We start from the raw sequence: 60,948 nt of genomic DNA, 5'->3' as shown, positions 1-60,948 counted from the left end.
AATCACTTAACAATAGTAGAGATTTCCTAACTCAATTATCTTGGCAACAGATAGATAAAATAGAAAAATAGAAATATTTATATATGAAATATATATATATAACTTTAATGTTTACATCATATATTTCATATGTATGCATTTCATAGATACATTTTTTTACATGCATTTATGTTATTCTACTCACATTGTACAATTGTTAAACAACCTACAAAAAGTACAAAAGCCTCGTCCATTTTCCAATACCAGGTGAGAGCTAAGTTGCAAAAAAGGAACAGCACCATAAGTTACAAGGAAAGTTTGGGTGTCCTGTACAAGTTATACTGTTCCTATCTATGCAGGCTCCTTAGATCAATGTGTCTTTTCTTTTGAGGACAGGAACGAGACTTTGAGCAGGTCTGACATTGGAATGCTTCTACTTGATAAGCCTTAAAACTCTTTTGGCATTTGCAACACAGTTGTTTGAAATTAACCTTATTAGTTCCAGAAACGCACCACACATAAGCACTCTCCCACCTGGTCTTACAATCTTTGCAGTGAAAATAGCCATATTTTGGTTCCAAAAACTGGAAGTTGGGTTTTCTGAGCAAATCTGTTCCGCTGACTTCCCGTCTGCTTGCTCTTGCGTTCCTGAGGGCTTGAGGCATCTTCCTCCCCCCAGCTCATACTGGCAAAGCTACTCCCTTTTGCACTCTTCAGAACTTGGAGTTGGTGGTTTCTGGTGCTGCTGGCTGTCCTCTGCAGGACCCCAAAGTGCCTTCCTCTCCTGGTCTTCCCCCTCCTTCTGCAGCTGGATAAAGCTCCTATAACCTATCCCTGGTGAATAGACTCCCCAGACCAGCAGGGGTACCTTGTGGCTTGTGCTGCCCCAGAGGGAGAACAGTGTGAGAACCCAGCGATACAGACTTGACCATCCGCAGGCTCACCTGCATGCCCACCTCCCTGGTGTTAGCCTTACAAAGCCTCAGGCTCAGGCTGGCATTCATCTGGGTGAGAATGGAATTAAGCTCCGATTTCTTTGAAGGTTCCATAAATAGTCAGAGGCATTTGCAGGCACAAGGAAACAAGGCCTGGCCAGGAAAGTGGGGGGACCAGTGTCTTGCCTCCAGTCAGGCTGAAATATATATATATATATACGTATATATATGTATGTACGTATATATATACATACATACGTATATACATATATACATATATATATACATATATGTATATATATATGGAATATATATAGGCAATAAATATATATAAATGTATATATATGTATTTATATATACATGTATAAATATTCATAAATATATATACATATATATGCAATGTATATATGAAATATATGTAAGTTATATATATTGTATATATATTGCATATATACATTGCATATATATATTTCATGTATACATTTCATATATATATTTCTTATATATGTATTATATATATAGTATATATATAAGTAATGTATATGCATCTGTATGGTTTATTTATACATATATTTCATATATAATGTGTGTATACTTTGTAATATATACATTGCATATATATTGCTTATTTTTATATATTTCATATATATTTTGTATATATGTATTATATATATTTCATATATATTATATATCATAATATATATTATATATATATCATAATATGTTACAATGATATAACATATATATCATTGTATGTTTCATATACATATTTTTGTATATATATTGTATATATATACGCAATATATATATGTTGCTTATTTATAAATATATATTGCATATGTATATTTCATATAAATAGCATATATATCCAATATATATACACAACATATATATAGCATATATATTGCTTATTTATATACATATTTCATATAGATATTTTTCATATGACATATTTTTCATATATATATGAATTTCATATACATATGAAATATGTATATAAATAATATATATTGCATATATATATTTCTTATTTATCTATATTTCATATAGATATAATATGCCATATATAAGCAATATATATGCATATCTATATACATTACTTATTTATATATGAAATACACATATATTTCATATATATTGCATATGTATATATTGCATATATATGCGATATATATATGGCATATATGTATTGCTTATTTATATATATGGCATATATGTATTGCATATATATGTATTTCATGTATATATAGTTTATATATATAGTTCATATGTATATCTTTTGTATACACTATATACACACATATATATGAAATATATAATGAACTATATATATTAACTATATATGAAATACATATATGAAATATGTATGAAATATATGTATGAAAAATATATGTATTACATATATGTATATGAAGTAATATAATTGAAATATATGTATATGAAATATATGTATTTGTAATATATATATGAAATTTATATGAAATATATATGAAATATGTAATGTAAACATTAAATATATTTAGCAAATATGAAGAATCATTTTAAAATATAGACTGACATTGAATATTACCTAATATTTTTATATAAAGTCTATTTTTTCTGATACAAACATGATTCTAGTTTTCATTAATTAAAATATTTTTTCTTTATTTTCCAGCTTTCAGTATATATGTGTTTGAGGTGTATTTCATAAATATATATGGCTGAGTTAATTTTTAAAACCCAAGTTGAGAATTTCTAGAATGACATCAGCATATGGCTGATTCATCACTCATATCCCACACTCAACTATAACAATTTGTCATCCATCCATCTAGTGGAGAAACTCTTGCACATTGTTGGAAGAAAAAAATGTGAGTTTGGATGCATTAGAGAGGGTAAGAGGAACATTTGACTTTACTTGCATCACCTCTTCCACCATGTGGCACAGCCTAGTGCAAAGAGTTCTTGGCTCCTGATTTCTCCTATGGGGGAAAGTAAGAGCATATGAATGGGTGCCTGTTTCCTTATCTGTGCATTGTGCTGCCAAAGAGCCCATTTGTTTCTTGCTTCATTCAGAATACTGCATCATGAGTTGCATGACTTGGGGGGGTGGGTGGAAAGAGGCAGCAGAACAGCCAATGAGACTCTCAGAGGGCTTTAAAGGGATGCAGATTCTACTAGTAACACAACAGACTCCATCAAGAATCCTACCCATGAGCTTTCAGGGACACAGTTGATAATTGTATTAGATGTTAATGGACTAATCATGCTAATTTAGTTCAGAAATTGTTAGAATGGATAAAAATTGAAACAAAATCCAACTATTTGCTATCTAAAAGAAATGTTCTTTAAATATAATGATAGGTTGAAAGTAAATAGACAAAAATATATACAATGCAAAGTAAAAATATGAAGGTTTGCTCTCAGATAATATCAGGTGAAATAGATTTCAAAACTGCATGCATTATCAGAAATAACAAGGGACACTTCATAAATGATATAGAAGTTAATTCAATAGGAAAACACTGTAACCAGAAAGATTTGTGCCCAATGACAAAGCTTCAGGATTTATTTACGTCTTCCTTTATTTCTGTATTATTCAATATGAGTTTTTATTTAAAAAAAAAACAGCTAACTACAATGTCTAGATTCTGCAAAACCCTTCCTAGAACTCTCCCAACTTCTCTTGGTTAGGAGGTGGCAACACACTCCTCTGTCTGTGCCTTGATTGATGGCTTGCCAGAGTTGCCATCTTCCCTTTACAAAATTGATATTTGTGCCTCAGCTGGGTGTTTTCACCTTCCTCACATCTTCCATTGCTGTAGTTCTTGTCACTATGCTCTGGCTGTCTTTTGGGACTAGCCATATGTTAGATTATGTTTCCTGGTTCCCAAACTAGCCCATATCCTTATCCTTTTACATTGTCTTATGCTTAGAAAATCATAATTCTCATGCTTTTTCAGTCATTTTATCTACACTCAATGTATATTCGTAGCCCATACCAGTTCCTTTTATTATGTGCCATGAAGGTAATCCCTTCTATTGACTGAAATATAAAATAACTGCATCCAGTAATAAAATATACATGTGTCACATACTGTATGACTAATCTGCAAATAATATAAATATGTAGCACTCATTGCCCTGAATAAGTTAATCAATAAATCAACAATATTTATTTTACTGCTATTATGTATGTATAATCATGGTATGAACTATCATGTATTCAATACAGTACTGCCAGTATTGGACATTAGGCTCATAAGATTTACAATCCACTGGGAGAGAGAAAATGATTAATCATGGTAAAATTAGATAGCAATGAAGTAGATCACTACTGTCCAAAACTACACTAAGTCCTCAAAAAAAAATTAATGTGAATGGAGTTGTTAAATTATTTCATAGAAATATTATAAATGAAATGTGGGAGTGAGGATCCTTACATGTATGTATACCTGGAGTATAACACCTATAACTTGGCTATGTTAGCTATAGAATGCTTTTTGTTTAGGAAAGTACTTCCTTTAGCCAAATTGCTCTTTGACTGCTTTTTTTCGTCAGCCAGGAGAAGCTGGAAGAGTTATCAGATTGCCTTATTATAAAGGCAGGTGTGTTATGTTTGGGAAAACAATGAAATCAGGAGAGTTGAATTTATAGCTTTTGTTCTTTCACTTTATACTTGCATAGCCTGGACATTTCTGAGACTTAGCTTCCTTATCTTTTAAGGACACAATAATACGTTCTTTCTAAGCCATAAAGCACTTTTAAAGTATGAGCTGTGATCTTCATTAGCTATCTGACTCAAATATTTTCAATTACATGTAAAGCTAAAAATTGTGTACTGTGTTTCTAGGTCCTAAATTCTACAATAATCTTGAGATGTGAAGCCAAATATTAAATGAAGGAAAACATAATGAATTTTTAACTTAGTGTTATTTCAAACCAATATAGAGTTTTCTCATTTCTTTTTGTGTTTAAAAACACATCTCTTTAAGAGAATATTCAAAAGTATAGTATAAAGAATGCTGAGTAAATTTATTTTGAACGATAATGAATGACATCTCAAGCTAATTGTGGTGTTTGGAATAATAAAATTATTGCAGATTTTATATAGAACAAAATCAATACAAGAAATAATGACATTTTCCTAATATGCAGCTATGTTGGATTGATAAAATTAATACAATTAATTCATAATTATATTTGTGTTCTCCAGCATGTAAATAATACTAAATTGATGTTTCATAAAACTAGCCATTAAAGAACTTACAAGTTGATTTTCACATAAAAATTACCAGATTGATGAGGGCAAGATGGAAAAACTAATGGCAAAAAGTGACATAAAACATGACTATTATTTTACAGTTAAACAATGTTATGCCATGAAATGGAAAAGGCCATTACCAGCTGGTTGTTAATACCCTAAGAATGCTTTTGTGCAATAATTAAAATGCAAAAGCTAGTCATTCCCATTTTATTGGGTAGGGGAAGCCATAATGTAGATTTTTATAGGAACATTCAGAGTTACTGCTGTTATCCATAACTCTTCTGTCTTTTAAAAATGTAGCCAACAAATGTACATTGTTTTCAGTTGTGCTGATTTATGACATAATCACAGCAATTATAGCAGGGCAAGTCCTATTTGAGAAGTCAGTCAAGCCCTTTTAGCCTGATGCTGTTGAATTACAGCTTTCAAATGTACCCTTGAGTCTTTAAAGTGTCTCTCATCAAACCTTGAATGAAACCAATTTTATAAACAGCAGAAATTAGGGGTGCTACTACATTTTAAGCTGTCACTTTAGAAGTTTGTGCATCAATTCCAACACATCTATCATTGTTCAAGATTATTTTGTGACTTTAAGAATTATTGCAATGGACTATTTTACATATTCTCAAGGGCAGAAAATCTATTCTATGTGGAGGATCATAATATCTAAAAATAGATGTAATTGTTTTGGAGGCAAGACAGAAGAATGAATATATGGATATATATGTATATGTTTCTATATATTTGTCTATATATCCCTCTATCATTTATCTATTATCCATCTATCTATCTATCTATCTATCTATCATCTATCTGTCTATCTATCTATCTATCTATCTATCATCTATCTATTTATCTATCACCTATCTATCCTATCTGGGTAATAGTGAAAAAATCCCAACTTTTAAAATAAAATAACTAATATTCTCAGTGGCACATGATCTACTTTTGTGGCAAAATTATTTCCAGAAAAAGTATTTGTGAGGCATTTTTTAAAGAATTATTACTGAAATAGTTCCCAAAGAAGATACTTTCCTGAAATACGAAGCATAATTTGATATGTAATTTATGGCAGGCTTATGATTAAAAGATCTGTCTCACTCTTTTGTAATTGCATTTTAACTAAAAAGAGCTTTAGTTGATTGTAAAAATGATTTGCTTTTTGTATATTTTTAACCTTTCATTTTGAGATAATTTCGGACATACACAAAGAGAGAACTGAAAGAGAACTGAAAAGTTGCAGAAATAGAACTGAAAATTCTTACACAAAAAGTAATAGTTTCTTTAACTCAAGTACAAGGATCAAAATAAAAATTAACACTGATGCGATACTATTAACTAATCTATAGACCCTGTTTAATTGCCAGTTGTCCAAATTGTCCAATCCAGGATCCCATATTGCATTTAGTTATCATGTCAGTCTTTTTTTTGTGTTTCATGATCCTACGTTTGAGGAGACATGGCCAATTGTTTTGTAGAATGTCTCCCAATTTGGATTTGTCTGATGTTTCTTGATGATTAAATTCAGATTATGCATTCTTTGTAAGAGTGCCAGAAAAGTAATACCATGTCTTTCTCAGTATATCATAGTAGGAGGCACGTAATGTTTATAGATGTTATTAAGGGTCATGCTAGACAACCTGGTTCAGGTGGTACCTAAAAAGTTTCTCCATTGTAATGCTCTTTGTAATGTAATTTTCTCTCTTTGTAAATAATAATTATCTTGTGGGAAGATACTGTTAATTATGCTAATATCCTGTTTCTTATTAAGCTTTTGCCTACTAATTTTAGCATTCATGGATGAATCTTGCTGTGGCAATTTTTACTGTGATGCTGCCAAATAGTGACTTTTATTTCCATCATCCCTTCTACATTTATTAATTGGAATTTTACTAGAAGGAAGAACAGCCCATTTTCCCCTTTATTTCTTCAATGGTATATTTATATTGGCATTGACTCCTGGATATTTTATTCTATGATTCATAGTTCATTATTAGTATTTATTTTTGCTCAAATTATCCCGGATTTGGTCATGGGAATCCCTTCAAATTTATTCCTTTCTATATCTCCAATAATTTGTTTTAAGCATTCGCATACTTTCAGACAATATGAAGTATTCCATTCTAATCTAGTACTTTTCCTGAAATCAGCCATTTTCTCAGAGTCCTTTCATTTTTATTGAAGAATGGTGTTCAGAAAACAAAATATGGGCACTAGTTATGCTCATTGCTACTGTAGTGTTACTGTTCTAGGTCTTCTTAGTGGGTACACATGGACATCTATACCAATATCTATATTGATTTCTATGTATTTTTCTATGTGTTTGTTAAGAATTGTTAGTACATACTGATTCATCTGGTTAAGTCCAACACCCAAGGGTTCATTCTAGCCTTCCTCAATTCATATTTATAATTCCTTTCTCCTACAATAAGAAAACTGCATCTCATTATTCACATTCATTTGAAGGTGAATAATCCTAATTTCATAATGACAAAAATCCCAATTTTATAATTACTAATTATACTCTTGTGAGTATAGAGTAGAATATTTGTATGTAGTTCATTTTGTCTTAGCCCGTTAGCTTACAGTCAAATAATGCAAATAATGTTTTACTGAGTTAACAGATTGGTTCTTTTCTTCCCCACACAGTTTTGTGTGGTTTTGCTAGGCATTTGTAATACAGTAAGTTTGCTTTATTACTGCTTGTACCTCATTTTGTGCTTTCCCACATTCTGGATAATTTTAATTATTTACAAAATGTGTGTATATCATGCATATATCAAACTTTACTGTGGTACTAAAAGTCAGAATTATACCCAGAGGCAACCTCAGAGCCATTCTTTCTACCCCATTTTAATTGCACTGATTTTTCTACCATATTACCACCTATATTCTGTAAGTTAGCTAATTATATTAATTTCTGACTTTATGCCTTTTATCTGTTTTCTTATCTTTTTTCCTTCTACAATCTTCTTTCTACTTGTCTATTTCTTTCTGGAGTCTCCAGGGCTATCAGTTTGCCTATTTCAGCTGGATACCAGCTGGAGCAATCAATCCACAGTCAAAAATAAAGGTTTAAGTTAACATTGCCCCAAGGATGACATCATTTTTAGCAAAAATGAAGAAATTTGCATTTATATGACAACATCATGAGAATAACCTGTTAAAATACGAAAGCATATTATCTACAGCAGGACAAAGAATGAGCAGAAACAAATGATGAAAATTAAGACATATTGTGTGTTCACAGAGACTGCACTATGGTATTTAGCCTCTCTGCCCTTTTTCTAACTCTCTCTTTTTTAGAACTTTCACCACTGCTTGAAATTGTCAACTAAACATTAATTTAGATCTGAAATCTTGAAAGACTTTTAAAACAAAATATTTCAAAGATACGATTAAAATTGCTTGTTATTAATTTTTCATAATTTAATTTTTAATAGACTATTTTTAGGGCAGTTTTGGATTTGCAACAAAATTGAGACGCAGGCACAGAGATTTCCCATATATATCCACTGCCCTATGCATGCATCATCTCCCTTATTATCAAAATCACTCATCAAAATGGTGGTTATTTGTTTCTTTCTTTAAAAATTTTTTTTTAACATTTATTTATTTTTGAGACAGAGAGAGACAGAGCATGAACGGGGGAGGGTCACAGAGAGAGGGAGACACAGGATCTGAACCAGGCTCCAGGCTCTGAGCTGTCAGCACAGAGCCCGACGCGGGGCTCGAACCCACGGACCGTGAGATCATGACCTGAGCCGAAGTCGGATGCTTAACCGACCGAGCCACCCAGGCGCCCCTGTTTCTTTCTTTAAACTAAAGATGAACATATTGAAACATAATTGCCCAAAGCCCACAGGTTTACCTTAGGGTTCATTCTTGGTGTTGTACATTCGCTGCCTTTGGACAACAGTATAATGATTTATACCCATCATTATAATACTATACAGAGTATTTTCACTGCCTTAACAATCCTCTGTGCCCTGCCTATTTATCCCTGCCCCCCCTTCCTACCACACCCCTGGAAATCACTGATCTTTTTTACTGTTTTCAGTTTTTCTCTTTCAAGAATTTTATATAATTGGGACCATACAAGATGTAGTCTTTTCAGATTGACTTCTTTCACCTAGTAATATGCAGTTAAGTTTCGTCCATGTCTTTTCAGGGCTTGATAGCTCATTTCTTAGCACTGAATAATATTCCATTATCTGGATACACCATAGTTTATCTATTTGCCTACTTATAAGGACATCTTTTTTTTCTCCAAGTTTTGGCAATTACAAATAAAGCTGCTGTATATAACCATGTATGGGTTTTTGTGTAGATGCATTTTCAAATGTTTTAAGTAAATAACAACAAACACAATTGAAGGATAATATGATAAGATTATGTTTAGTTTTGTAAGAAACTGCCAAACCGTCTTCCAAAGTGTCTGCAACATTTTGCATTCCCACTAGCAAAGAATGACAGTTCCTTTTCCTCCACATCCTCACCTGCATTTGGTGTTGCCAGTGTTCTGGATTTTGGCTATTCTAATAGGTGTGTAGTGGTATTTTATTATTGTTTTAATTTGACTTTCATTGATGATATATGATGTTGTGTATCTTTTTAAATGCTTTTTTTCCATCTGTATATCTTCTTGGGTGATATGTCTGTTAAGATCTTTGGCCCATTTTGTAATTGGGTTGCATGTTTTCTTATTGTTGAGTTTGAGAGTTCTTTGTATATTTTGGATGACAAGACTTTATAAGGTGTGTCTTTTGGAACATTTTCTCCTACTCTATGGCTTGTCTTCTAGTTCTCCTGGTATTGTCTTTCACAGAGAAGTTTTTATTTTTAATAAAGTCTAGCTTATCAGTTATTTCTTTCGTGGATCATATTTTTAGGTGTTTTACTTAAAAACTCCAAGGTCATCTAGGTTTTCTCGTATGCTATCTGCTAGGGTTTTTATAGTTTTGCATTTTAACTTTAGCTCTCCAGTCCATTTTGAGTTTCTTTATATGAAGAGTATAAGGTCTGTGCCTAGATTCATTTTTTTGCATGTGGATGTCCAGTTGTTCCAGTATCATTTTTTGAAAAGATGATCTTTGCTGTAGTGTATTGTCTTTGCTCCTTTATCAAGATCAGTTGGTTATATTTATGGTGGTCTATTTCTGGGCTTTATATTCTTTACCATTGATCTATTTGTCTATTCTTTCACTAATACCACATTCTCTTGATTACTGTAGCTTTATATTAAATCGGGAATACAGGTAGTGGCAGTCCTCTGTCCTTCTCCTTTAATATTGCATTGGCCATCTGAGTCTTTTGTTTATCCAGTATAATCTTTATTTATTTATTTTTAAATTAATGTTTATTTATTTTTGAGACAGAGAGAGACAGAGCATGAACAGGGGAGGGGCAGAGAGAGAGGGAGACACAGAATCTGAAACAGGCTCCAGGCTCTGAGCAGTCAGCACAGAGCCCGACGCGGGGCTCGAACTCACCGACCGTGAGATCATGACCTGAGCCGAAGTCGGATGCTTAACCGACCGAACCACCCAGGCGCCCCTCCAGTATAATCTTTAAAGTCAGTTTGTCTATATCCATCAGCTAATTGCTGGGACCTGGGATTTCACAGAATTTATAGATCAAGTTAGGAAAAACTGACATCTTGACAATATTGAGTCTTCCTTATCCATGCATGTAGAATATTTCTCCATTTATTTATTTAAAAAAATTTTTTTAATGTTTATTTTTGAGAGAGAGAGAGAGAGCATGAGAAGGGGAGGGGCAGAGAGAGAGATGGAGACACAGAATCTGAAGTAGGCTCCAGGCTCTGTGCTGTCAGCACAGAACTCAACATGGAGCTCAAACTGATGAGCCGTGAGATCATGACCTGAGCCGAAGTCGGACACTCAACAAACTGAGCCACCCAGGCGCACCTCCATTTATTTTATTCTTTGATTTCATTCATTGAATTTTGTAGTTTTTCCTCTGATAGGACTTATACATATTTTGTTAGATTTATAACTAAGTATTTCATTTTTGAGGTGCTAATGTAAATGACATTGTGTTTTTAATTGCAGGTTCCACTTGTTTCTTATTGGTCTATAGGAAAGCAATATAGTTTTTTTTTTTTTTTATTCTTTAATGTCCATGGGATCAGATGAGCCCTTCTTTCTTTCTTTTTTTTAAAAAATTATTTATTTATTTATTTATTTATTTTTAAATTTACGTCCAAATTAGTTAGCATATAGTGCAACAATGATTTCAGAGTAGATTCCTTAATGCCCTTTACCCATTTAGCCCATCCCCCGTCTCACAAAAACCTCTGTTTGTTCTCCATATTTAAGAGTCTCTTTTGTTTTGCCCCCGCTGTTTTTATATTATTTTTGCTTCCCTTCCCTTGTGTTCATCTGTTCTGTATCTTAAAGTCCTCATATGAGTGAAGTCATATGATATTTGTCTTTCTCTGACTGACTAACTTCGCTTAGCATAATACCCTCCAGTTCCACCCACGTAGTTGCAAATGGCAAAATTTCATTCTTTTTGATTGCTGAATAATTCTCATTGTATATATATACCACATTTTCTTTATCCATTCATCCATCGATGGACATTTGGGCTCTTTCCATACTTTGGCTATTGTTGATAGTGCTGCTATAAACATTGGGGTGCATGTGTCCCTTTGAAACAGCATACCTATATCCCTTGGATAAATACCTAGTAGTGCAATTGCTGGGTCATAGGGTACTTCTATTTTTAATTTTTTGAGGAACCTCCATACTGTTTTCCAGAGCGGCTGCACCAGCTTGCATTCCCACCAACAATGCAAGATATATCTTCTTTCTCCACATCCTCGCCAACATCTGTTGTTGCCTGAGTTGTTAATGTTTGCCATTCTGATAGGTGTGAGGTGGTATCTCAGTTTGGTTTTGATTTGTATTTCCCTGATGATGAGTGATGTTGAGCATTTTTTCATGTGTCGGTTGGCCATCTGGATATCTTCTTTGGAGAAGTGTCTATTCATGTCTTTTGCCCATTTCTTCACTGGATTAGTTTTTTTGTGTGTGTGTTGAGTTTGAGAAGTTATTTATAGATTTTGGATACTAACCCTTTATCTGATATGTTGTTTTCAAATATCTTCTCCCATTCTGTCGGTTGACTTTTAGTTTTGCTGACTGTTTCCTTTGCTGTGCAGAAGCTTTTTATTTTGATGAGGTCCCAGTAGTTCATTTTTGTTTTTGTTTCCCTTGCCTCTGGAGACTTGTTGAGTAAGAAGTTGCTGCGGCCAAGATCAAAGAGGTTTTTACCTGCTTTCTCCTCTAGTATTTTGATGGCTTCCTGTCTTACATTTAGGTCTTTTATCCATTTTGAGTTTATTTTTGTGTGTGGTGTAAGAAAGTGGTCCAGGTTCAGTTTTCTGCATGTTGCTGTCCAGTTTTCCCAGGACCACTTGCTGAAGAGACTGTCTTTATTCCATTGGATATTTTTTCCTGCTTTGTCAAAGATTAATTGGGTCCATTTCTGGGTCCTCTATTCAGTTCCATTGATCTGAGTGTCTGTTTTTGTGCCAAGGAAAGCAATATACTTTTGTGCAATAACCTTGTATCCTGCAATTTTGCTGTAATGCGTCTTAGTTTCAGGAGTTCTTTTGTCAATTCTTTCAGATTTGCTATATAGAAAATTATGTCATCTGTGAACAAAGACAATTTTATATATTCTTCCTTAATCTGTATATATATTATTTTCTTCCTTGAATTATTGCTTAAGAAAGGACTTCCAGTTTGATGTTGAAAAAGGCAGGTAAGAGGGACAGCCTTGCCTTTTACCTGATCTTAGCAGGAAAGCTTTGAATTTCTCATCGCTAAGTATAAGGTTAGCTGTAGATTTTCTCTGCATAGTCTTTATCAAGTTGAGAGAAGTACCTGTTAGTCCTAGCTTACTAAGAGTTTCTTTGTGAATAAGTGTTGGATTTTGTCAAATGCATTTTCTGCATCTATTGATACAATCGTGATGTTGTTTTTTTTTTATCTTGCTGACATATGGAATTTAGTTCTATTAGTTTTTGTCTTATGTAATTTGATGCTGTATTGTTAGATACATACATATTAAGAATTGTTATATCTTCTTCCAGAATTTGCTCCTTGAATATGTAAATATCTCCCTTATCCCTGATAATTTCCTTACTTTGAAGTCGTCTGTGTCTGAAATTCATATATCTACTCCTGCTTTATTTTGATTAGTGTTAGCATGGTATATTTTCTTCATCCATTTACTTTTAATGTATATGTGTCTTTATATTCAGAATGGTTTTCTCATAGACGTATATGGCTGGTAGTGTTTTCTGATGCAATCTGACAATCTGTCTTTTAATTAGTGCATTTAGACCATTGACATTCAAAGAGATTATTGATATGGTTGGATTAATATCGACCATATTCGTTACTGTTTTCTGTTACCTTTGTTCTTTTTGTTGCTCTTGTTCTTTTTGCCTGTTTTTGTCTTCTGCTCTTTTTCTTCCTCTTGTGACTTTAATTGAGCATTTTATACAATTTCATTTCTCTTTTTTGTTAGCATATCATGTTATACTTCTTAAAAATCTTTTTTATTGATTGCTCTTCATAATTCAAATTTATTTCTCATTTCCATAGAAGAGATCAGACTGCTTAGAAGACTCCCTCTGGAACATGTTTATGAAAAAGGAAAAAATAAATTCTATTATAATGGAAAACTCTTTTAGTATACCACTTCCATGAAGAATCATTTTTGTGGGTATGAGATGATTAAATATGGAAGAAAAAGGATTGATTTAAATTCAAGGAATAGGAAACTTAATAAGCATGGGCTAAAAAAATAGGTGGATTTTAAGTAGAAAGACGAAGTTATCACTAGTGAACTGTCACTGGGCTTCTGCTGGGTTAGAATTAATGATATAATGACTTTCTATGAATAAATAACTTCATCCATGAGATAAATAAGCACTAAAACTTCAATTTTAGAGACTATAACTGGTTTGAAATGAAAATATCTACTTCCCTATATCAATTTCTTCATAGTTTTTTTTTTTACTTTAACTTCCAGAGTTAGTGGATCATTGATTACCTACTGAAGTAAAATAATTATCATTGTTAATGTGGACAAATTCAAGACTCATAGTAAAGACATAGCTCTATAAACTTAAAAAATCCAAGAAATATAACCTCCTATAGAAATCAAAAGAATTATTTTTACAGTACATAGCATCAGTCCTTATCACACACACTGAAATATATTCCAGCAAAGTACATATATGTGTGTACATATATAACATATCTATCTATCTATCTATCTATCTATCTATCTATCTAACATCTATCTTGTATTTAAAGTGATTACATGTTGTATATATGTTGTATAGATATTATATATCATTGTGTGATTTGTTTATTATTTTTAGGTTAAGGAGTGGAAAGCATCTGTGTTTCTTTCTCATTCTGCAGATTATATAAGTACTGAACAAGAAGTTGAATCGGATTGCTATATGTTCAGTGTTACTTTAGTCACTGCCTACAATCAATTCCAATCACTCGTGTTGAAATCATATTTCTAAAGTATCATTGACTGTTTTGCAAGGGTTTGATGGAAATATTTAGCTGAGTACCAAGTTATCAAAGGGCCAACATCTAATTTTGTTTCAATATTAAATATACCTTCTTGGGGGCATCTGGGTGGCTCAGTTGGTTAAGGGTTGGACTTAGTCTCAGGTTATGATTTTGCAGTTTGTGGGTTCCAGCCTGGAGCCTGCTCAGATTCTGTGTCTCTCTCTGCTCCTCCCCAACTTGTGCTTTGTCTTTCTTTCTCTCTCTCCCCCAAAATGTATGAACATTAAAATTTTTTGTTTTAAAAAAGTATACCTTATTGCTGCTTGTTCTCTATTTAAATGTTGTTTGTTTTGTCTCTCTTGACTTTTAAAAAACTTGTAAAATATTTATTAGTGTTTCTTTTTATTTTTTATTGGTTTTTTAGCTGTGCCTCTGTGTGTTTTTTGTAGTGGTTAAACTATAGATAACAATATGTAGACTTAATTTATGACAGACTAACTTAATTACCATTATATCATTTCATTAACTACATAAGAATCTTAAAATCCTATAATTCCGATCATTGCCCTGAATACCTTTATTCTATTGGAATATAATTTACTTATAATATATACTAATATTTCTTGTAGTGCAGGTCTGCTGCTAATTTCTTGTAGTTCAGGTCTGAGCTTTCGTTTGTTTGAAAGTGACTATTTCACAGTTATTTGTGAAAGACAGTTTTAGTGGACATAGAATTATAGGTTGCAGGGTTTTGTTTTGTTTTTTCCCCACTTTCCAGAGCTGTGAATCAATTAGCTTCTTATGTCAATTATGTGTGATGAGAAATAGACATCTAATTTTTTTTTCTCATAAATATAATATGCCTGGTTTTCCTGGTTATGTTTAAGGTTTTCCAATTTTATTTTATTTTCAGCAGCTTAACTATGATTATGCCTCGCTCTCATTATCTTTGTAGTCATCCTGCTTGATTCTTGAACACGTGGTTGATGACTGTCATGAATTTTGTAAAAATTTGCAGCCATTATCTCTTGTGGCCATTTCTTCTTTCTCTCTGGATTCTGATTACTAGATATTGATAATTTCAAACAGGGGTCTGATTCAGTGATCCTTTATTCGTCTATGGGCATTCTACCATAAAGTCTATCCAATAAATTCTTAATTTCAAATATTATATATTTCTCAGTTCTACAATTTCCATTTGGTTCCTTGTTAGAGTTTATATTTATTTTTATAAATACTCCCACTCCTTCTGCATTTTGTCTTTTTCTAAATCTTTTAACATACAAAAGATTTTAAAGTCCTTATCTGCTGTTTTGGACACTTGGGTCATTTGTTTGTCTGCTTCCCTTGATGGTCTTAGTCCTGAAGATAGGGAACATATTTTGCTTCATATATTTTGTATTTTTCTAGATTTTATGCCAAATATTGTAGATAAGGTATCATTAGAGATAGAAATGCATATTGCTTTTTTCCAGAAAGTACTCACTGTTTTAAATGTCAGATATCCCAGGATAAGGGGTGATCTCTTTGAGCAAATTGGGATTGAACTGTGTTGGACTTGGGTTACACCCTTACTTAGTTTGGTTCACCGCTAACATTAAAAGTCTTTAGGATGAGGGGCGCCTGGGTGGCGCAGTCGGTTAAGCGTCCGACTTCAGCCAGGTCACGATCTCGCGGTCCGTGAGTTCGAGCCCCGCGTCAGGCTCTGGGCTGATAGCTCGGAGCCTGGAGCCTGTTTCCGATTCTGTGTCTCCCTCTCTCTCTGCCCCTCCCCCGTTCATGCTCTGTCTCTCTCTGTCCCAAAAATAAAAATTAAAAAAAACGTTGAAAAAAAAAAAAAAAGTCTTTAGGATGAGATTGGGACCCTTCTCCCAGCAATGCTTTGGATCCTTAGCACTGTAGAGAAAAAAAAATTGTCTGTTTTTCAGTCCAGTTCTGTTTCCCATGATCTTGACCTCTCAAAAAAAAAAAAAAAATCCTATGGGGGGCAGGGATTGTTGATTGAGGAGAATAAGCCTTGTGTTTAGGGCTTCTTCAACTTTAATTATTATGTCAATCCACACTGTTTTTAAGTTTTTATTTAAATTCCAGTTATTTAATACAGTGTAATATTAGTTTCAGGTACAAAATATAGTATTTCAACACTTACATACAACACCCGATGCTCATCACAAGTGGCCTTTTTAATCCCCATCACCTATTTCTCCCTGGTAACCATCAGTTTGTTCTCTAGAGTTAAGAGTCTATTTTTGGTTTGCTTTTCTCTTTCTTTTTTTCCCCTGTGATCATTTGTTTCTTAAATTCCACATATAAGTGAAATCATATGGTATTTGTCTCTCTCTGACTGGTTTATTTTACTTAGCATACTAGTCTCTAGCTCTATCACATTAAAAAATAATCAGCTCATTTTTCTGTGTTACAGTATAGTCTTCTAACCTTCTTAAGTGCTAATATCCAGACAAGGAATTAACTCCAGAAACAAAAGTTCATCTCTTCTCTGCTTACCATTCTCATCAGTGACTTTAATAAAAATCACGTTTTAAAAAGATTTCATGATATTTCTGGTTTTTATGGTAAGAGCAATGCTATTTGACAACTTTCTGTATTCTAACTGGAATTGAAACACTTACTTCTTTAATCTGAAGTTTGAATCACTGCTTTTGTTGCATTACTTCTGTACTTGGGGAAGTGGTATGGTCAGCAGTGAAGTCTTATTAACAGTGAACCATGGGGGGCACCTGGGTGGCTCAGTAGGCTGAGCGTCCGACTTTGGCTCAGGTCATGATCTCACGGTCTGTGAGTTCGAGCCCGCATCCGCCTCTGTGCTGTCAGTTCAGAGCCTGGAGCCTGCTTCAGATTCTGTGTCTCCCTCTCTCTCTGCCCCTCCCCTGCTCATGCTCTGTCTCTCTCTCTGTCAAAAATAAATAAGCATTAAAAAAAAAAAAAAAAAAACCAACAGTGAACCATGGCAGAACAATGTACGGGGAAAAAAAAATACTGCTGTAGAGCTATTATATTAGGCAAGATAGTGGTTTTAATTTGTTAAATTGTCCTTAAGTCTAGCCACATTAAATATTAATAAAGCAGGTAGACCTTGTTTCATTGTTTGCATTATAAACTCTAGCTGTTTGGATTCTTGTCTGTGCTTCATAGCACTGTCAGGAAGGGCACAACTATTACAAATAAATACCATTGCTGGTATGGATGAATAATTAGGACACAGTGAGAATGTGAGAACTTTACAAGCAACATTTATTTTAGAGTCTGGGTAAAATGATGGCAGATGAGATTAGACAATTATTTAATAAATACTCATTGACTGGTGACTACATCCAAGACACCATGGCAGGGATGATAACCAGGAAATACATTAAAATTTGTATACCAGTGTGTACTTGGAAGCCAGATATAAACTAGGAACTCCTGCCGTTGGAGACATATATGGGACAGAATCTTAAAGGTGACCTTGTTTCTCTTTTTGCTCTTTGAAGTTTACCTCCTTCCCCTCTTTCTTTAAGGAATGCATAAGAAAATGGAAATGTCATCAAAAATAGATCAGACCATTTCTGTTCTATTTGTGAAGCACTTATTTCTAAAAAGATCATTTGTTATGGACGTATTAAAAGGCAATTGAGAATATGTCATTAGAAATTCTTGACTCTCGTGTTTGATCCTGTATTCTCTAAATTAGGGCAAGATGCAAGGATGAGCTAACAAAGGTCAATAGAAAAAAAAAAAGTAAGTGACTTGAGGAAGTGTCTTGAAAAATAGAAAATATCCATGTGCATTTATTTTAGGAAACTTTAAAGTTGACGCTTTTTGAATGCTATAAGTGAAAAGCTAACTATTTTAGTACATTGTGACCCTACTCATCAGATATGCAGATTGATGTGACTTTTAAGAGTGAGCAATTAGTATCCTCAAATAGGACATTAGAGTAATTCTTTCACAAAAAAGCATAATACCTCTTGCTTTAAAGCTGCAACTATAACATACTACTTATTGTTTCCAATGTCAGATATAAGTATATAAGTATTTCAACAGACATCTATTTTTTTTTTTACCAAGTATGTCCCAGATACTGTTTGAGATGCTAGAGATATAATAACAACAAGATGGGTGACCAAATATTTCCTCACCAAAATGAGACCCTTGAAAATGGCCCTAAATAATTATAACTGAATAATAAATGTAAACTGTGACTATAACCACCTAAAGGTACTTAAAAAAAAGGCACAGTCTCTCTAAAGCTTATTGGCATAAAAGAATAAATAAAGTAGTGGATGTTTACAATACTATGTAATAACTGTTAAATTAAAGACTTGTGGGTGGGGTGTAAGAGCAGAAAGCTGATTGTGGTGGTTAGCCTGTAGGTTGACCCTCTCTCCCAATAATCCTGTTTATGCCCCTGTGGAGTCCCATTTTCTCATTGAATTAGTGCTGGCCCTGGGTCACAAAGCGTACTTCCTAAAAGGACTTGTAGCATTCTGCTTGGTCCCTTGAAATAGCTGTTCTTAGGGCTCTGAGCAGCCATGGAGGGAGTTAAACCACTCTAAGTGGCAGAATAGAAAGAGCATGTAGAGAGACCCCATAGAGAGGCCATGAGACCACATTATCAGAGAGATTCCCAGGAAGCACCAAGTTGTTCTAGCCCCGCCGCCATTTGCAGTCAGCCTGGCCATATTACAGGCAGCGTAGGCAAATCCTCCTCAACTGAGTTCCGCCAAATCAAAGATTTGTGAGATTAAAAAAAAGATTTGCTTCTGATTTAAGCAGCTAAGTTTGGAATAATTTGTTATAAAGCATAGATAACTGGAACAGAATTTGGGATGCTGCCATAAAGTGGAATGCTGCTCTAATCCAAAACTAATATGCGTGGCATTGGTTTGGGGACCAGTGACAGAAAAATCTGGAAAAGCCACAAGGTGATGATTAGAGAAAGCTAGAAGGGAGTTGAGAAGGTTGGTGAAAATTTGAAGGACAGTGAGAAAACTATTATTTTAGGCTGGAGAAAATTTGCATTCTGGCAAAACAGTGAAACTCTTGCCTGCAGTACCATGGGAAATAGAAAATATTATCTAATGATCTCAGGCTCTTGCTGAAGAGCTTTCCAGATAGGATGCTAAAAGTGCCAACTGTCTAGGAGGGAATATGAGATGAGCCAGATGGATTAAAAAAGAAATATTTAGTTTTCAAACAGAACCTAGAGGAAATAGAGAAGTCCCAGAACAGGTTTTTGTTTTTTTTTTTTTTTTCAAACAGCAAATGTTCTCAAAAAGAAATGGCCTCAGGGCAGAGATCAAAATATGAAGTATACCTATAATATTTTTTGCTAGGTCCTCAGAAATGTGTAAGTTTGCACCTCCAGGTAAATAATAGAGCCACCAATTGTATTTAGGGCATGGCTTATTGTGCTTCTGAAGAATGTTAGGGGCATTTCCTCACAATGGCCACACATACAGCCTAGATATAGAAGAACATGTCTTAGAAAGAAATGGGGATGTGATTTTTGCCTAATGGTATGAAAGACAATTTGATACATAAGAGGCCTACAATGTTTTCGAAAGAATCATATTATGTTGGGCTTTGGGTTTTTTAATTTCCAGTGATTAATAACTGGAATAGCAATCTGAACAGGAACCCTTTCCCTCTACCTTCAATGCCAAGAACCTTGCCTCTCGTGAGCCCAGGAGCTAGAGGGAACTTCTAGCTTCTATGTTTAGATGGGTTTCCTTTTCTCTGTTGAACAGCTCAGGGATTGTTCTCCTGTGTGCTGAAAAATTGATTGGAGACAGATACAAAGTCTAAAGGCACAGACCAGCAAGTTTAATCATAGGAAGTTCTTGTGATTTGGATCTATGTAGTGGGGGAGAAAGGGAAGGGAAGTTGTTTGATAATGACCTAGACATGAGTGTCCATTGCCCTGAGGCACAAATAGCTAGTGAGAAACTGAGCAAGTGGGATGAGTCTTTCCTGACAAGTCTGAGGAGTGTGGGACACTTAAAAGCAGACAGGCTGCAGGTAGAGTAATAGTGCACAAAATTGGACAGCGTGTTGTCTTTCTCCACTGCAGGATTCTTTTTATTAATGATATCCCAGCTATCAGATATAAACCCAACTGGCACACAGAGAAAACAATCACCCATCAAAACTGATTCGTCTTTCAAAACGAGAAATGATTGGAATGTGAGAACAGTCAAATAAAATCTGTCCTAGGAAGGAGGAATGAAAGTAAAAAGAAAAATAAAATCACACAAGAAGAACCAAGTGTAATGTAAAATAAGAGAGTTTGGGGTTCCAAAATCATGATTTTTAAAATATAACATTCAGTAAATCATAGGAGATAACCACTTGTGAGAAGTTCATGTGCAACAAAGAGCTCCTAACAGAGCATTGAAAGAGAAAGGGAAAGAAATCATAAATAAAAAGATAAAGTACTTGAGAGATCACTTTAGGAGACGCAATATGAGTAAAATAAGTGATCCAGATTGAAAATCCAAAAAAGGAAAAACAATAAAGGAGGGACAATAATTAAACAATTAGAGGGAAAGAAACTTCCCTAACTGCAAAAAGATCTGAGTGTAAAATTAAAGTTTTACCAATTTCCATTCTGGACGATAAAAAATAATATGTGAATCTGAACATAGCCTGACACATGAATTGTACATCTGAGCATGAATTCCTATAATGAAGAGAAAATTCATACATTTCAAGATAAAAAATTACAAACTTTTGTGTAGAGAAAAATATCTGATGGTACTCCACACCTTATTTGCACTGCCAGAACCTAAAATACTGGAATAAACCAGCAGATTGCTGAAACAAAAGGATAGAAGTCCTTGACTTGGCAAAAATATCATTCACCCATTCTAGAAGAAAGACAAACATTAAGGATGTGCAAGGAATCTGAGACTGCATTATTCGCATTTTCCATGTACAGAGAACACCTGTGAAATGACTACATAAAATAAATGAATAAATAGAGGTAGCGAAGTAGGGGGAGATAAAGAAAAAGTAAATAATCTTGGGAAATGAGCCTGGTGACATAAGTAATTTGCAGATAATAATAAACTTACCTGGGGTCTCTAATATGAATGCCAATTAAGAGCTGTTTAAGTACATGAGAAAATTTCTAGTAAGTACTAAATTGTCTCAGAAAGACTTGGGAATGTGAGGGATGTGGGTGGGAAGTAAAAGTGTTCCAGAAGTCTTAGCCAGGACTGGGGCAAAGGAAGAGAGAAAGTGGAATAAAATATTCTAAAAATCTAATCTTATTGTGAAAAAAACAAGACTGGGAAGAATCTGTACCTTTGTGGAGAAAACAGTGATTCTAAATATGAAAGTAGTAGGTATCTTGTTTATAAAATATTAAAGCCATCAGTTCCTGATTAGAAAGTTATATAAGTGAAATAGAAAATAATAAAAATGGGAAGAATACATTACATATGGGTATTATTACAACCAATGTGAAAAAGGGGTTTTTATATTGGGTTAAAAAGAAAAGCACTAATCTAAGTTGTTCAAACAACTTAGCGCGCGCACACACACACACACACACACACACACACACATTGAAAACAAAGTGCCTTTAGTTTTAAATGTTAAAACTAACAGGATGGATAAAGGGATACCCAGTCCAGATAAAGAACAAAAAAGCAGGAATGATGGTATAAATAACCATAAATGATAGAATTTAAGTTTAAGGATATTAAATGAGATAAAAATTATTGTGCAAGGATAAGAGGTAAAACTGAAAAAAAAATTAGTGGTGTTTATGTTAGGTCATTAGATGTGATTTCATTTAGCACATACATACTTACTGAAGTTAAACCTTTATTTTCTTCAGTTTTGCCTTTTATCATGTTTCTGAAAGCAGAAGATGGATGCCTCAGCTCGAACAAAGAGGGAGTAAATTCACTCTTCCTTTGCCTTGTTTTTCTATTCTTACCCTCAGTGGATTGGACAAAGCCTACACAACCTGGAGAAGGCCACCTGCTTTATTCCATTCACTGATGCAAATGCTTATCTCTCTGGAAACACCTTCACAGACACTATAGGGATAATGTTTTATCAGTATTCTGAGCATCACTTAGCCCAGTCAAGTTGACACATAAGAGCAATCATCACAATCATGTTTATTTGGTTCTAAGACTTATTGTAAAATGCATTACTATTTTAATTACAGCTTCCTGGATGAAGGGGAGAAAACTGCATTATATGCACACATTTTAAATGCATCAATGTGTGGAAAATCTGTCTTAAAACTGGATAATACAGAAATCCCAAGGGTGCCATGATGGCTCAGTCGGTTAAGCTCCCGACTTTGGTTGGCTCAGGTCATGATCTTGGGGTTTGGGAGTTTGAGCCCCGCATTGGGCTCCTCAGCTGTCAGCATGGAACCTGCTTCAGATCCTCTGTACCCTTCTCTCTCTGCCCCTCCCCTGCTTTTGCTCTCTCTCTAAAAAATAAAATAAACATTAAAAAAAAAAAACAAATCCCATAAGCCTTCACATAAAATGAATTAATGCAATGACTTTGAGGATAGGCTGAAAGGTGGAGCCACAAAGATTTATTTGGTAATAGAATATTTAAATCTTGGTACTCAAGTCTTCAAATGTTGAGAATAAAGGTGAAAGGTTGTAAACAGTTGTTTCCAAAGTTTCTAACAGAAGCACCTGTGCAAATGATACTATTACTAACCAAGTTGTAAGATACATGAAGAGAGGTGATGTGAAAGGAAGGAAGTTCATTATGGGCCACTTTCAATTTGAGGTGCTTGAATAAGTTCTGAGTAGGTATATCCAACTGTATATATAAAAAAATTTATCTAGAGTGCAGGATAGAATTTTTGCTTTTGACAAAATTTGAAAGTGCATATGCAATATTAATACTATGCTACAATTGATGGATAGTGAATTAGTGGCTTTTCTTTTATTCAAATTAGTATTATGCAGGAATATTTTATAAATATAGACCACAATTCATTAATTCTAAGATGATGATATTTGAGGGGAGCCTGGGTGGCTCAGTGGGTTAAGCGTCCGACTTCAGCTTAGGTCATGATCTCACGTTTCGTGAGTTTGAGTCCCATGTCAGGCTCTGTGCTGACAGCTCAGAGCCTGGAACCTGTTTCGGATTCTGTGTCTCCCTCTCTGTCTGCCCCTCTCCCATTCATTCTCTGTCTTTCTCTGTTTCTCAAAAATGAATAAATTAAAAAAAAATAAGATGATGATGATATTCGAACATTTCTAAAATCAGGATATATCTAACAGTTACCATCAGCCAAATGCTGTTGTAGAAAGGTTATCAGTCAGTGCATGCACACATTTAGTCAATTTGTATTCGTGTTGTCATCACTGAAGTGAAAAAATTGGATTTTGTATACGAGTTATTGAGTTTGACATTTAAAATGTTTTTAAAAAAATCATTCTATGATTTCTTATTAAATCACAAAGTTGTGTACCCTGAAAAACGTGGAAATAGAGCAGGAGTATGTAAAGTTTTCACTATTTGACAATGCTTTACACATTAATAGTACCTACCTATTAAGTACCTACTTAAGTTGAAAATATTTTATATTGTTGAAATATCGTCTATCATTTTTCCAATTAATACAGAAAAATCCAGACATCATTTTCATTAACATGTCAGATAAAACTTAAATTGGAAGTTTTAAGTTCAATCTTATCAAAAGAGCTCATCATTCTATATGTTGAAAAAAACCGAATCATTCTTGATTGCATTGTTACTATAAAGACTCTAACAAAAAACTTTATTTTTCTCTCTTTTTTTAATTTTTAATGTTTAATTTTGAGAGATAGAGAGAGAGCATGAGTGGGGAAGGGGCAGAGAGAGAGGGAGACACAGAATCTGAAGGAGGCTCCTCTCTAGGCTCTGAGCTGTAAGTACAGAGCCCAATGGGGGGCTCAAACCCATGAACTGTGAGATCATGACCTGAGCCAAAGTGGGACGCTTAACTAACTTAGCCACCTGGGAACCCCTTTAGGAACTTTTAACATATAAGGTAGTAGAGTATGTTTGTTCAGGAAGTATATTATTTGTTTCAGTGCAGAGAGTAACCAGTACAATGTCTGAGCCTTATATTCAAGTCGTATGCTTCATGTAGATAGTCTGGGGCATCAAAGCACAACAAAACATATCCAAGTCAAATTCCACATTGTAAATTCTGCATGTGGATAAAAGAATAGAAAAAATAATCATGTACAAAATGTCAAAAATGGTCTTTTTCTTCTCTAATTTTCATAAGAATTCTACAGTTATTTTGGTAAGGCTCTATGCTATGTCCTCTTCAGTCAATTGTAAAATAAATACCTTTGTTTACCATTGACTATAGTGAAAAAGAAAGGCAACACACATTTTTGTAAACTGCTAATGAGGGGAAAAAAACATTTGACTCAGAATCACAGCTTTCAGAGCTGGAAGAAACCCTGTAAGTCAAGGAGCCCAATTCTCACTATTCACAGATGAGTAAATCAACACCCAGGTATTGTTTTGCCTGAAGACCCAGAGCCATTTAGCGGCAAAGCTAAGATTAGAGTCTGATGCTTTCACGGTCCTCATTCTAGACACTCCATTAGAACTTTTGCAATGAGCATCCATCCACTAGAGTCAACACTATTGCTTCTGTGTGTCATGAAGGGCAAAGAAGATACTTTTCATCCCATAAATTGACATATAACCCTTGTTTCTGATTGTAATATATGTGTCTGGAACGCTTGGAAATTTTAGAGACCAAAAGTTCCACAAGGAATCCTTATACCATGTTACATACATAAATGCATTCTTTATTAGATATTAATTAAAATACTAATGATAACTTTTATATCATTAATTTTAAAAGATGATAATGTATGCAGTAGAAATTATTAATTATTAATCAAAATCGAAATATAAATCAAGGATGTCATTAAAGATACAAAATAAAGATTATTTAGCACCCTCACTGGCAATGATTACACAGTATGTCATATGTGTTTCTGTTTCTTGAAATGCTGAACTAATTCTTTGTGGCATCCATCCTTTGTGATTTTACTCTCTTGTATTTCTTTGGCTAGGAATCAATATATAATATCAGAAGAATGTCTGCTAAGCTCCAAGGAAATTGAGACTTTGACAAGCAGAAACTTGAAAGAGAAAGGGCACTCTAGTAAAAACTCATTTCACTAACAAAACGAAACTGTCAATTTGTTTTAATACCAGAAAAAATTTCAGGGTCAGAAGCCAGCAAAGCAAAAGCATTTAATGACTGGGTGCATAAAGAAAAACTATTTATAAATAGCATGTGATGGCAAGGAAATTACTTCTTTTTGCAAAACAAAATGGTGATTTCATCATAAGTGTGTTTCTAATATGTTTACTTCACTCATAGATTTCAAGTATATGTCATGAAAATCCATACTATGAAAACATATAGAATGAGGGCTACTCTCATTTCTTTTTAATTAGTTTACCTAAAAGCAATTCTTACCTATATCACGGGTTTTATAACTTTTGGTTATAAAATGTGGTATTTTGACTTTGATTTCTGAATTAGAAGTTCTCCAAACATTGACAATTTGGTTTCTGTACTAAATGTTAAATATGTGAATAAGCTGAGGTTAAATTATTTTCTATATTCAGCTTACCCAAAAAAAAACTCAAAAAAAGAATTCAGCTCAGCCTCTTCTGGCCATTGGAAGGTGTTCAAATGATGTCAAGTAGAGGTCTGAAACGGAGCCTCAAGGAAGTAACAAGGAGGCATTTTAAACAGGTCATTGCCAGCTACTTTCTCAAGTTACAAGATGTGCTACACGTTTGCCCCATATCTTTTTTCCCTTGGACAGTTACCATCAAAGTATGTCTTTATCAATCATCATTTTCTCTTTTCAACAAAATGCTTGTTTGAATGGATCAGGTAAGGAAGGCACATAGGCTTAATAAATGCAACCTAAAGAAAAACTTGAACCTACATTCTCTCACCCATCTCCCTACTCAGCCAGTCTCCCCCTACCCTGTCACACCTTTGTAACTATACGAGTACTTTGCAATTAAGTACCATTTGTAATTCTTTTGTATTCTTTTAAAAAAATTATCACCAAAGCATAGTTGACATACAATGTTATATTAGTTTCAGGTGTACAACAAAGTGATTGGACATTCATATTCATTGCTTGGTGCCACCATGATAAGTGTAATTCCCATTTGTCATTCTACAAAGTTATTATGATATTATTAACTTTATTCCCTATCCTGCACTTCTCATCTCTGTGACATTTATTTTATAACTGAAAGTTTGTACCTCTTAATCCTCTTCAGCCATTTCATCCACTCCCCCGCCATTTTGCATTCTTAGAAATAATTAAGAGACAACCTTAGTAAAAAGTTGCTATGGGCAAGGCACTTAATTTTGTGTCCTTTCTTCTCTCCACCTGTCCTTCAGTGTCACTTAATGTTTGACTGGTACCCCAGAAAGAGGACTCTAAAATAATTATATACAACAGTGAGAGAATGATGTCAGAATTGAAAGTCATAGTAACAAAGAATTATGGGACTGGGAAAGGGAAAGGTAATGGATCAATAAGTCTGTAGATAGAAGTAGAGCTTGGGAGGGGAAGAAATGAGGGTTGAATTACAGGAAGATGGGACTAAGATGTGGTAATAAATGGGGAAGATAAACTTGACACACTTGGAAATCTTAGCAGTACATAAATTCCTTCCTGGAAAAGTTCTGAAAAATGTATCCAAGATAGAAATCCTCTCTGGCATTTTGACCGAGTCTAGTGAATGGGTCTCCTCTATGGTTAATTTGGCCTGAAGTAAGAGATGCATCTCTTTAGCGTCAAAGTGCTTTTAAGGAAATTGCATGCTAAATCCTCCTTGGTGAGTCTTAACCACGGGTGCCACCCATTTCCATTAGGTTACTTTCGACACTATTGCTCTTATTAAACTCCATATCCAGAAGGGATTGCCTGCTTCTGCAGAGGTTACTTGTAATCATTGGGAGTAAGCCTGCTGGCTAAGAAATCATTCTTACGTTATTGTTCTTGTTGCATGTATCCTAAGTGGATGGCTTTCACACTGTTTTGAGACTTGCAGAAAACAAAAGATACACTTTACATCTTAACTCAGTGTACACACACATGCAGGTAACACACACATATTCATATATGTATATATTTAATTTTTAAAAATAACAATAGGGGTGCCTGGGTGGCTCAGTGGGTTGAGGGTCCAACTTTGTCTCAGGTCATGATCTCATGGTCTGTGGGTTCGAGCTCTGTGCTGACAGCTCAGAACCTGAAGCTGCTTCAGATTCTGTGTCTCCCTCACTTTCTGCCTCTCCCCGGATCGTTCTCTCTCTCTCTCTCTCAGAATGTAAATAAACATTAAATTTTTTAAAATAAAAAATAAAATAACAATAAATACTTACTCTTCAACACACCTTGATATTTTCTTTTCTATTTCATTAAAATATTCTAAATTGACTTCAGTATCCGCTAATGTATAGAAGGATGCTTGCAATTTGAAACACTGACCGAATTTATTTTTAAAATAAATCTGTGATTGTTCTTTGAAGCTCTTACTGTGTTTGATCCAGGAGTTTTGGGTGCAAGTACAAATAATTTTCCATGGGTACTGGAACAAAGAGTGAAATACACACACAGTGAAAGTCATTTCAGGCCAACAAGTAGTGAATCAAACATGTTATTTAACACATATTTGGGGGTTCTATTCTGATCCAGGTACTGCTAGGAGCTCAGAATACACAACAAATAAGAGGTGGAAGATTTCTGCTTTTAGAGAACTTAATCTTTTAGAGAAAAGGATAATTTAATAAGCAAGCAAACAGTGTCTGATGAGTCTAATAATAATTAGAGGAAGTCTATTCTCTTATATGCAGAGAGCATAAAGGCTTCATTTAGTTTAGAGAAGGGGAGAGTCCCTGCAGAAAGAAAGTCTTGAAAAATAAGTTAGACCGGTACAGTATGTTGGAGCCCTTAAGAAAAGAGGGATGAGTGGGGAGGATTAGGAAAACGTTTTAATAACAGAGGATGATGTATTATAATGCCTGGGGTTGAGATTCTGATTTCAAAGACTGATCGGAAGTGGTAAAAGTATATGGCTTAAAAACTCTCCATTGTTCATACAGAGTACAGAGAGGTGGCCCCATCTAGGCCAGGAGTCCACAGATAGATGTGGCGAAAACAGCCTGAACTATAGGCAAAAAGCCAAGAGAATAAAATGTTACAGAGCCAAGATTGGAAAATGTCGACAAAGAAGGGAAGGAATAAAAGGAGTAGATGAGATAAAAAGTTAAACATAATAAGGACTAAAAAGGAGCCAATGAAATTAAGTGTATGCAGGTCTTTTCTAAGATTTGAAAGTACAGATCAAGTGTGGTAGTAAGAGTGAAAGCCAGGGGATGAAAAGTTGAAAGGAGACGGAATGAAGGTAGGGGCATAGTAGTATTAGTCTGGATAACTTAGTCATTTTGTTGTGACAGAAATGTGAGATAGAAGCTATTCGTGGAAGATGTTAGGGAAAATCAAAGTAAGATTTTTTAAAAAGAAAATATGGAACATTTCAATTATATACAAAAGTACATAAAATATCAAACTCCCATGTAATCATCACTCAGCTTAAACAATATCATTTTCTGATATTGCTTCAATTATACTTAAACCAATTGCTCCTTCATCTGCATTTTTTTTTTAAGTTTATTTATTTATTTTGAGAGACAGAGTGGGTGTGAATGGGGGTGGGGCAGGCTCCACACTGTCAGCACAGAGGCTGAAATCAAGAGTTGAACTAACTGAGCCACCCAGGTGCCCTTTGTCTGAATTATCTTTTTAAATTTTTTAAAAATTTATTTATTTATTTATTTTGAGAGAGAGAGAGAGAGAGAGAGAGCAAGCACAAGTTGGGGAGGGGCAGAGAGGAGAGACAGAGTCCCAAGCAGGCTCTACGCCATCATTGCAGATCCTGATGCGGGGCTCAAACTCACACACTGTGAGATCATGACCTGAATCTAGATCAGGAGTCAGACATTTAACCGACTGCACCACCAAGGCACCCCTCATCTGCAGTATTTTTAAGCAAATCCTAAACACTGTGTAATTTCATTAACATGTAATGTAGTCTATTTCCCTCAAAAGTTATCTGCTGTTTAAATTAATCACAATATGATTGTACTACCTAGAAATTGATAGTAATTACTTAGTATTGCTAAATATCCATTCAGTGTTCAAATTGCTTCAATTATTCTGTAATTCATTTTACCATTTATTTATTTAATTTTGGATTGAAATAGAGCCTTTACATTGTCATTGATTATTGTGAGATAATACAAACTATAAGTTTGTCCTGTCTCTGTTTCCTAGCACAGGGCTCCTAAAGCCCGTATAATTTCCCAAGTGATAAGGAAATACTAGGATCACCTTTTGTTCTGTTGAGGTGACTGGGTGAGCTCCTGAATGGCTCCTGGATGAGGGTTTGTCACTAGAAAGACCAAACCATGATTAGAAGCTTGGAATTTTCAGTCTACCCTTCCATCTTCCAGAGAGGGGAAAGGGGCTCAAAATGAAGTTAATACTTGATCATGGTTATGTGAGGAAGCTTCCATAAAATGCCAATAACAGAGGATTCAGGAAGCTTCTAGTTAGTGAACAAGTAGAAGTATGGAGATTCCCAATGCTACACTGGTGGTATTTACTGAGTGTTGTTTAGAATCACAAAATGGTCTTTTATTTTACAACGAAGCTGCATTTTAACAAGCAGAGAAGCTCAGAAGGAAATGCAGAGGTATAAATAAAGGAGAGGTATACTCAATGGAACTGAGGAATATACAGATTAATTTTTCTTATTATTTTGGCTCTAAATGGAAATTTTTTATGTCAAATATATACAGCCAGCTTTTCATAAATTTCTCCAAAAAACAACTTGAGAAAACTGTTCTTTTACTTTTGTCTGAACACAGATGATCTATTGCCATACACATAGTGCATGTGAACATAAGTGTTTACGGAGACTGCGTAACTATGAATTGTGTGCAAAGGGGCTCGTGTCACGTGTCTGCATGCACAATTTTCAGTACCCTATCCTAGTGCCTGGTAACACAGAGTACAATTTTATAGTTTTATTCAGTGGAATTAAAGTCAAGAAGCCATCCCAAGAATTATTTACAATTCAGTAACTGAATGATTATCTGATCACAATCGTAGATCACATCGTAGAGCTATTCTTACATCATGAATGCTGATACTGTGCATCTGGGTGGTAACCTGGTAACTTTTATAAATCTGAGGTTTAAATCGGCATATACGAAAGTAACCAGAGCCTGAAGAATGTGGTGACAGAGGGGTTTCTACCACAGATGATTTGTAGTTTCATAATGGGACACAGGAGAACAAGGAACTGAGAGAAGCCATGGAAACTCCGCCCCTTCCCACATATCTTATCCTGTGAATCTCTTCATTTGGCTGTTTTCATCTGTATCCTCTGTCATATTCTTTAATAAACTGGTAAATTTAGGTGTTTCCCTGAGTTCTATGAGTCACTCTCGCAAATTAATGAAACCCAAGAAGGGAGTCCCTGAAACCTCCAATGTATAGCTAGTTGGTCAGAAGCACAGGATAACCTGGGCTTGCGACTGGTGTCTCAAGTGGTGGCTGCGGGGAGAGGCGGGGAGGCAGTCTTGTGGGACTACCCCTTAACCTGTGGAGTTTGACACCACCTCCAGACAGTGTCAGGATTGAGATAAATTGTAGGACATCCAGCTGGTGTCGTGGAGAATTGTTGGTGTGAAGGAACTTCCCATACACACAGCGGAGCTAAGTCCTGGAATCACCCTTTAATAATGTCTTTTGTCTGACGTATTTATTTACGTATTTATGTATTTATTTACTATTAAAGCATAATTGACAAGCAATGTTACATTAGTTTCAGGTGTACCACATAGTGACTTGACAAGCCTTTACGCTATGCTCACTGCAAGTGTAGTTACCACGCGGTGTTATTATAGTCCAATTGACTATTTGCCTATGCTGTACCTTTTATCCCCATGACTTATTTATTCCATAACTAGAAGACTGTGTCTCCCACTCTCCTCCACCAATTTTGTCCTTTCATCCACCTGCCCTCCCTCTGGCAACCATTAGTGTGTTCTGTTTATAGGTTTATTATTATTATTTTTTGGTTTCACATGTAAGTGAAATCGTATGGTATTTGTTTTTCTCTTTCTGACTATTTCACTTGGTATAATACCCTCTAGGTCTATCTATGTTGTCACAGATTGCAAGATCTCATCCTTCTTATGGCTGAGTAATATTCCATTGTGTGTGTGTGTGTGTGTGTGTGTGTGTGTGTGTATGTGTGTGTGTGTCACATCTTCTTTGGCCATTTAGTCTATCCATGGGCACTTAGACTGCTTCCATATATTGGCTATTGAAAATAATGCCGCAATAAACATAGGGGTGTACATGTCATTTTGAATTAATGTTTTTGTTTTCTTGGAATAAATATCCAGTAGAGGAATTACTGGATCATATGGTATTTCTATTTTTAATTTTGGGGGGAAGTTCCATACTGTTTTCCATGGTGGTTGCACCAATTTGCATTCCCACCAACAGGGTTCTTTTTTCTCCATACCCTCACCAACACTTTTTATTTGTCTTTTTGTTCTAGCTATTCTGACAGGTGTTAGGTGATATCTCATTATGGTTTTGATTTGGATTTCCCAGATGATTAGTGATGTTGAGTATCTTTTCATGTGTCTGTTGGCCATCTGAATGTCTTCTTTAGAGAGATGTCTATTCAGTGCCTCTGCCCATTTTTTAATCAGTTTATTTTTATTTTATTTTATTTTTTGGTGTTGAGTTATATAAGTTCTTTATATATTTTTGATGTTAACCATTTATCAGATATATCATTTTCAAATATCTTCTCCCATTCAGTAGGTTGCCTTTTTGTTTTGTTGATGGTTTCCTTCATGCTGTAAAAGCTTTTTATTTTGGTGTAGTCCCAGTAGTTTAGTTTTGTTTTTGTTTCCCTTGACCCAGAAGACACATGTAGGAAAATGGTGCTTTATGCCCATTGTCAAATAAACCACTGGCTATCTTTTCTTCTAGGGTGTGTGTGTGTGTGTGTGTGTGTGCGTGTGTGTACAGTGTAGGAAAGTTTTCCAGTTCCACTTTTTTGCATGTAGCTGTCCAGTTTTCTGAGGACACTTTGAAAAGACCGTTGCAGCCACTATGGAAAACAGTATGGAAGTTCCTCAAAAAGTTAAAAAGAAGAGTACCCCACTATTCAGCAATTGTACTACCAGGTATTTACCCAAGGATACAAAAATACTCATTTAAAAGGATACATGCACCCCAATGTTTATAGCAGTATTATCTACAATATCCAAATTATGGAAATAGCTGACTAATGAATAGATAAGGAAGATGTGGTTATATATACTATAGAATTTTATTCAGCCATCAAAAGGAATAAGATCTTGCCATTTGCAATGACATGGATGGAGCTACAGAGTATTATCCTAAGCAAAACAAGTCAGTCAGAGAAAAACAAATACCATATTATTTCATTCATATGGGGGAATTTAAGAAAAAATAACAAATGAGCAAAGGGCAAACAAAAAAAGAGAGACAGGCAAACCAAGAAACAGACTTTTAACTAAAGGGAAGAAACTGATGTTTACCAGGAGGGAGGTGAGCAAGGGGAGGGGTGAAATAGGTGATGGGGATGAAGGAGTACACTTGTGATGAGCACAAGGTGGTATATGGAAGTGTTGAATCACTTATTGCACACCTGGAATTAATATTACCCTTTATGTTAACTAACTGGAATTTAAATAAAAAAATTAAGAAAATAAAAAGTAAAAATATCTACATGTTAAAAAAGAGACTGCCTTTTCCTATAGTATATTCTTGCCTCTTTTGTTGTAGATTAAGTGATCATACAAATGTGGGTTTATACCTGGGCTTTCTATTTTATTTCATTTATTTCTGTGTTAATTTGTGTGACAGTACCATACTGTTTTGATTACTATAGGTTTATAGTATATCTTGAATATGGGACTGTGATACCTCCAGTTTTGTTCTTCTTTCTAAGGATGTCTTTGGCTATTCATGGTCTTTTGTGGTTCCATACAAATTCTAGTATTATTTGTTCCAGCTATGAGAAAAATGCTGGTGGCATTTTGACAGAGATTGCATTGAATCTATAGATTGCTTTGGGTAGTATGAACATTTTAACAATATCAGTGACTCTAGTCCATGAATATAGAATACCTTTCCATTTGTTTGTGTTGTCTTCAATTAATTTATCAATGTTTTAGAGTTTTCAGAGTACATGTCTTTCACCTCTTTGTTAACTTTATTCCTATTCTATTCTTTTTGGTGACTTATAAATGGCATTGGTTTCTTACTTTCTCTTTCTGTTACTTTGTTATTAGTGTATAGAAATGCAACTGATTTCTGGGTACTAATTTTGTATCCTGCAACCTTACTGAATTCATTTATCAGTTCTAATAGTTCTTGGGTGGAGTATTTAGGATTTTCTTTGCTTTTTAAAATTTTTTTAATGTTTATTTTTTTTGAGGGGGAGACAGTGTGTGAGTGGGGGAGGGGCAGAGAGAGAGGGAGACACAGAATCCAAAGCAGGCTCCAGGCTCTGAGCTGTCAGCACAGAGCCTGATGCAGGACTCGAACTCACAAAACAAGAGATCATGACCTGAGCCGAAGTCTCATGCTTAACCAACTGAGCCACCTAGGCACCCCACTAGTTGCCCTTTTAAATCACAGGGTTTTTTTTCTCTGCCTTAGGACAGATGAATCTGCTCATAGTCCCTTAGTACTATCCCTCCCCACTGCAGTTCACAGGATCAGATGTGAGGATTCATTATCATGTCTTTGTCTTGCTCGTCATTCTCTACGTGGTCTCTTTTTTTTTTTTTTTTTTTTTTTAAATTTTTTTTTTTTTTCAACGTTTTTTATTTATTTTTGGGACAGAGAGAGACAAAGCATGAACGGGGCAGGGGCAGAGAGAGAGGGAGACACAGAATCGGAAACAGGCTCCAGGCTCCGAGCCATCAGCCCAGAGCCTGACGCGGGGCTCGAACTCACGGACCGCGAGATCGTGACCTGGCTGAAGTCGGACGCTTAACCGACTGCGCCACCCAGGCGCCCCTCTACGTGGTCTCTTTTTAAAAATTTTTTATTTTTTATTTTTATTTTTAATTTTGGAGAGAGAGAGAGAGCAAGCACAAGCAGGGGAGAGGGGCAATGGGAGAGAGATTCCTAAGCAGGCTCCACCCTCAGCGCAGAGCCCGATGTGGGGCTTGATCCCGCAACCCTAGGAAATCAAGAGTCAGACGCTTAACCCACTGAATCACCCAGGCACCCCTCTACGTGGTCTCTTTATCTTTTGTTATACAGAAGCTATTAAGTCAGCCCTCAGTTCTTCTTCAGGAGGAATTGCTATATAAATAGGTGTGGATTTGGTGTGTCTGTGGAGGAGGTGAGGTCTTCTTCCATTGCCATCATGGACCAGAACCAGGCCAGGGTCTATACTTTGACCAGCCCTGCAGACCCACCACCAATGGGCAGGAGACTTCCAATTGGAAAGAGGATGTGTCCTCCTTTGGAGCACAGAGAGGAATCCTCCCATATCTCTTTTAAACTATAGGTTTCTTCTCCCACACTCCTTCTTCTTATTGATTTTTTTGAGCAAATGGACCATTTGTCCTGCAGAATGTTTCATGGTTTGGATGTTGCTAGTTGCTGAACTGTGCTATGTAATATGTTTTCTATGCTCCACATTTTCTTTAAATTGGTACTTAAAACTGGAGTCTTGATCCTCTTGTAGTTCAATTATTTTTTGAAGACTGCTTCACATGTTGCAGTTTGTTCTTTCATCTGGAGGCACAAAATATCCCGTTGTGTTTTTTATTGTGAAATCAGCAGCCTTTGAGAACCTTTGCCTGGGTCTATTAATTTATTAAGAGTTGCAAAATGTGATATTGACTTGTCATTCATTAGCTGGAATAAGTCTGTAAATGAGACTTTTCCTCATTAACTATTTGGTTACTCTGAGGTATAATTTGTATGGACAGTGATTAGTTTCATTTATTGACCAGTTTCAAAATTCTGAGTTAATTATCTGACATCCTTCAAAGAATACCTGGGCATTTTTAATTTTTTTCAAAAATGGTTATTATGAATGCAAGAATTTTAAATGGCTTCACAAGTTTCCACCCACTGTAGCTATTATTCTCACTGATGCTTAAACTATACCACGTTTGGACCCTGCAAACCTCTTAAAATTGGTGAGTCATTTTGACAAGTCCTCAGTAGTTTTTGACAATTTTCTTGTCTTCAGATATGTAAAATGTGACAGACTCATTTGCTACATTTTCTAGCCCAGACTTGGATTAAAAAAAAAAAAAAAAAGATTTAGGGCACTCAGTCCGTTGAGCGTCCTACTTCTGCTCAGGTCATGATCTCATGGTTCATGGGTTTGAGCTCCACATCCGGCTCTGCTATCAGCGCAACGCAGAACACTCTTCACGTCCTCTGCGCCTCCCCGCCTCCCCAACCCCGCTGGTGCTTTCTCAAAAATAAACATTAAAAAAAATGATATATAGGTAAGGCCTAATTAAAAAAACAACAAACAGCCTAAAGAGGGGTAAGTTGAAGATGCCAAAGGACAAGGAGGGACGATGCATAGAAGGCATTTTCCGAGAAGGAGGGGTGTGCGTGGAATCCCAGAGTTTGGGGCGAAGTCTTAGCTGTAGAGGGAGGAAAGGAGGAAGGCATGGAAATGGGTTTAAGTTTATATGCACAGAAATAGGAAGTTGAGGAGTTTCAGTCCACGAATTAGTATTTTCTCTCTGAAGTGGGTGGGAAAACCACCTGTTAAATATGAGGGAAAAGGAGGAGAAAAGGAGGAAACTAGTCCATCTTAATCCTCATTTTACTAAAATCCTAGAAGAATTGAAGGTCCTGCACTCCCTAATGATTTCAGTTGTCACTTTTGTTTCACGATTCTCTGCTTTTCTTTTTTCTTATCTTTTTTAATTAATTAATTAATTAGAGGTGTAGGAAAAAATCATGGTTTCCATTATTAATTTACACACACTTTAACATAGTCTTATAATTTTAATAAATAGAACAAATGTTGTATCTATAAAACAACAAATACTCCTTGATGATTTCAGTTGTCATTTTTGTTTCATGATTCTCTTCTTTTCTTTTTTCTTCTTATCTTTTTTTCTTTTCTTTCTTTTTTTTAGGAAAAGGATTTAGGATTTAGGATTTTTAGGAAAAAAATAATGGTTTCCATTATTAGTTTACACACACTTTGACATAGACTTATAATTTTAATAAATAGAACAAATGTTGTATCTATAAAACAATGAATACCTTGATAAAGTTTGAAAAATTTGGTCATCATCTGGCTGTCTTATCAAGGTGATGATGTCTATATAAGCACTTGAAAACACTTTTGATGTTTGGATTTCTCAGATTTGTTCCAGATGTTTCATATTTGTAGACATAACCATGCCATATACAGAATATACAATAGCAACAGGCCATTTGTTGTAATATGGTAAATTAAAAAAAAAACACTATCTTGCTAGTGAGGTAATGTATGTAGAAGATTCTTGCTTCCACATTGTTTTGACTTTTCTATTTTAGGTTTGTGTATATTTTAATTACATTAAATATTTTTTACAAAACTCTTTTCTTTTCTTAATGTCTTCTATATTTGCCTAGAACCACATGTGACATTATAGGTATGGTCACAACCCTTATTCTATATCATGTTACTATTTTAATTTTTTAACATAAATGTATTCATATATATGTGTATTTAAATAAATATAATTTTACATGAATGCACACTTAGCAGCAGCTCATATCTGCTGTTATGTAGTTATTATTAGTGGTATTTTTCTCTTTCTTTTTTACTTGGTTAAGTTCTCTATCTTCTCCCATGCTTCACCTAAATCACTCTTCAACCCTGTAACATATGTTTACACCAGCATTTCTTCTTACATATTTTCTTCACGTTTATGTAATTGTATATAAGCATATATATGTGCACACATACAAAAGTCTATCTATGCAGAAATATGTTATTATTGTCCCAAATGGGATGGCCATGTATGCTTTTTTCTGCACATTTTTTTTTCACTCAGAAAGTTATGAAAATGCTTTAAGTCAATTGGTAAAATTTAAATTTGTTATAGTGGGCTACATAGTATTCTAAAACATAAATATAACATAATTTAGCCAACCCTGTTCCTATTGATGGATATTAAACTTTTCCCCCAGTTCTTGGCATTATAAATAATATTGCAATTAATAATCTTTAGTATATCCTTACAATAGTAATGCTTTTATTTTTATTAGGTTCCTAGGAATGCTATTTCTAAGGTCAAGTGTGTATTTCAGATTTTAAAAGATGCTGCCAGATTGGTTTCTGAAAAGGATATAAAACTTGACATTTCCACCACTGGGAAAAGAATATCCTTTTGCTGGGCTTCTCACCATAGGACATATATCTCTCTCTTTTTAGAAAATGTTTGCAGTTCTAATAAATAAGAAGTGATATTTTCTTATTAATCTAATTTGCATTTTACTTATGACTGGGGAGGTTGAAGATTCTTTTATGTTATTTTTCTCTTTCAATTTACTCCTATGAATTATGCCAACAATATCTTTGCCCATTTACTCATTTGCACTTTATAACTCTCTTGTGTATTTGTAAGGACTATTTGTGTTGAGTATGTGTGTTGGGTGCATGTGTTTGTATATGTGTCTGTGTTTGCCAGCTATATCAGTCATTTTCTGAATGTTCTGTTTATTAACTCTGTTTGTGGGGTTTTTTTGTCAACTAAAATTATATTATTAAATAAGTTTTTTTATTCTGTTATGTATAATTTTCCAGTCTTGTATAAGAATGTCTCCCCTGGTCCTGATAGATGTATATTCTTCTTAACTTTTTTTTTACAAATTTTATCTTATTTAAATTCAGTTACTTAATGTACCTGAAGTTTACTTTCTTTTTTTTTTAATGTTTATTTTTGAGAGAGAGAGAGACAGAGTGTGAGCTGGTGAGGGGCAGAGAGAGAAGGAGACACAGAAGCCAAAGCAGGCTCCAGGCTCCAAGCTGTCAGCACAGAATGCAGGGCTCAAACCCACGGGCTGCGAGATCGTGACCTGAGATGAAGTCGGATGCTCAACTGACTCAGCCACCCGGGTGCCCTTACTTTCTTTTTTAAATGTGTCAGATCTGTGGGTTGGCTTATTCTCTAACAATGCCACAAATCCTGTTTCCTGGCATTTCTCTATTATCAAGGATAGAAGCTAATATTTGATATCTCAGGCTCCTTTACAGTTTGGGCGCCATATGACTTTGGCGGGACTATTGGCAAAAGTCCCTGGAGAAGGCATCCTTTCTGAGTAAAATCCAAAGCCTGTCAAAAATCAAACAAAAACCCCCCATGAAACCTCTTTTCCCTATGTCCTTTTACCCTTCTTTCTTGGCTATAATTTGGATATTATGCCTTCAGTGAAATAGGTTAAAATGAGAGTAATAATGGTGTCTACTTTATGTGGAATTTATGAGGGGCAAATAAGAGTGCATGTATAAGTATATAGCACAATATCTACATAGCGTTAACATTGAATAAATGTTGGCCATCATCATCAGACCCAGACATACTTGTCTCAGTGATGTAGAAATAGGTCCAATAGAAGTTACCAAGAAGTTTTCTTATTAACAGTGAAACTGCAGATTTTACCTTCCTTGTTGTGAAAGCAGTATAAAATTCCCTATATTCCCTGATTCTTGCTCGTCCATGAAAAAAAGTAAGAGGAAAAACAGAGAGCACTTTTGTTCTAATGTCTTCTCCTTCAGCTAACAGTAGCTCTCAGTAGGGTGAATAGCAGTATAAAGGACTAATCTAAGGTATAGGAAATTATTCATAAGCTGTACCTTTTCTTCTTTTCTATCCCAGGCTGTTGAAAGCTTATAAAGTGGATTAAATAATACATAGTGTATGTAGAAGCAAAAAAAATTATAAAAATTGTTATTATTCAATGGCATGATCACTACTTTAATTAGTTACAACTCTCTTCTAGAAAGCCTGTACAAAGTGCTATGCTCTTTGAAGCTTTCTTGGAGGCATTGTGTGCGTGACTTATGCTTAAGAAAACATAAAGCATGAGGCAGCATATCTTGCTCAACAACGCAGAATTATTAAGATTCAAATAACCGTTCCATTAATCAGCACTGCCACTAATGAGTAGTTAATACTTTAATAATCGTTATGTCTGTTTGATATTCCTTGTGGAGGATGTTGTCTAGGATGTTTCTTTAATCATTTACCTTTCCTTGACATAAGTACCTTAATGATGCATAGAATGTCTTTAAAATTTCAGAGGCTTAGGAAAGGAATTTATAACTGAACACGCTTAAAGAGCAGCACATATTTTTATTATTCTCCCCACTATTCCACAAAAATGATTACTCTTTCCAGTTTGTAGAAGTCTGCTTTGGATTGATACATTCCTAGATTTTAATTTATCTTAAGAATAAATTTATTTTAGGAATGAGATTCCTTATGTCCATTGTTGTAGGAAAAAGGATTGTAAATTATATTTTGGAAATTGGAACAGGGTCAGGAATGCAGAAAAAAGGTTGCAAATAATTTGAGACATTTTAAAACTTTCTATTATGCTTATACTGATAACATAAAATACAAAATAAAGTAATTTGGCTATTTTTTGTTTTTTTGCCTTAGAAGTCAGTATTAGAGAAGTTCTTTTTTTCACTGCCTTTTTTTTAAGGATAACAATTTTAAGTAGTTTACAAAAGAGGTGGATTAATTAATATTCCAATTATAATCAATAAATGAATAGCTGTTTATGCAAACTAATTTTTACTTATAGATTGATAAAATGTAATATTTACTTAAGGTAAATTTAAGTACCTCAAAACAACTATCTTTTCTAAAAATTGTTTTTTAACATTTATTTATTTTTTGAGAGACAGAGACAGAGCATGAGCGGGAGAGGGACAGAGAGAGAGGAAGTCACAGATTCTTAAGCAGGCTTCAGACTCTGAGTTGTCAACACAGAGCCCGATGCGGGGCTTGAACTCACGAACCGGGAGATCACGACTTGAGCTGAAGTCGGATGCTCAACTGACTGAGCCATCCAGGCACCCTAAAACAACTATCCTTTTTAGTCTCGAAGAGATTCATTAAGAAAAATGACATTTTTTTTCATAAAAAATAATAAGTGAAGTCCGCAGTACTTTTTGAAATTATCTAATCAGCTATTGCAAATGATCCTGAGTTCAGAAATGCTAAATTAATAGCATTGTTACAGGTAATTAACTTGAAAGTTCTACACATTCTGTTAAGTCTCATTTAATAGTACTTAACTCTGTAATGATTAAACAACAAATAACAAGTAAACATAATGTGTAAGGTTCTATTATTCTATGACAAAACAGAATAGATGGAACAGAAATAAACAAGTTATTGTTTGAGGCAATTGCAATAAGGGTATCCAAGGTGAGTTAATCATTGTTACAAATGGGCCAAGAATCAAGGCTGAATTTGCTAAATGTCTTTTAAATGGCCAACTCCTCCATGAAATATATTCTTTTTTTTTCTTCCAGTTTTATTGAGGAATAATTGACATACAATACTGTATAAGTTTAAGGTGTATAGCACGATGGTTTGATTTACATATATTGTGAAATGATTACAATGAGTTCGGCTAACACTTATTTTCTCATACAGATACAATAAAAAGAAAAGAAAGAAAAAAAATGGAAAAAAGTTTTCTCCTTTTGATGACAACTCTTAGGATTTACACTCTCTCTTTTTTTTAAGTTTATTCTGAGAAAGAGAGAGGAAGAGAGAGAGAGAGAGAGAGAGAGAAAGAGACAGAATCCCAAACAGGCTCTGTGCTGTCAGCACAGAGCCCAACTCAGGGCTCAAACCCACAAACCATGAGATCATGACCTGAGCTGAAATCAAGAATCAGATAGATGCTTAACTGATTGAACCATCCAGGTGCCCCAAGGTTTATTCTCTTAGGAACTTTCCTGTATATCATACAGCAGTGTTAGCTGTAGTCATCATGTGGTACAGTACATCTAAAGTGTTTGTAGATCTCATGACTGGGAGGTTGTATCTTTGAACCACCTGCCTCCAATTGCCCCTCCCCACACCCTCCACCTCTGGTAACCACAAGTCTGATCTCTTTTTCTATGAGTTTGTTTGTTTGGTTCTTCTTTTTTTTCTTTTTTTCTTTTTGTATTCTACGTATAAATGAAATTACACAGTGTTTGTCTTTGTCTGACTCATTTCACTTAGCATAATGCCTTTAAGTTGATCCATGTTGTCACAAACAGTAATATTTCCTAATTTTTTGTGACTGAATTGTATTCCATTGTATATATATACCACACTTCTTTATCCATTCATCCATCTATGGACACGTGGGTTGTTTACATGTCTTGGCTATTGTAAATAACTATGCTATGCATATGGGGCCACAGATATCTTCCTGAATTGGTGGTGTCGTTTTCTTTGGATATATTCCCAGAAATGGAACTGTTAGATCATATGGTAGATCTTTTTTAAATTTTTTGAGGATCCTCTGTACTGTTTCCCATGGTGGCTGTACCAATTTACAGTTCTACCAACAATGTATGAGGTTTCCTTTTTTCTACATTCACACATAACACTATTTGTTATCTCCTGTCTTTTTGATGATGGCCATATTACAGATGCGAGGTTATATCTCACTGTGGTTTTAATTTGCAGTTCCCTCATGAAAAATGATGTTGAGCATCTTTTCATGTACTTCTTTGCCTTTCATATATCTTCTTTGGAGAAATCTCTTCAGGTTTTTTGCCAATTTTTTAAATTGGATAATTTGTTTCTTTGCTATTGAGTCATGTGAGTTGTTTATATTGTTTTGATGTTAATCCATTACCAGATATATGGTTTGCAAATATTTTTTTCCTATTCAATAGGTTGTCTTTATGGTTTGTTGATTGTTTCTTTTGCTGTGAAGATTTTTAGTTCAATATGGTCCCATTTATTTATTTATTTAATTTTTTTTTAGTGTTTATTTTTGAGAGAGAGACACAGAAAGAGATAGAGTGTGAGCTGGGGAGGGGCAGAGAGAGAGGGAGACACAGAATCTCAGTAGGCTCCAGGCTCTCAGCTGTCAACACAGAGCCTGACACAGGGTTTGAACCCACGAAATGTGAGATCATGACCTGAGCCAAAATCAGACACTTAACCGACTGAGCCACCCAGGCACCCCTGGTCTCATTGATTTTTATTTTGTTGCTTGTACTTTGGGGTCATATCTAAAAAGCAATTACCATGCTTTATTCTTATGTTTTCTTCTAGTTATAGTTTCTTGTCTTATATTTTAATCCATTTGGAGTTAATTTTATAATCCATTTGGAGTACATTTTAATCCATTTGGAATTAATTTTTGTGAGTGGAGTAAGATATGGGTCCGTTTCATTCTTTTACATGTGATCCAATTATGCCAGCACCATTTATTGAAGTGACCTTCCTCCATTAAATATTTGTGTCTCCCTTGTCAGATATTGGTTAACTGTATATGCTTGGATTTATTTCTGGGCTCTCAATCCTGTTCATTGACATATTTATCTGTTTTTATGCCAGTACCATACTGTTTTTCTGACTATGGCCTTATGGTATACCTTGGAATAAAGAAGTGTGATGCCTCCTACTTTGTTCTTCTTTCTCAGGATTTGTTTGATTATTCAGGGTCTTTTGTGGATCCATATAAATTTTAGAAGTGTTTTGCATCTGTAAAAAATATAACTGGAATCCTTATAGGAATTTGATTAAATCTGTAGATGGCTGTTATATTATTATTTTAAAAATAGCAATTCTTCTAATCCAGGAACATAGGATACCTTCTTTGATTTACTTGTGTCTTCTTTGATTTCTTTCATCAATGTCTCCTTAGATTTATTTCTAAGTATTTTATTGTTTTTTATACTCTTGTAAATGGGATCAATTTCATTATTTCTTTTAGAAAATTTCTTGTTAGTGTATAGAAATGCTACTGATTTTGTATGTTAATTTTTTATCCTGCAACTTTGCTGACTTTATTGATTAGATATACAGTTTTTTGTATATTTGGTTGAGTCTTCAGGATTTTCTATATATAAAATTATGTCATTTGCAAATGGAGACAATTTTACTTCTTCCTTTACAATTCTGATATCTTTTATTTATTTTTCTTACCTGATTGGTTTGGCTGGGACTTCTAGTACTATATTGAACACACATAGTGAGAATGGAGATCCCTATCTTGTTCCTGATCTTATATGAAAAGCTTTCAACCTTTCACCATTGAGTATGATGTTAATTGTGGGTTTTCCGTATATGGCATCTATTATGTTGAGGTATATTTATTCTATGCCTAATTTCTTAATTTTTTTTAAACTGTGAACAGATGTTGAATTTAGCCAAATGTTTTTTTTTCTGTATTTATTGTGATGATTAAATGATTTTCTTCTCTCATTCTATTAATGTAATATATTACATTGATTGATTTGCAAATGTTGAACCATTCTTGCATCCCATGGATAAATTCCACCTGATCATGATGAATAATCTTTTTAATGTGCTGTTGAATTCAATTTGTTAGTATTTTGTTGAGAATTTTTACATCTATATTCATCAGGATATTGGTCTATAGTTTTTTGTTTGTTTTTTGTTTTTATTTTTGTTTTTGGTAGTGTCCATTTCTGGTTTGGGGATCAGGATAATATTGACTTCCTAAAATGAGTTTGGTAGTATTCCTTCCTCTTCATTTTTTGGTAAGACTTTGAGAAAGATTGGTGTTAATTCTTCTTTACATTTTTGGTAAACTTCACCTGTGAAGCCATCTGGCCCTGAGCTTTCCTTCTTTGGGAGATTTTTAAAAAATGTTTTTATTTATTTCTGAGAGAGAAAGACAGAACATGAGTAGGGGAGGGGCAGAGAGAGAGGGAGACACAGAATCCGAAGCAGGCTCCAGGCTCTGAGCTGTCAGCACAGAGCTGGACGCAGGGTTCAAACTAACAGACTGCAAGATCATGACCTGAGCTGACTGAGCTCAGCTGAGGTCAGCTGACCTGACCTGAGCTAACTGACTGAGTCACCCAGGCGCCCCTGGGAGATTTTTTATTACTGATTCAATCTTTTTACTAGTAAGTGGTCTATTGAGATTTTCTATTTCTTCCTGATTCAGTTTTAGTAAATTGTTTATTTTTAAGATTAAAAAGAAATTTTTTTCCAGGTTGTTCAGTTTGTTGGCATAAAATTGTTCATAGGTCTCTTACAATCCTTTGAATTTTTGTGTTACTAGTTCTAATATCAACTTTTTGATTTATAATTTTTTTGATTTGGGTTCTTTCTCTTGTTTCCTTGAGTTTTCTAATGAAGATTTGTCACTTATTTTTTCAAAGAACCAAATCATAGTTTGGTTCATCTTTCCTATTGTTTTTCTGTATTTCCTTTCTCCTGCTAACCTTGGGCTCAGTTTGTTCTCTCTGTGTCTTTTTTTTTCCTCCTAGTCCTTAAGGTGTAGACTTAGGTTGTTTATTTGAGATCTTGATTTTTATGTAGGTGTTTATCACTATGAACTCCCATCTTAGAACTGATTTTGCTGCATCCTACAAGTTCTGGTATGTTGTGTTTCCATTTTCATTAAAAACATTCCAGAAATTTACCCCCAAATTTAATTTCTTCTTTGATCCATTAATTGTTTAGAAGAGTGTTGTTTCATTTCCATGTGTTTCGTTTCATGAATTTTCCAACTTTCCTCTTGTTTTAATAGTTTCATGTCATTGTGGTTAGAAAAGATATTTGATATGATTTAAATCTTCTTGAATTTGCTAAGGCTTGTTTTGTGGCCTAAGGCATAGTTTATCCTAAAAAAAAATTGTTCCATATATGCTTGAGAAGGATATGTATTCTGCTGTTGTTGGATAGGATGTTCCATATATGTCTGTTAGGTCCCTTTGGTCTAAAGTGTTGTTCAAAACCACTGTTTCATTATTGATTCTCTGTCTGCATGATCTATCTGTTATTGAGAATGAGTAAAGACCTCAACTGTTATTTTATTACTGTTTATTTCTCCTTTTAGCGCTATTAATTTTTGATTTATATGTTTAGGTGCCTCAATGTTGAGGACATAAATATTTACAATTGTTATATCTTCTTTATGTATTGACCCAGTTATTATTATATGGTGACCTTTGTATCCTTTTACCGTTTTTTAAAGTCTATTTTGTCCAATGTAAGTATAGCTACTCCTGCTTCTTTTGGTTACCATTTGCTTAAAATATCTTTTTTCATTCCTTAGCTCTCAGCCTATGTGTATCTTTAAGGACTAACTAAATCTCTTGTAGGCAGCATATTATTGGATCTTGGTGTTTTGTTTTGTTTTTTTCTTTAATCCATTCAACTATTTTCTTTCAATTGAATAATTTAATACTTTTATTTTTAAAGTACTTATTGATAGGTTAAGGACTTATTATTGCTATATTGTTAATTGTTTTCTGGCTGTTTTGTAGATCCATTGTTCATTGTTTCTTACCCTGCTGTCTTTTTTTGTGTGTTGATGTTTTTTCGCATTAGCATGCTTTGACTTCTTTATCATGTGCTTTTGTGTAATAACTACAGGATTTTCCCCTGTGTTTACCATGAGGCTTACACAAAATGTCTTAAATTTATAATATCTTATTTAAATTGATAACAACTTAAGTTCAATAGAATTCATAAAATTTACACTTGTATTTCTTCTCACTCATATTCTATGTTATTACTATTAAAATTTACATGACTTAAAAAAGATTGTGGGGGCACCTGGGTGGCTCACTTAGTTAAGCATCTGCCTTTGGCTCAGGTCATGATCTCATGATTCATGAGTTTGAGGCCCACATTGGGTTCTCAGCTCTCCTCACAGAGTTGCTTCAGATCCTCCTCTGTTGCCCTCTGTCTTTGCCCCTCCCCTACTTGCACACACTTTCTCTCTCTCTCTAAAATAAATCAATTAAAAAACTTAAAAAAAATATTGTGTACCTAATAACATATTATTATACTTTTGGTGTCATATTTACCTGATTTTCATAATCCTTACATTTGTACCTGCATATTTGAATAATTGGGCTCCTGTTCCAGACTTTACAGATTTCCTTTGGCAGAGACAGCTTTTCACCAGTCATCTATTAGTTTCTGGGTGTGTCTACTGGTAATGTCCTTGGGTAGGTGGGGCCTGCCATTATGGTCCGATTTTGGGTGAGGCAACTGTTCAAGCTCTGAGGGTAGGGAATGAGAGAGTGTGGCACTGGCTGAAATAGTTGGATGGGACTGCTAGCTTGGTTCCCTACTCAAGGAGGCTGAAGAATGGGCTTCACAGTTGCCTGGATTCTCTGGTCAGGTTTGTAGGTGGTTGGGATTAGGTACTATATTCAGTAGTAGATGGGGCTGTGACTTAGTATCCCTGCGCTGGCAGGGCAGCTGGATGGGACCCAGAACCTATACCGTTTGTTGTTTGAGGACCCAAATCAGAATGGTAAATTACCTGGTCAGGTGAGGCCACTAGTTTTGCTCCATAGAAGGAGGAAGCCATGGGCTGTGCTCTCTGTTCATGTGCTACTTTGCTTAGGGTTGTTGAAAGGGTTATGCAGCTTCTCACATGCTCTGGTTAGGTTTCCTGGTTGAGCAGGCTGAAGGCTGTATTCAACAATGAGTGGGACTATGAATTAAATTCCCTACTTTGGTTCAGCAGAAGCAGCTCTAGAGCTGGTAAAGCTCTTTGTTGTCTTAACTCAAGCTGACTTGCCCTCCAAGTTCCCTGACCAAACAGGGCCACTGGCTTTGCTCTGGAAGTGGTTAGCTCTATCCCCTCTTAGCTCACGTATCAGCAGCTCAGCTTCCAGGTGTTTTTACCAGCTCTTCTAGTCAGATGGGGCCAGAACACACTCTCCACAGTGGTTGAGGCTATTATTAGCTCTTTTGCCTGTGCAGGGGGAGGAAAGTCACTTCTGGCTACTCTCATATTCCCAAGCAGTCTCTCCAGTTGGGAGGAGTTGGAAGCTACCCTCAGCCTTGGCTATAAATCATCCCTGGCCTGTGCATAGCATGGGAACACTCTGTACCTGATTCTGGCTTTGCTCTGCAGGTGATCAGTCTTTCTTGCCCACCTCTCAGCTCAAGTGCCCCTGGGCCTCACAGCTTCCAAGATTTGTCTCTAACCCTTCTGGTCAGATGTGGCCAGAAGATACTCTACAGAACAGGTGGGGCTGTGATTCAGTTCCTTGCTCAGGCATGAAAACCCAGGCTCTATTGCCAGAAAAACCCCTTATCTGAGGATCTGCATCAGGCAGATCTGTACCCACCTGTGTTCCTTGGTCAATGTGTGCTCCTAACTTTGTTTTGCAGATGAGCAAAGCTGATGGTTGGTATTACTACCTGAGTATTGCTGGTATGAAGTCAGTCTTCAAGCCCTTTCCCCTTCTCCATCACAGTCAGATTCCCTGTGGCTGAGCCCCACAGATTCCCCTGAAATTTCAAAGGTGTGGGATCATAGTATGGGTTCTTGCAAAGCAATACAAAATGCTGGTGGTGGGGGGGATTCTGGTTGTCCACTCAGGGTTTTCTTTTCCCACTGGAGGAACCAAAGGCTTGGGGGAAACCTCTCCACGTGGTACTCTGCTGACTGGGGAGAGGGGCAATGAGGTCAATTTGTAGCCACTTCTCTTACCCTTCTAATGGTGTTTTCCTCTCTGTGGTACAGGATACTTCAGCCTCACCCCTGTATTCTAGGATTCTCTCGGGCTGGTTTGTTCTTGAGTAGCTGTTGGTTGTTCTCGTGAGGGAGAGTTAGGTCAGAAACAACCTATGCTACTATCTTGGTGACATCGCTCTTGGTCTCCGTATAAACTAATTTTTCCTATTTTGTTCTTTCACAGCACTGCCTATACCTCTATTTATCACTTGATTAATTTGGCTTTTGTTGTTAATTATTTACATGTCTAGTCTGAACTAACCTATAAATATCTTGGGGGTAGAGACAATGTCTTATTTGACTTTGCATGCTATAGCCCACCAATAAGAAACACTATGTGTTGTATTTGGCATATTAAAAGAAACTAATAAAATCAAGTAAGTAAGCAAATAGATAACATTTTAACTGTGAGGTTTTACTCTAGTTCCTCAAATAAAAAAATAAAAGAGGAAATCATCTCAAGAAAGCATTTTTACCCTATCTTCTAATTAAGAGAAAATAATTATTTAATTAATTTTATCAGTATTTTTCATCAATATTCCTCTTTAATTTCTTGGTTAACCCATTAATTCTTTTAAAAAAAATTAACAATTATTTAATGTTGAGAGATAGAGATAGACAGAGCATGAGCAGGGGAGGGGCAGAAAGAGAGGGAGACACAGAATCCGAAGCAGGCTCCAGGCTTTGAGCTGTCAGCACAGAGCCCCATCTGGAGCTTGAATCCATGATCCATGAGATCATGAGCTAAGCTGGAGTCAGATGCTTAACAGACTGAGCCACCCAGGTGCCCTCCCATTCATTCTTTACTAGCATGTTCTTTACTCTCCAAGTATCGTTTTCCAAATTTTTTTCTTGTGGTTGATTTTGAGTTTCATGGTGTTGTGGTCTGAAAATATGTATGGTATGATCTTGAGCTTTTTGTACTTGTTGAAGGCTGATTTGTGCCCCAGTATATGATCTATTCTGGAGAATGTTCCATGTGCACTTGGGAAGAATGTGTATTCTGCTACTTTAGGATGAAATGTTCTAAATATATCCGTTAGGTCCATCCAGTCCAGTGTGTCATTCAGAGTCATTGTTTCCTTGTTGATCTTCTGTGTAGATGATCTGTTCATTGTTGTAAGTGGGGTGTTGAAATCGTCTACTATTATGTTATTATCAATGAGTTTTTTTATGTTTGTCATTAATTGATTCATATATTTGGGTGTTTCATGTTGGGGACATAAATATTTCCAATTGTTAGATCTTCTTGGTGGATAGATCTCTTAATTATGATATTATGCCCTTCTTCATCTCTTGTTCCAGTCTTTATTTTAAAATCTAGTTTGTCTAATATGAGTATAGCAACTCCGGCTTTCTTTTGCCATCCATTAGCATGATAGATAATTCTCCATCCCTTTACTTTCAATCTGCATGTGTCTTTAGGTCTAAAATGGGTCTCTGGTAAGCAGCATATAGATGGGTATGTTTTCTTTGGCATTCTGATACCTGTGTCTTTTGATTGGAGTGTTTAGTACATTGACATTTAGAGTGAATACTAAAAGATATGAATTTAGCACCATTGTGTTGCACTGTTGAGCTGGTGTTTCTGGTGATGTTCTCTGGTCCTTTCTAGTTTTTGTTGCTTTTGGTCTTTTTTGTTTCGTTTTGTCTTTTCTCCACTCAAAGGGTCTCCCTTAGAATTTCTTGTAGGGCTGGTTTAGTGGTCATGAACTCCTTTAGTTTTTGTCTAGGAAATTCTTCACCTCTCCTATTTTCGATGACAGCCTTGCTGGATAAAGAAGTTTGGGCTGTATATTTTTCTGATTCAGCACGTTGAATATATGCTGCCACTTCTTTCTGGCCTGCCAAGTTTCTATGAATAGATCTGCTGAGAACCTCTTCTGTGTTCCTTATAGGTTAAGGGCTTTTTTTCCTTTGCTACTTTCATAATTCTTGCCTGTGTATTTTGTGAATTGACTATGATATGCCTTGCTGATGGCCACTTTTTGTTGGATCTGATGGGAGTTATCTATGATTCTTGGATTTTGATGTCTGTGTCCTTCCCCAGAAAGTTTTCTCTTATAATTTGCTCATATAGACCCTCTGCCCTTTTTCTCTCTCTTCATCTCCTGGGACTTTTATGATTCAGATGTTATTCCTTTTTAATAAGTCACTGAGTTCTCTAAGTCTTGTACCATGCTCTTTTGCATTTGTTTCCCTCTTTTTTTCTGCTTCATTATTCCCCATAATTTTGTCTTCTACATTGCTGATTCGCTGCCTTGCTGTCATGGCATCCATTCGAGATTGCATCTCAGTTATAACATTTTTAATCTCATCCTGACTAGATTTTACTTCTTCTTCTTCTTCTTCTTCTTCTTTTTTTTTTTTTATTCTGCACAAAGAGATTCTATGCTTCTATGCTTTTTTCAATTCTGGCAAGTATTCTTATTATCATGGTTCTAAAGCTTAGTTCAGACATCTTGCTTATATCTGTGTTGATTAAGCCCTGGCTGTCATTTCTTCCTATTCTTTATTTTGGGATGAATTCCTTTGTTTTGTCATTTTGGAGAAGGAAAAAAATAATAAAATTAAAAATTAAAATTAAAAAATTTTTTAAAAAAGCAAAAATCAAACAAAGGAAGCTGGATCCTAGTTGTGTTTTGGTCTGCTTGTTGAAAGAAGCTTGATGGAATGGAGAAAAAAGGGAAAGAAAATAAAGAAAAAGGTTAAAAAATTAAAAAATATATAATAAAATAGAATAGAATAAAATAAAGAAAATGAAGTCGAATAAAAACATTTTAAAAGTAAAGTAAAAAATAATGAAAAAATAAAATATTAAAAAAAATAAAATTTTCTCTTTCTTTATGTAAGAAAAAGAAAAGAAAGACAAACAAAAAGAATAGATGAACCAGCAAACAGAATGAAAGCTAGATGACGTTATAACCACTTTCACCTAGAACTCAAACTAGGAAGCACTCTATAGTCTGTCTACTAAGCAGGTGGAGGGACTCGTGTTGGTCTTCTAGGGGATGTGCTTGGAGGGTGCAGTTGGGTGGGGCTTGATGTAATGGCTCCATTGTCCACCTTGTGGCACTGCTTAGGTTACAGGGGTGGATCAGTGTGGTACACCTGAGTGTGTGAGGAAGAGGTGGTAATGGATTCACCCAGTTCCCTAATCTCTGGCACAGGTATTTTGTGCTCTGACCAACTCGCGATCAAGCACCCCTCCTTTGTCTCAGGCCTCCATCCACTCCCCGCCTCTACCCTGTCGGTGTCCAAGCCATCGGCCTGCCTGGCAGCACCTCCCTCCAGAGTTTTACCTCAGATGGGGCTGTGTTTCAAAACCTCAAGCTTCAGAGACCCGTATGGCTCAGACCCATGCTGACTCTCTGGAGGAGAGTCTCACTGAACTTGCCCTGGAAAACGTTCATGTGACCATGCAGTGGCAGAGCTTCAGAGATCATGGCAAATCACAACACACAGCCAAGGCCAGGTTTCACCACATTCTGGCGTCTTGGTCCCAATATCAGCAACCGAGGCTGGTCTCTGGGATCTGCTGGGACTTTTGCCTGTTGGGAGACCATATGGGCTGTACCAAATGTTCTCCAAGCAGGGGAACCACTGCCAAACAAGGGAACCACTTCTTCCATGTGGCACACGGACCCCTCAGACCCTGCTGCCTGCTTCTGGGGATTCACTCTGCTTCCTCACCAGCACCAGGCACTTGAGCTCCAAAACTTCAGATTCTGCAATCCACTGTTTGTATTAATCCTGCTGGTGTTGAAGGATACCTTTCTTACTGTCAGTGGTTTTGAGAAACAGATTTCTTGTTCATTTCCCTGCGAGTGTTTTCATTCTTTCTCCCTCTTTCTTTCCAGGTACTTTCGGGGGAATGTTTTTCCTGCACTCTCCCAATGCACTGCACTCTCCCCCTTTCTTTGTCCTCTCCACAAAAAAAGGTTCCTACCCTCCACAGCTTCTCTCTCCCCCAGTTCACCCCTCCACACTGTGTCCTTGCTGAGTTCTGTGGCTCAAGTTATGCAGATCGTTGTATTCATCCTCATAGCAATCTCCTAGGTGTGAAAAATGTTTTGGTGCTGATCTAGCTGCGTTTCAGGGATGAGACAAGCTGAGGGTCTCCATGCTGCTCCGCCATCTTAACTCCTCTTTTCCCCCAATATTCATCATTTTCAGTCGTATCTCATGTGAACTGGAAAGGCTGGGTCCTTTTCCCAAGTGTCAGTAGTGACGGATATGCAATTAAGCAATAAAGAGGAATTATCAAAAAATAAGTGAGATACTCATACAAAAGTTCAAACTACCTAATTTGAATTCTTGTGCAATGAAGCTTATTGAGAAACAACATTTTCAGGACTTTCTATAAGCAAGATACTGGTGGTAGACACATAGTATAAGAAGGTGTCAAGGATTTCACCCCTTTTCTCAAGAAGCAGACATATACAGGAAAGGGAGATTTGTATATATAAATAGGCCAATGATATGGTATAGTAAAGGTTGTAATCGCAAACCTCAAGCTGTTGATGAATTGAAGAAAGACTGAAGTACACTCATTAATCATACACATTTGTTAAAATCTTTAAAAAGTTTGATGAATTCCTACAGGAATATAGAGAAAGCAGAGGTGAAACATGCCTGAGCAAAGCGAGTTTCAGTGAAAAGAAGAAATTTGAGTTAAGGTTTAAAGGGTGATATGGATTTTATCAAGTCAGAAGGGTAGAATTTCAGGCAGAAGAAGTTGTATCAACAATGGTGCTGCAACATGGACATATCAAGAACAGTAAATAGAGATCTGGTGCAACTGGCAATGAGCTAGAGCTGTAGATGACTTCAGAGAAGATGTGTACAATGATATGGAAAGGATTATAAAAATATAATTCTGATGCAGAGGGATGGATATACTAGTGTTGAAGGACACAGGAAGCAGGGACAAGTGTTAGATGCCATTGTCCTAGTGAGAAATTATGGGGAGTAGAATAGACTAGGAGCAGGGAAAATAGAAGAAAGATGAAATGAGAAACTCTAAGAGGATAAAAATATTTTCAGTGTTTGCGGCAAATAATTATGATAACTTAGACAGCTATAGGAAGCATAGGAGAGGGAAACATTTTTAGAGAGTGGTGATAAAAAATTTTCAGTTCGGTGGAAGTTGACTTTGAAATGACTGAAAAATTTGAGGAAGTGACTGAAAACATTTATCTACATGGACCTGGGCCTTTGTAGAGGTTTCAGGATTGGAGACAGATTTGCAGGCTCCTGCTGGAGATGGGCATTGAATTGCTGATGGTGAATAGGGCCACAAAGGGTGAGAGGGGGAGTCTGAAGAGAAAGGAAGGAAAGACCTTATTTATGGCCTATAGACATTACGCCAGCCTCTTCATCTACATTATTTAAACAGGGTTGAGTTTAGAATCCTAGAGAAAATTAGCATTTACTGGGTGAAATGAATGCAAGCAAAGGAGAAACACACAGGGGAGAAGAGTCTTTCTAAAGCCACAGGAAGACAAATTTTCAAAAGGAAAAGTATCAGCTGCGACAGTAGAATGAAGACCGTGTATTTATCATTTAGGGGGGTCATAAACACTTTTCGTTTTTACGTGAAAACATAAACTATCTCCTTTTACATCACTGTTGTTTCTCTAGTCAGCCTGGAACCATGAAATAATCCTTAGTCTTAAACAGCCCACACAGAATTGGAAAAGAACATTGAGTCGATTGCTGCATCCTGTGTCAGCTGATTACCTCCTCCTCTATGCAGATCAGCTGCCGGACTCCAATTGCTCACAGTAGCATCTGTTGCCCCTGATTCTGCCCCAAGCAATAGCAGAGGAGGAGTCAAAACATGCTGTGGAGAAGGTAAAGGGATGTGGAGACTGTAGGGGAGGCACAATTTTACCCCGCCCTTCTTAGGGTGTTTCAGCTGGGCCCAGGAATTCACAGACATAAGACAGATTAACAGGAGAAAAGCTTACAAATGTATGTAAATTTTACCTGACACAGGTGCCCTCACAAGGAAATGAGGACCCAAAGGAGTAGGGACACCTTTGTTATACTACGTTTAACAAAGAGAAACAATTGTGAAAAGGTGACTAAAATAAATGGGGAGGCCAAAGGAAGCTACGAATTGTTTTAACAAAATCTGTACAGAATTCTCTCAGCTTTGACTCACCATCAAAGAATGTTCCTATCCTCTCAGTACGGAGAGGGTGTCTTTCACATGGGACTTTTTAATCCCCTGCTTTTGGGAAGAAGAGGGAAATTAGAACAGCCTTTTTGTATCTGCTGAGTTTTAAGTGCCTTTAGCTCAAAATAATCCTTATTCCAAAGTGGCGTATTTTGGGGTGGCATATTCTCCCATCCTTCAAGCCCATTTCTTATCTAGAGTAGAATCACTGCCTGTTAGATAAATACAAATAAAACAGCGATCTGAAAATCAGAGGGGTTTTCCTCATGCTCTTCTGTGAGATTCATTACAGTTTGTGTGCAGTTAAAAATGAGAGTTGGTGGTCAAGGTATACTTAGTTATTTTATTTAGAGGAATATATTTTAGAGGCGCCTCAGTGGCTCCATCGGTTAAGCATCTGACTTCAGCCCAGGCCATGATCTCACGGTTCAGGCTCTGTGCTGACAGCCCAGAACCTGGAGCGTGCTTCAAATTCTGTGTCTCTCCTCTCTGTCCTTTCCCCCTCTCACTCTCTCTGTCTCTCTCTCAAAAATAAATAAATTGTAAAAAAGTTTTAAATAATATATTTGAGATACTTTAAAAGGTAATTGTTGGGCTGCCATGTTATAGGTCCTTTCTGTTGAGATGAGGGGGTAGGAGGTGAAGGAGCACGTAGAGAATCTCCTCCTTGCTCCAAGGAGTGGAGTTTAGGATGGAGGGTTGCAAATCCCATCACATTCCTTTCCCAAGAAACAGACCAGAGATAAACAAAAACGAACACATAAACAAAAAAACTAACAAACTCGTGAAGGTTTATGAGCCTGAGCTCAACCAGGAAATTGGGTTTATTATCTTTTGTAAAAAGTCTTTGCTGTCCTTTAGAACCACATGTTTTATTTCAGCCTTTCCTGAGTCAATTCTATGCACTATGCCTAATTATGCTTGCCTTAACAACCATCCTTCTGACGCCCAGGGGCCAGCCTCTTCTAATGTTTCTTGGAAAAAGTAAAAGTCATGGGCCTTGTTAAAGAAATTGTATTTTTCTTTCCTGCTAAGAGTATTTATAAATAGGTGCATTGCTCTGCTCTGAATTATCTTGGTCTCCCAATAGGGTGAAAGTAGACATTAATTATGTTTTCCTTTTTTCGCCATCAAGTTATTTGCTCTTATTGCTCATAACAATATTTCAGCACACTTTAATTTAGAATGCTAGGGTTCTTGGGGCGCCTGGGTGGCGCAGTCGGTTAAGCGTCCGACTTCAGCCAGGTCACGATCTCGCGGTCCGCGAGTTTGAGCCCCGCGTCGGGCTCTGGGCTGATGGCTCGGAGCCTGGAGCCTGTTTCCAATTCTGTGTGTCTCCCTCTCTCTCTGCCCCTTCCCCGTTCATGCTCTGTCTCTCTCTGTCCCAAAAATAAATAAAAAACATTGAAAAAAAAAATTTAAAAAAAAAAAAAAAATAGAATGCTAGGGTTCTTAATCCCCAAAAGTAACAATTGTCTGCAGGAAGATAAAAAGAGTAAAGTGATCAGTCTCCCTATCTTGAAATACAAGAAAAATATAACTGTCATTGCCTAGATAAGAGAGCCTGAGGCAATGATAAAAGTAATAATGCAGCAATGTCAAAGGCGAAACCCAGCCCAGTGCAGCACAGGTGAGGAAAAATGAGTGAGGCAATGAAAGAGGGGAAGCCACAAGAATGCATGGCCATACCGGCTACCACTTCACGGCCCCCTGCACAGAGACACAGCAGCTTCTTAGCAAGAGCATTGCTGGACACGGGGCTTCTCTGGAGGATGACAAGGAGAAATCTTATCAATGACAAAGACTATGACTTTGGGTGTCTATTGGATGGAGGAAGGAGAAAGAACTTAGTTGCCTCACTAACTTTTTTGCTTCCCGTAAGTCAAAGTTTAACCATAGTGGCAGGGAACTCCCGTATATTCTGATGCATCATTTGGCTATTTTTGTAGAAACTCAGACTATCAAGTCCTTTCTTGTGATGGGGAGTTGCATCGGATTTGGAATTGGTTGGCCCCAGGAGGACTGAGAGGATCACAACATACTCTATTCAACATGGCAGCATCAGTGGTGAGCCAGTGTCAGGGAGGCTGCCATCACTGAGGGGGTCTGAGGAAGTCTGTAAGATTTGTGTTTCATAAAATAGCCTGGATCTTTAAAAATAACAACTAAGTGGGGCCGCTGGATGGCTCAATATTGAGTGACTGATACTTGATTTTCGCTCAGGTCATGATCCCAGGGTTGTGGGACTGATATGGAGCCTGCTTGAGATTCTCTCTCTCTCTCTTTCTCTCTCTCTCCCTCCCTCCCTCTGCCTCTCTCTGCTCACATGCTCTTTCTAAAACATACATACATACAAGTAAGCAATAGAGAAGTGAGTGAGAGATTTGTCAGGAATTCTGTCAAATGTAGGTGAATGAAAAAATATGATGATCTTAAGTTGACTTTAAAAAACAGGCATCTTCTCTTATAATCAGACTCTCAAGATTTAGTTTTACACTCTTCAAGATTTTGTGCAACGTGACACTTTGCGGTGTTATTTAGATTCTTTTTTTCCTACATTGGTATTCATGTCGCAGACTCTGCAATGAACAGAGTGAAGAATTTTGTGCTTCAAGTGATGTACTGACCACACACTGGGTGAAAAATGGTAGCAACACAAGGAGATCCAGTAGAGCTTTCATAACTCAGTTGCAGAGTTTTTGGGAAGTAGTCCATATGATTGATGCTTTTGTATTTTTTCATATTCAAACTAACAATCAGCTTAATTTAGACCCTTGAGATTCTATGATGTATTCATTGAAGCCAGATTTAAAATTGCTATCATGCTTCAGGAAAGAAAATGCCCTTTAAGTGCAAGGCGCTCTCATAATTCAAGGACTTACTCTTCCAGCTATTCTGTATGAACTAAGTTCAGCTGTGGAAGGAAGGAAGTGAGAACTCCTGCTCACAAAGTAAGATCCCCCCTCCCCACCCCGCCCTTTTACCATTAAAAATGTTGCAGCAAAATTAACAGATTTGTAAGGAACTTTAATTTACAAACAGTATGAAAGCAGAAAATTATTTTTCCTCTTAACTTTATACCACCGGGATATTCTGGGGCAGGGAAGTAGACTCCTCTACTAATTCCCTGCTAATTAGAAAGAGCAGATTCAGTTCTCCTTCTTGCCCTAATTCGTCCACTGAAGAGACATAGCAAAATGGCACCAAGGACACTCCAAATAAATCATCTCCCCAACGGACACAAATCAGTAGTAAATTTACTTATGGGTTGGTTTGCCTAACAAAGTTAATTTTGGTCTCACCTTTGATTAGAAAAAAAAAAAAGAAAACAACTCGTTACTGCTTGTTGTGTGCTTTCTAAATTCAGGTTCTAAGTATTCTTTTCCAAGTATTTTAAAATAATTTTAAGGACTTCCCAGCAAGTCTAAGAGGTAAGTACTATTACCACCCATATCATGTGGAGAAGAAAACAGAATCACAGTAACCTGCCCAGGGTCACAGGTAGCAAATAACATGGCAAAGCTGGGATTTGAACAGTTGGGGCTAGCCAGTTTCCTCTTGGCTAAAAATGATCGCTTTCGCACTTCTAGAACTTTAAATAATATGTGCACATGTGTGTGTATATGTGATATGAATATGAATGTATCTGACTTCTTGTTTGTCTTGTTGCTCAATAGCAAATATGGGACCTATTTTCTAAATGGGTCTAATTTTTTTCTGCTTTATCAGAGATTAAATGTAAATCAGGAAAGGCATCTGAGATACCCTGAAATTATCCTTTCCTAACTCTCATAAGCTTTATATCAAATGCATTAAGGAATCTACCTCCTTGTCCTTCGTAAATTTGCTCAGGTTTATGAAACATGAAAAGTGACAGATTGTTTATTAAATCATTTAATCACTAACACATCGCCTCTCTCAAATAGTGAGATATTACTACAGCTGTTAGGAAAGTTAATAAGCTCGTAACTAAGTGATTGAGAAGAGCTGTAATATACATCTGTAACTGTCTCATAATGCAAGGTAAATAAGCTAGAATTTATCTTCTAGCTTCCAGGAGACAGAAAGCTTCTCTTCCAGTTCCTCCAGATTTATTTCATGTAAATTTTGCTGTCCTTTGCCAGAAAATATAAATTTAGGGGGTGAGGCGGTTGAAGGCTTCAGAAGACTTTACTCTTGGATTCTGCCCCCAGAACAACTCCAAGCATGTTAAAAGTTAGCACTTCCAATTTAAGAGGAAGATGTGCACAAATTCACAATAATTTCATCTTTGTCTCTTTCCATCAGACATTCAGAGTCTTTTCCAATGCACATCTACGTTTTAGACGAGTGTGAGGGCATCTCGCATCCAACTTTCGATCGTTGGACTTAAACAGTTATAGTCTCACATTACTTACTTTATTTGGCTCAGGTCTAAACTCCTTTTTAAAATTTTCATACTTTTTTTTCTGGATCCTTTTTCTTACCTCCAACCTCCCGCTGAGGGTTCAGTCTCTCTTGTCTCTGCAATTTGTGCAGTGAACGCTTCTAGGAGTTGCCTAGACTCATGCATAGCTGTGCGATGAGCTTACTCACTCCCAATTACCAGCATGGGAGGCCCTGCTCAAAGTTAATTATCGTATTAGATTAACAATACTGCAGGACTGCAGTTCAACTGGGCAATATCAGAATGGAGCTGATTGTTTTCTCTTTTACATTTTTGTCACAAGGGTAACTATTGATCTCACTACCATTTAGGGGATTGCAAATGTATAATAGTCTTAGCATGGCCATTCATGGCAATGATACCTTTCCCAGAAATCGCATTTGTAAATTCTGGTTCAGAATAAGGAGTTCAACTACATTGTATGACTATAATACAGAAAAAAGAAGTCACTCTACCAACTTTTATTGAGCAGTTGCTTCATGCCAGGTGCTGTGCTGGTTCTGAACTGCTAGTACTTGGAGAATTACAAATTATTGATTTTGTGTGAGATTGTTAGTCCTTAAAGGAGTTCCCCAGAATCTTAGAATTGATCCCTTAGCAAGTAGGAGTGCTGGCCTTGGCTTAGCCATATTTCTGAAATCTTAACCATCCAAAGGGCTTTTGAATTTTTATGTTTGCTTTGATATTTAATGTAGTTAACTTAAAGTATATATTAAGTTATTCCTCTAAATATTTAATACTCTTATATAGTTAAAAAACTAATGTCTTATGAAGATAAATCTCTTAAGAATTTAAACACTGCAAACTTAACTAGTCAAATTCTTCTAACTTAACTAGTTAGAATTAAGTTAATTGCAAACTTCACTAGTCTAAATTGAGTAGCATTGAGTCCCACACGCCTACTTCTCCTAAGTGCCTTTAGCAACATAAACTCAGATAAAACAAACAAAAATCATGACAATAGTCACAAAATTTGTTTTCCTACATATGCTTAATTTTACAAAACACTAATACTAAATTCAATTGATTCCTCATACTGTGTAAATTTATTTTGTGCCAACTTCGAGTAACAGAATCATTTATATTTGTGATTTCAAAAGAAATTGATTCAAAAGAAAAAAGAACATTGCTTTGCATTAGTCAAGGTTGCAGTATCTGGACTGGGTCACTGAGTGCTGTATTGGCCTCCTAGTCGTCGTAACAGTTCACTGGTTATGTCGATGGGATTATTTGATCTATGCTTTGTAACTTGGAACTATTGCCACCTTCTTCATTCCTGCTTATCCATCTAACTACTCTTAGTCCCAATATATTTCATTTGAGTTTTCTATGGCTGCTTATGTCTTACTGGAATTTTATTAGTGATTTGAGAAATTTTGTAGATAACATGAGAAGGTGCAAGTAGTTTTTATTTTTGTTTGCTTAGAGGAACTTCTCACTTAAAACAAATATATATATGTATGTGTGTGTGTGTGTGTGTGTGTGTGTGTGTATTTAATAATTGTAATTTTACATGGAATTGTAAGAAATAATAGGCACTTTACCCAGCTTCCTGCAATGGTAATATCTTGCAAAGTTATAGTCGAACATCACAACCAGGATATTACATTGATACAGTTAAGATACAGAACATTTCCATCATAAGGATCTCTTAGGTTGCCCTTTTGTAAACATATCTACTTCCCTCTTGCTCCCACCCTGTTCTTTAACCCTGTCAACAACTAATCTGTTCTCTATTTCTAT

General features: G+C 35.8%; 1 pseudogene; it reads right to left on the bottom strand.

The window, feature by feature from the left end:
- Positions 1–326: 326 nt before the first annotated feature.
- LOC131515406 (protein ZAR1-like) lies at positions 327–52,227 on the bottom strand (annotated as a pseudogene).
- Between the last annotated feature and the right edge of the window lie 8,721 nt (positions 52,228–60,948).

This window comes from Neofelis nebulosa, chromosome 6, assembly GCF_028018385.1.
Source record: "Neofelis nebulosa isolate mNeoNeb1 chromosome 6, mNeoNeb1.pri, whole genome shotgun sequence".
NCBI lineage: Eukaryota > Metazoa > Chordata > Mammalia > Carnivora > Felidae > Neofelis > Neofelis nebulosa.
Note: the sequence above shows the minus strand (reverse complement) of the source record. Positions and strands in the feature narration are given on the sequence as shown.